General features: G+C 37.9%; 1 long non-coding RNA gene across 1 annotated transcript; it reads left to right on the top strand.

Annotated features, from left to right (window-relative positions):
* Window positions 1-4,285: 4,285 nt before the first annotated feature.
* On the top strand, window positions 4,286-8,164 carry LOC134477997 (uncharacterized). Its single transcript, XR_010050335.1, has 3 exons — window positions 4,286-4,343; window positions 6,442-6,490; window positions 7,991-8,164. It is a non-coding gene; the product is annotated as an uncharacterized LOC134477997 (long non-coding RNA).
* Window positions 8,165-60,948: the final 52,784 nt, after the last annotated feature.

Raw genomic sequence — 60,948 nt, 5'->3', positions numbered from 1 at the left:
ATTACCTAGTAGTAGTAGCCACTCAGGAAATATTATATGTGTTGAGCAAATGAATTTCAAGATTTTGTGCCAAGTGCTATGGTAAAGGCATATACAGGGATATGAGTATATGGTGACTTTCCAAGAAGAAGTCTTAAAAGCTGAATCTGGCAAGTTGAACAGAATCCCAGGAAGACGAAGCCTTCCTATTAAAAGATGTTGTACCATCAAAGACAAAAGGATAAAAATAAGCCAGAGAAAAGCATTTCCAAAGCTAAAAAGAGAAGTAACTGCCACCACAAAGGCTGCTGGCAACCAGGAGAGAGGCTTGGAAAACAACAGAGACAATATCACAAGGGACTGGACACTGTACTGGAGAGATTAGATGTTTACACTAAGGTTTTGGAGTCCTTTGTTTTGTGCAGGAGAGACACATGATAGGATTTATATTTTAGAAAGAGCCTTCTTATGATCCTCTGGACAAAAAATGAGATTTTAGGAAAATACTATTACAGTAATTAATTATAAAACCATTTGCTTGATATCTGCTGCACCCTTTGGACTCTAGTTTTCATGAGAAATTGAATGAGAGAATGAATAAATGAACATATAGAGGTGGAGCAATTTGGACAAGAGGAAGATATAGAATTCCAAGAATATTATTTAAATGTGAACATAGGACAGAGAAAAAACTTGATGATAATACCTAGTTTCTAATGTGAGTATCTGAATGAATGCTTGTGGCATTCCCTGAGCCAAAAAATCTTGTTAGAGAAATAGGTTAGGTGTTAAAATGGAAATGTCACTTTGAGACATATAGTGAGTATGAATCTCAGCCCACAAACTCAATTAGGGAAGAAATTAAATTCAACTATGTCTACAGTAAGCCATATATACCTGTGTAAACCTCAGCTAATTTAGATGTATTTCCCTCTATTAATTTAAGGTTATGTTTCATTCAGAGAGTAGCTAAGGTAGTGCTTTGGATTCAGTAAAGGACAGGTTTCCAAATCAACAGTTTTGAAAGCTGAAAGATCTTTATCTTGGCCTGATACCAATCACTAGCTCGAAAACAGTACACTGTTGAGTCATCCCTTACTAATGTCTCAAGAAACCAAGATTCCAAAGATACATTGGAAAGATTTCAAAGAGGGTTCAGCATGAGAGGTTAGTGAGGCAAGAAGGAAGAAAGCACAGAAGAGAAATGCAATCACTAACAAGTGTTCAAATTGGACAGTGATTAAAAAGAGAAACAATGGATGAGATCCTGATCTGTTTTTATTGCCCCCCACCCCTGCTATATCAGTGGACACTTAAATTGTCATTAATTTTTACTATTAAAATTAATAATATGATGAACATTCTTATATATAAATTTTGTGCAGAACATTACTATCTAATTATATATCAACCTATAGATCATTGAATCTTCACTACATTGTAAGATTTTTCATAGTCATCTCATCCTCCTGAAAATACTTTATTAATTTTTTCAGTAATGAACCATCTGTTGAACAACAAAAATTATTACCTTTTTTGTCTCATGTTACTATTCTTTCAGATATTTCACTTTTATTTGTACTTCTATTTTCGAAATTGATGGGCAAAAGAATAGGAATTGAAACTGAAAATAGTTTTTTTAGCACTTATCAACATTGCTGATTAAAGGTTTGTGAAAGGACCTAGACGCATGATGAAAATGAAATGCTTATACTAACTGTGGATTTCCAATACCTGGTTTCTTGTTCCAGCAAATAATTAAGTATTCTTCATTTACTCATCAATATTACTTGGTATCACTGCGGAAGTCTTTGTTCCACATTGCCAGTGTTCAGCTGGGACTAAGACTCCTGACTGATTGTCTCAGTCAGAACCACATTTCTTTACCATAACTGATTCAATTACACCTGGACCACCTGGACAACTCTCTTTGAAAGAAGAGCAATTACCTCCATTTTGGCTAAACCTGGCCCATTGATATGTACAGAGCTGGCTAGGATTTTTCCTTATGACTTCAATTGTCTTTAAGCAATGCAAATTGGTCTAGCCAAGGTGCTGATGGGTGGTCTTCAAAGCAAGGTGAAAGGTCAGTGTTACCCTGCCCCACAGCCTAAAAAACAGGTGAGCCAGGCAGGAAGGGGAGCCACACTCCATACTGTTGTCTGGAATGAACCTTGAGGTAAGAGGCTGTGACTTCCCAGGGCATAAAAGATTAGGCATCAGAGCGGAAGCACTGACCCCAAAACATTAGATACTGGAACCTGGAACTGTGTTATGCAAATTTTTCTTTCTGCATATCCTCTCTGCTATTGCAGGAGTGATTTCAGGCCACCTACCTAGGCCAATTCACTGCACTCAGGTACTTCCCATCACTCACTGTCACTCATTCCCTAGCCACACACATCCCTTGTTGAAAATTAATAATAAAACCTGGGTTTCACCTTACCTCAAGGTCTTGGTTCCTGTTAGCCATCACCCTAGCTGGACTAAGGACCCCCTTGACTCCTCACAACTATAAATACACCTTTGTGTGTTCTTCTCACCATGAATTTAACTGGAAGTGATAGATTGGAATTCACTCACTAGAATTCCAGTATCTTTTCTTTGGAATTACAGATACAAAACTTCCCAGAAGATCATGATGGACACGAAAATTGTGTTCAGCCTTTTGCTGTAATAGTGCTTGCAGTGAAAGGCTTTATATACTCATTGCTCTGCACATATGCAATCAACACTTAGACATGGAACCCTAGGTGTGTTTGTGTGTGTGGCTTTATAAGCTAGGGTCTTAATATATAGCCCAGCCTGGCTTTGAACTTAAGATCTTTCTATTTTAACTTCCCTAGAGATGAAATTATAGGTATGAACTACCATACCTGGTTTACTTCATTTTTACAATTGCTTTTCATCTGATTCACTTGCATCTTTCATTTTTGGTTTCATTTTCTTTTTCTTTGTAGTCTCTCTCTGTCTCTCTCTCTCTGTCTCTGTCTTTGTCTCTGTCTTGCTCTCCTTCTTCCTCTTCCTCTCTCTTTTTGAGATAGGAGATTGCTGTGTACTTCAGGCTGACCTTGAACCGACTATGTAGCTGGCCTTCTACTTGCAGCAATTATCCTGCCTCAGTCTCCCGAGCGCTGAGATCACAGGTGTGTGCCGCCACACTTGGTTTAGTTTTCTCTCTTTGTAAAACATAAAGTTATTAAGCAACGTTTGGCATCTCTATCACAAGATACAAAGATTCTTATCTCTGTAACGGTTTGAGATCTATATCAAGATTCCAGCAAAAGGAAATATTCTTGTAAGTCAGAAAATTAGAAGGTTGTTTTTGTTTGTTTATTTGCCTTTTTGAGGGGGGCCACCAGGGATTGAACTCCCCGATTTATGCCACTAAGCTAAACCCCTAGCCCCTGTTTGTTTGTTTTTAAGACAGGGTTTCCCTATGCAGTCCAGGCTGACCTGGCCCCAAATTCACAATCTTATTGCCTCAGCCTCCCAAATGCTGGGATTACAGGCTCAAACCATGTCCAGTTATAACAACAGTAATTTTGATTAGAAATAAAGATATGATTTTTTGATTTTTTTTCTTTTTTTTTTTTTCAGTGCTGGGAAGACCAAACCCATGACCTTGGGCATCGAAGTATGCTACAATTGAGTTAAACACCCAGCTCCTAGAGTTGTTTTCTGATGGAAAGGTATTTACAACTATGGGAATAGATAACAGAATACTGTGAGGACTCTTCCATATCCTCAAAAATGGAAAGAATTTAAAGTAGAGATTTATTTTTTTAACTTTTGAAATCTGACCAGTATTTATTCACATCTTTTAATAACACTGATTCTTGAGGAAACCCATTTTGTATAGTACAAGCGAGGTGAGCCCTCTTGACTGTTTTCCCTCATGCCCAGTACAGTTACATGTTGAGACCCGCCTAAGAGAGACATATGACTGAAACCAGTCTAATCGGAATTTTGTCACAAAGCTTATCAGGAAGTCATTTTATTTCTGCTGGGGGTTTTAAATGGAGAGGATGCAAATCTGGAATTTCCAGTGGAAAAATCCCTGAATTTCTATCCTGTGTATCACCTGGCTCTTAGACACAATATAATCATGGCCCAGCCTTTTACTCCTTGGATCTAGTCCTTCCTGGAGCAGTGACTATCACTGGACTTTATAGTGATGCAAGCAAGTCAGTCCCTTTTATTGCTGTATTGTCTGTACTGGGTTTCTGTCACCTTCATTCTAACAGGGCCTTTAACCTGTAAGGCGACTCTGCAATGTTTCTTTCACCCATTACCTTATATCCACAGTGAACTGAGGAAGACCTTCTGCTTGTGGTGTAGAAACTGTCCATGCGAAACCATTTGTAAGTATAAGAGTTCTGATGTTTTTGTGTGTCAACAGCATGTCCAGTTGAAAGAAGAACCAAATTCACTTATTTTATCTATAAATAAGTTTCCATTTAAAGCAGGATCCCTTTTGTGGAAAGTAAATTGAAAAGGAAACAATTTACCCTAACCAATTTTCCTCTGTCATCTAGAGCAGAGGCTCTTTTTCACTTTAGCAGAAGGAAAAGGAGTTTGAGAAAGACTCTCGAAGTCTCCTTGTAGTTTTCATGCATTTCTATTGCGAAGGATGAACCCTGCCAAAATTCTGGAATTATACAATGAATCAGTGAAAGAAATCAATGGCTTGGGAGAAAAAAAAGTTGGTGAGTGAAGCATTTATACAAAAGCAGATGTGGATTTAATAAAATACAACTAGGGGACTAGGGAAAAAAAAAACTAAAACCATAAAATAACCTGATTTAGGATTTGTGATCTTTGCTTTTACTTACATGCAGAAAACTTACTTACCAGTGACATAGTCACTCATCCAGTAGCCTTGGAGTTAGGTAAATACTAAGAATTGCAACAGGGAAAAAGACTCCTATGACTCATCAATATTTACAAAACTCAAAATTTGATTGTAGGAAGGAAAGAGAAGTAAATTTCAAACATCCACTGTTCACACATCCTCAACAATAGGCAAGAAATGGAAGATGTGTAGTCCCCTTCTCAAACTGGTTCTTAGTTCCCTCCTTAAATCAATAAAGAGAAGGCTGGGGATTTAGCTCCGAAGTACAAGAGCCTGCCTTGCAAGCACACAGTTGTGAGTTTGATACCTGATACTGATTGAAAAAAAAAAAAAAAAAACAGTGAGAAGAAAATCAATAAAGAGGGTTAAAAAATAAAACCTCAAACCAGCTGTAGCATCACAGTCCTAAAATTCCAGCTACTTGGGAAGCTGAGGCAGGTAGATCACAACTTTCAGGCCACTTAGCAACTTAGCAAGACTTTGTCTCAAAATAAAATTGGTCTGGAGGACATAGCTTTCTGACAGATTACCCCAGGTTCAATCTCCCATAGGGATGTGTGTGTTTTGGGGGAGACACAACAACTCAACATAGCTTCACATTTTCCCTTGGAACTTGGAGAACACAAGGCAGCTAACTGTTTTTGACAGATTACCCCAGGTTCAATCTCCCATAGGGATGTGTGTCTTTTGGGGGAGACACAACAACTCAACATAGCTTCACATTTTCCCTTGGAAATTGGAGAACACAAGGCAGCTAACTGTTTTTGACAGATTACCCCAGGTTCAATCTCCCATAGGGATGTGTGTGTCTTTTGGGGGAGATACAGCAACTCAACATAGCTTCACATTTTCCCTTAGAACTTGGAGAACACAAGGCAGCTGTTTTAGATCTGAAATTCTCAAAGCTGTGTGACCTGCTTTTCTGCCAACAAAGCAAGCAGTACTATTTTGAGAACTGCCTGCACCTACAGGTGGAAGATACCTGAACCACGTACGTGAAAGGGTTTTGGCCCAAACAGGACTCTGTAGCCAGGAAAGCCTCAACCAGAAGCAGGAAGCCCCTATCTCCCCTGTCCCTAGGAATTTACCTGTGAGGCCATCTTCCCGCCCCTGGAAATTTACCTATGGTGCCAAATCTAGAACCAATGGGCTACCTGTGCATCCCTAATGCCCTCCTTAGGTTTCACCCCAAACAGAGGCTATTTACATACCCCACGCCATGTGTCCACTGGAGAGATCGCCGGACGCCAGTGGTGGGGGGTGCTGGTCATCTCTCTCTGTGTTCTCAGAATAAAGGCTGCTTTTTGTTTTATACTTCTCATCTTTTTTTTTTTTTTTGTCTTTTTCATTTTTATTGGTACCAGGGATCGAACTCATGACTGCCTGCTTGCAAGGCAGGCGCTTATGCTGCTGAGCTAAATCCCCAGCCCCCTATACTTCTCATCTTTTGGAAATATTTTTCATCTTTTGGAAATAATCCTATCATTTGGTGCCGTGACTCAATTGGTGGGCGATTGACTCCTGGGACACACACAGTTGAGTCCCCAGCCAATTCACAAACCAGATAACATCCTGGATTAATTCTGTACTTTTTCTTCTCTTGCGAGGTCCTTGTCACCAGCTGCCTGCACTCACCATTGGCCAGATTGATTTCAGGTGAGCACTCTCCGGGGAACGCTTGGCACTGGGCCGCCCCAGTCGACTGTTCCCCCTGTTCGAGTGGGCCTGTGCATTTTCATGTCCTTAGGACACCCCAGGGCAGGATTCTTTCTGGGCAAACCTGTGTCCTCACTTTAAAATCTCTCACGTTCTTTGGGTTTGGATAGCCCAAAGCAGAGATTTTTGGACTGCCCACACTGAAAGGCCCTCACTTCCCTTAAAGCCTTGTGCTTTCACAGGCAAAACTGTTACTGACCCCACGTGAACTCCACTCGTAAAATTCTCAGTGATGACTGGAATATACAAGTTTTTGGAACCTTAGCCGCTGTGTGGTGCCACAAATGAGTGACGGCTTGTTCTGGACCATGGCTTATTTCTTGCCTGAATCAGTCATGGGAAATGTATTTGCTAACTCCCAAAAGACGCCTTTACAATGCCTAATTTCCAATTTACATACTCTAAAAATTAAAAGTACCATAAAAAACTAACAATTAACTTTTTACTGCCAGGAGGTCTGGCCAACCTACCCGCTTATCGGCAAGCATTGATCCAAGGAAGGAACATTTGATCCCTGCATTCTCAGAAACTTGTATGATTTCTGTCAGGCCGGCAACAAGTTATTAGAACTCCCTTATATTCAGGCCTTTCTTATTCTGAGAACACGCCCATCTCTCATTAAGTCTTGTGCTCCCGCTGAGATACTTTTAGCTAACTCTACTGTGCCACAAACTTTTCCATCCTGCCCTCCGGGGTTTTCCCAGCTGCCGCATTCCTACCCCCAAAGTGGTCCCTCACCATTATCTCCCGCTGTGGGATCGTCTTCCCCTCTGTCTCCCAGGACCCATAACTCTCTCAGTGGCTCTAATCCCTCTGTTACGCTTCCTTGAAGTCTTCAACTTCTTATTCTGAGAATTCTCTATCCCCTACAGCATTCTCACCACCCACCCACCATACTAGGTCTCCATTGCTATGTCCTTCCAGCAGGCCATGTGATTGTTCCAGCTTGTGCCGGGAATGGTCGCCATGTTACAGCCCTCTGCCAGGCGCCACCATGTTGGCAGGGGGTCTCACTGTCAACAGGTGCCCCCTTGTGGCTCCTCTTGTGAACTGCAACAGCCGCCCTGTTGCGGTGCACATGATGCTTCATTATGCTGCCAACAGCAATCCTCTCACTGCAAGGCACACAATGAGAGGCCATCTGCCTGTGTTTCCCAAGGTGACTGGCAGCAGCTCTGTAGCCACTCTACAGATGATTGCTCACACACGTCTACTGGATGGATGGCTGCCCAATGGCCTTCTGCTCCAGAATCTTCTCCTCAGGTTCTGCTACCACTTCGGGAGCAAGCTGGCTCCGAGGGACTTGTTAACATCCAATTACCTTTTTCCCTTTCTGATCTATCTCAGATTACCCATAAATTAGGTAGCTTCTCTGTTGACCCACAGAATTATATCAGGCAATTTGAATTTATTACTAATTGTTATGATTTACATTTTAAGGATGTTTATGTGATTCTAAATACCACTCTCAGCTCACAAGAATGGAATCAGCTGTGGCAAGCAGCTTGAGAAGAAGCTGATCACAGACATAAGGTAAACACCACTGATAATGACCCTGGGCCTATAGCTGTGCCAGAGCAGGACAAGCATACTAAGTATATCAAACTTTTAAAACAGGTCCAGGAGGCTAATAAAAACCCAGCTGTGTTCCTAAATTGGCTTTCTAATCCTTGTGCTGCGTGAGCAGTTTCAGCTTCATGTGCTGCGTCGGACACTTTTGACACTTGGAGTTCTGAGGCAGGTAAACCTACGCAAGGTGGAGCTGCCTGCCCCCCCCCCCATGGACCATGCTCAAATGCAGCAGAAGACATTGGGCAACAAAATGCCCCATCCTGGCGTTCTTTGAGACCTTACTCCAGGGCTGTTGGACTGTCCTAGCCACCAGAGAGTGGGTAAGCCATCCTAACTTCTAGCCCTCACAGAAAATGTCGACAGTGCCAGATTCATCACTGAAAAAATTGCTGCCAAAGACTGAGGGGGTTCAGGGCAACAACAGCCACCTTTAAGGTGTCCGTCTCAGAGTCCAAGTTGACTAAAGTCTCAGGTAAGACAATTCTCTATATTTGTGGACATAGAGGCCATATATACAGAGGTCTTCCTGAGTTTTCAGGCTGCTATATTAAGTCCTCAATCTCTATGATAGGGTATTGATGGTCAACCTATGCTATTTATAAATACGGCCTATTTCATGCAGGTCCAAGTCCTAAATCTTAAAATGCTTTCACTCCCTTGTGTTTATGCAGGCTCACTTAGACACACTGAGGCCTCGGCAGCTTCCACCTGTTGTCACTGGTGGACCTCTCCTCAGTGATATAAGACCACCCCCTTCCTTTCTTATTCACCAATTTGTCAGACAACCCTGGTCAGGACTGACAGATACATTTTGTCTTCTCACTTTGTTTATACTTTTTCAGGATACATAAAAGCCTTTCCCACAACCAGGTAAACTGCTGATACAACCAGGTTACAGCGACCCATGTCTAAATCAAAGTTGCTAGACTGCCATCCTGGTTTCACATCACTCAAGCTAAGAGGTGCCCTCCCAGCCCTAAATCTGATCATTCTGAGTGGTCATTTCATCTTCTGTTGCCCATCTGTCTCCGTCTCACAAAGGCCTCGCAGCCACAGTTAACAGGCTGTCATGTTTTGTTATCCACTTGGTTCCTAATTTCTTATGTTCTATTAATGATCATTTTTACAGCAGGACTCTTGACAGTCTTTCCTATAGACTCCCACATCATGTGTAAGATAATCTTCATAATGTTCTATATGATAACAGTCACAGTTCTTTCTACCCTCAGCTGTGTGGTTAAACGTGACATCCCTGAAAGTCTAAGACCTTACCTTCCCTATACTGGGACAGCCACCGCCTTCTCTGCTCCCCCTATTTTTTCCAGTTCAACTCTTGGACCAGAGACAAGTATTATACACCTACCCTCTTAATTTTTATGCTTTCAGATGGGGGAGTAATCACCTCTCATAACATCATTTCTCCTAACCTCACACTTAATTTTCAGAATTCTGCCTTACCATGGAACATGTCTAAATCAAAGGCACCTTTCCCTCTACCTCACCTGGGTCCTTAAATATGACAATGCCATGTCTCCTCATAACATCTTTTTTTTTTTTTTTAATTTTTTTGTCTTTTTCCTTTTTTTATCGGTACCGGGGATCGAACTCACGACTGCCTGCTTGCAAGGCAGGCGCTTATGCCGCTGAGCTAAACCTCCAGCCCCTCCTCATAACATCTTGTCTCTTTGTTTTTCCAGTCTAACATACCTGCATTCACCAGTAAAGTTGTCCTGGCTAAAACACCCGGCACCAGCGTCTACCTGGGCATCAACCTTCATCCCGTTGACTCCCCAAGGCTCCAGTACAGTGCCTTTTGCCAGCAGGAAGTAGTTAAAGAGAGAAATCTTCGCCCCTTTTCATAATAATAATCATAAAACGGGATATGAAAGGGTTTTGGCCCAGGCAGGACACTGTAGCCAGGAAAGCCTCAGCCGGAAGCAGGAAGCCCCTATCTCCCCCATCTCTAGGAATTTACCTGTGACGCCATCTTCCCGCCCCTGGAAATTTACCTATAGTGCCAAACCTAGAACCAATGGGCTACCTATGCATCCCTAATGCCCTCCTTAGGTTCCACCCCAAACTGAGGCTACTTACATACCCCATGCCACGTGTCTGCTGGAGAGATCACCGGACGCCAGCGGTGGGAGGTGCCGGTCATCTCTCTGTGTTCTCAGAATAAAGGCCACTTTTTGTTTTATACTTCTCATCTTTTGGAAATATTTTTCATTTTTTGGAAATAATCCTATCAGTATGCACTCTGAAGGGAGTTGGACTTGACCCAGAAGGCCCCTTGGAATACTTTGGTGTAGTGGAGGAATACCAGAAACCCATGAAAACTAGGGATTAAGGGAAAAACTTAGATGGCCGGCTACAGGAGCTGTGCCCAGCAAAACATGGTTTATAAGAAATTCTTTAAGTGGGAGAATACCTAGAAAAACACTGCGTGGGAGAGAAGCAGCATGTGGAATCTGCCCCATCTGGAGGGCACCAATATCAAATGACAATGATCCAGCTTTCCTGTCCCTTAGCTCTGCTTCCTCCTTCACTTCCCCTCTAGCTCCCAATAAAACACGAGGAGCCATTGCACCTTGAAATTGGGAGGGAATTGGAGTAGAAAATAGGAAAAAACTGATTGTACCTTTCCCCCTATTAAGGCTTTATAAACTGAAACAGATCTTAACTGGAAGGAGGAAAGAATTTAAATTGGTGAGAGCTTGGAACAGAAATTATCTGACTCAACTGGCCTTATTCTCTGTAATGGCAATAGAAATAGTAGGAAATATTCCCAAGATTTTGTCCTGGAATAGGCAAGAACCATTTTATTGATTGATTGTTTTTTGGTTTTGGTTTGTTTGTTTTTTTGAGACAGGTCTTGCTGACCTTGAACTCACCACGCACAGACATGTCTCAAACTCACATCGATTCTCTTACCTCAGGCTCCAGCGTGATGGGATTACAGGCGTGTGCTCCCAGCAACAAAAACTACTTTAAAGTGACAGTCTAAATATACAGTACTGGGAAGGAATAGAATTGTCTTCTGTGTACACCCTACCCAGTCTAGTTTATTGAGCTACTCCCATGCTGTTCAGTGTGACCTCATTTTCTAAATATTCCGCTTAAGAGAAAGCCTATTTTCAGGTACTAACCTACAGGCTGCTTATGTAAGTGTTTATACTTCTATGTATATAGATGTTTTCATGATCTTTATCCTGTCCTGAAATGGTTCTGTTGATCCAAAAGTGAAAACATCTTGCTCTGGGCCTTTTGGTCTCAGCTCTACAGATCTAAAGCTGCCCCTCACTTTATATAATATTTTGTGTCTCCTTAAGTAAACTGCACAGACGACAGTAACTCACAGTTCAGTGTGTAAATGCTTAATTGTAGTCTCCCTAGAATGCATAATGACATAATGATACATCTACACCTATACTGGGAATCATTTCTGAAAAGCTTACAAATGCAGAAAAACAAGTATAGTATATTTTCATAAATAGCATTAGCTGGCAGATTATCAGAGGTATTTGCTGAAGTTCTGAATGTTTCTTAGTAAAGTTTCTCCTGAAACGAATTACAGTTCTCCTTTACTGTACTCTTAGTTACAGTCTTGAAAAATTCAGTGTACACTGAAGCCATGCAAGAAATACTTATGTTAAATTTAGGTTCACTAGATGATATCTTGGTTAGAGTCAAAAACATACTCACAAACTCCCAGATCACTCTCAGGAGAAAGTGCTACCAGTATGCTTTGGGTGAGACTGAGGAGATCAGGGATGCCCACTTTCCCCTCAGGCCACCTTGATCCTGCCTATTCCTCCTTCTTGCCTTTCTTCACCTGGGGAATTCCTAGGTTGAAGAACACTCTACATTTTTTATTAGCAATTTTAATGAATTGAGGATGTCACTGGACCTCATTATCTCATAAAACCAAACCTTTGCTGAATTTCTAATGTTCTAAAGTTCTATAGTTGTTCACATATATACTTAGTGTAAATGACTATTCTCAACCATTCTTTTATGATGATTTTGCTTTTGGGGAACTCTCTCTCTACATTTGGACATTTTTCTGTAGAAAAATCCCCAAACCATGCTAACTGTACCTGTTACAATTTTTTTTTTTTTAAATCGGTACCAGGGATCTAACTCACAACCGCCTGCTTGCAAAGCAGGTGCTTATGCCACTGAGCTAAATCCCCAGCCCCCCATTACAAATTTACAGTCTCTGATTTTGGTTCTTGAGGATTTATGCACTTTTTTTTGAGTCAGTTTCTCCTATTTCCCTCAATTATACTCTGCTCAAAGAAGAGAAATAACAGCATGACACATTGCTAAGAAGGCCTGAAGGCAAGTGAATTGTGAGTGAATACTTTATAAAAGGAATGGTTCTGTTGATTAGAACAGCACACTTTTAAAACATATGGAATTAAAAGTGTGGCATATATTATTACCATTGTGTTGTAATATTCTCATTGTCTTCGAATCTTACCTGTGTGCCAAGTATTCCTTTATGGCACCTGGCTTAATTTGAAAGACTCAGTAGCACTTTTTTTTCACATTGAATGTAAATGAAATAAGGAAGTTTTTGATTTGCACTGAGCTCTTGCACTAGGTCTAGATCAAATTAAAATGAAGTCATTCGTGCTAAAGTTTCATGCCACCAAACCAAAGCTAAGATGTTTATCTGATCTTCCAAGAAATCAAAGGTGAGAAAGCCTGAACAGCCACATCCTCTAATAAGGCCAGTTTTAGTGAGATAGAAGTCCCCTCTCCTTTCAGCTATACAAGGAAAGTAACTTTCAAATGACCAATCAGCTTTTTATTCTCTATTTTTACCTTCTTCAGCAATTTTCTACATATAAAGCCAACCTCCTCTGCTCAACTGATTGGAACACTCAGTCTCTTATAGAATGAGATAGTGCCTGATACTACAAGTCCAAATAAAACTACTGTGGTTTTCTCTGTTGACAAATGCTTTTTTTTTTTTACTTTTTCTTTAAAGTACTATAAATTGAAATCAGAGTTTTGGCTTCTAGTTCTGCCACTGAGCTATTTCCCTAGTACCTTTTAAGCTCACAAATATATAAAAGGTAAAATAGTTTAAATCCCCAGTGTCTTAAAAAAAAGAAAGAAAGAAAAGAAAAGAAAGAAAAAAAGAAAAAAAAAGGTAAAATAGCATTTTTCTCAAGTCCAGCTGCTCCAGAGAGTAAATCACAGATAAGTGATAATTTTAGAAGATGATAAAGATATCTTTGCTCTAAAAATGATGATATGGAACTTATATATCAAATACTGCTGAAAGTGCTTTATATATGTTGACATTTAATCTTAACCATTGTGAAAAAGATATCATCATTTTCCAATGTCATAGATAAAGAAACTCAGATATAGAGAATATTAATGACTTGCCAATAGTCATACAACAGTTTTGGTTAATAAGATTAACCAAATCAGCCCAACACTGGGCTCTAAGTGTTTTTGTTTTGTTTTATTGGTACTGAGAATTGAACTCAGGACCTCATACTTGCCAGGCAGTCGCAACAACACTGAGCTACATCCCAAGCCCCGGGGTCTATGTTTTTAACTACTATACTGTACTGAGTTCCCTGGGTAGAAATTCTAGAACCTCAGCAGACCTGGGACTGCTTTCTCATGAATAGAATTCAAGGAATATACTAGTTATCTATTTCATCACAAAAACCAGACCAAACTCAGTGGTTTTAAGCAACACTACATGAGTCTGAGTTTGCTTTATGTGTTCTTCAGAGCCATAAAAGCTCCTTTTATGAAAGAATTATAAGAAGCTTATTTTTAGTCTTTTTCCTGGTAGAAGCTGCTACCTTGAAGAAACTGATGGCAGTCTGTCCTAATTTTTCAGAAGTTTCTGTCTTTAGGTAAGTTTAAGGCAAGGTCCAAGAAGGCTTTTTGTGCATCTGCTGAGTCTCAAGTATCTTTAGTTTAAAATAATTTTTATACTACCCATGAAGTTCTGGATTCCCATCCATATTACAGAATATTTCTGGGCTGGGGATTTAGCTCAATAGCATAAGTGCCTTCTTAGCAAATGCAAGGTCATGAGTTCGATCCCTGGCAACAACAACAACAAATTTACGGAATATTTCCAATCCCTCCAAAAATTCTCTTGTGCCCTTTCCTATCAGTAACCACCAAATCCTTATGAGAAGTGTCACCATCTGACTTCCATAACCTTAGAAAATTTTTCCTTTTCTGGAATTTTATATTAGCTATACAATTTGTATTTTTCTGTGTCTCCTCTGTGTAACATTTTTGAGATTCACTCATGTTTTAGACATTCTTTTTAATGGTTGCTTGAAGTATATGCAAATTTATTTATCCATTCAATTGTTAATGAACAGTTGAGTTGTTTTTAGTTTGGGGTTATTATAAATCAAGGTTCTATAAACATTCTTTTAAAAATATTTCTTTGCAAATACATACTTTCATTTCTCTTGAGTAAATATTTAGGAGTGGGAATGTTGGGTCCTATAGTACCGTATCTGTTACTGTATAGAAATTGCCAAGATTATTTGAGAACAAGACACGTCTAACCAAAAAAAAAAAAAAAAAAAGAAAGAAATTGCCACAGAGCTTTGTAATTTTATACTTCTACCACCAACATATAAGAATTCTTGTTCATTCCCCCTTTTTTTCTTTTTGTTTTGATCCTTGGAAGCAGTTTCATAATAGCATCTATATGACTGAGAAGAAAGCACTTAATTTAAGGGAAAAACTATGTTCTTAGCTTAAGACTAGAAGGGACTGAAAATCTCAAATTAATCTTAATTTAATTCTCAGTTACATCTCAAAGAAGAGGTGTGCCTCTGTGTGTGTGTGTGTGCAAGTGTTTTTAAGTTACTTAGATGATTAGGGGGTTCAACTTAGAAACTGAGTACTTTAAGAGGTATATTTATTTACTGTCTCAATATAATCATTAAAAAGTGGTCATTCCAGGGAAATGTGAGGTTATTTTAAAAAATCTTTGGAATAATTGTTAGTGGCTATGGTATACAACATACACGTGACATTTTTAGATAAAATAATTTAGCGCATGGTATCAGATAGTGCTGTTTTTATTCAATCCAGTAAATGTTTTATTAACTGAGAGAAATAGGCATTTATTTCCCTCTTTTCTTCTCACAAATTATCCCTGTTTTGGTAAAATAGCTGTACTGAAGAGATGAAAAATAGGGATATGTAGGTAAAATAGTATTGTCCCTGTTCTATGGTAGTAGAAGAAAGTCAAGTTGTACAACTGTGACTATCCCACCTGTCCCATGTCACAGGGGACCTGGAAGTAAAGGGTGCTAGTCAGTCAGAATGGGGTGGCTTGGGAACTTGAACCCAGAAGAGGGCAGCCAAGAGCTGCCTTAACTATTGAGGAAAAACTCAGATGAGCCCTTCAAGAATGATTCTAAAAGGGTTTCTTATCCACTTTGGAACGTCCTAGAAAGATGCAAGACCAGATTGGGGCATGATAAATTCAAATTTTCTATATTTAGTTTGCTATATTTTAGGAATAAAATTTAGTAGAGGGCACTAGGTAACAGCCCAGATACCCCAGTGGGGGTTAAGGAAACAAGAATGTTGTTGGCAAGTGTCTAAGTTAGGAACAAGAGAGAGATAAGATTAAGGGGCACAAATGGAAAAAAATTAACTAACTGATTTTTTCTATTTTAAAAAATTTATTATTTCGTAAAATATTCATGATAATTATGAGTGAAATTTTTTGTTGTTTTTTGGTTTTCTATTTTTTGTTTTTGGTACTGGGGACTGAACTCATAACCTTGCACTTGCCAGGCAGGTGCTTGTACCAGTAAACTAGATCCTGGCCCATATGAGTGGAATTTATACATGAAATTTACAACAAAGGTAAATTTCATAGTGAGTTTGGGGGCATGTTCAGGGGTAGAACCTAGAAAAAAGTTATTCATATATTTGTTTATTTCTTGAGAGAGTCTTGCTATATAATTCAAGCTGCCCTTGAATACACTGTAGAGCCCAAGCTGGCCTCAAACATGTGGTGGTCACTCTCAAATGCTGGGATTACAGGCATATGCCACCACAGTCAGCAATTAGAAAGAAGTTAATATACTATTGGACCATGACTTACAACTCCCTGTAGTATGTTTAGAAGTTAGGACTAATGATTAAAAGCTATCCAGATGCTAGCAGTTATGAGATGTAGAAAGGATTGAGTTGAATGCTCATTACTTATTGTGTGAAATCCAAAGTCCTCTCTAAGATTTCTTGAGTCTCTAAGGGAAGAAGCAAGGTGTAGGAATGGCCATGATCATGTTAATACTGTAAAACAAAGCTTTTAAAGCAAATCTTGGCATGCCATGTGCTATTTCAGCAATGAGAGAAAAGTAACTAAGATATTAGGCATTTCTTTTTGTTCTTACTTTTTTGAGCTACAGTGGATTGAATCCAGGGCTTCATGTGTATTACTCAAATGCTCCAGCACTGAGTTATATAGCATGCTTTTTTACTTTGAGACAGGCTTTCAATAAGTTGCTCAGTCTCAGGCTGGCCTTGAACTTGCAGTTCTTCTGATGTGGCCTCCAGAGTTGATGGGATTACAGGTGTGTGCCATCATGCCCAGAACTAGGCACTTCTTAAAAGTTGTTTTTTTTTTTTTTTTTTTTTTTTTTTTCTCTTCAGGAATTGTAGTGTTGGCTTCCCAACTTTCTTGTTTCTCTTCCTTTCTCCTGGATTCCATTTTATCTTCTTTCTGTATTATCAGTCCCAAAATGCAAATTCTTATTCATTGTTTGGGCACATTGGTTCCCACTGTTCTAACCTTGGAAGTCTGTTTCAAGATAAGGGCAGACCCATATTTTCATATTCAAACTTATCCAAATGTTTAACAAGATAAAAAGGCTTTTACTTACCAGGCTACATATGCCTTTGAAAAACATTGTGATCAAAAATTATTTTTACCTTTTCTTTGTACAAGGCAGGTAGAGCAATGGGAATTTAACAAGAAATTGCCAGGGAGAAATCAAGCTAGGAGATAAGAAGAATGTCCTTGGGAAGTGATTAACGTCTGGAAACAAAATGTCTATAATAATATGCCACTTTCAGGCAGGAGACCAAAAATTTAGACAAATCCATTTTGTAAGGATAGAGACTGCTACAAGTTCATTTATTTATTTATTTATTTTGGGTCTTTTTAGTTTTTAAAATTTTATTTATTTATTTATTTATTTATCGGTACCAGGTATTGAACTCACGACTACCTGCTTGCAAGGCAGGCGCTTATGCCGCTGAGATAAATCCCCAGCCCCTACGGTTCATTTAAACAAAAAAATTAAGGGAAAGGAAAAATATATTAGCCTTCCATCATTGTTTCAAAATACTTGAGACAAATAATTTTTTTTTTATCAGTACCAAGGATCAAACTGACAACCGCCTGCTTGCAAGGCAGATGCTTATGCCGCTGAGCTAAATCCCCAGCCCCGGTTACTTTTCTCTTGTTGCTGGGAAAAAATACCTGACACCTAAACTTAAGGAAGGAAAAGTTTATTTAGCTTACACTTTGTAGAGGTTTCAGTCCATAATCAGCTGGCTCCAAGGCAGCGGGGCACAGCACAGGGGCAACAGTTCAAGGCGGCAGAAGACAGCAAAAGCAGCAAGGATGAAAGGGTCACAGAAAGCAAGCCCCTTTTTCTCCCTTATATTGTAGGCAGGCTATCCACCCCTCAGGGTGGGGGTAGCACTGACATCATCTCCCTGCCCTCCTCTTTCACAGGCTCAGGATGTTTACTAAGTGAGGGCCCTGGCACCCTGCTGAATGACTTAGTTAAACTTTTAAACTTCTCGTGTTGGCACAGTGAATAAAATATTAGAAAGGAAAGGGTTTGTTCTGTATACCCCTGGACAAGCTTTTAGGCTTCTCAAGTTGATACAGTGTGTCAACCATAACAGTAGGGAAGTATCTTTCAGCATCAGGAGGAAAATTTAAGCAAGATCAGATGATACACATATGGGTTGAAAAATGATGAGTGTGACTGCATAAACTTAGGAGGTAGAGCACTGCCTTGGAGAAGATGTTAACAACGACTAAAACCTAGAAGACATTAGAGTTAGAATATATGAAAATCTGTACTTCAATAGAAATAAAATTGGGAACAGTAGAAAATCAGGCAGTAAACTGAAAGTTTGGAGCACGACAGTTCCAAAGTACTAATAAACAATGAAGATATACTCAGTGTCACTAGTAAGCAGATAAAGATTAGAGCAAAATGTTATATTATTTGACACTTATTAGCTTAGAAAAACTTTAGAAAGGTTTGACAAAGTTATGGGGAAACAGTGTAACTGGTACAGGTGTTCTAGAAAATATTCTAGTAGAATTTAATGAAAATAAGTTACTGTATACTTCTGATTCAATTACTTTTGGGTAGATATATGTCAGAGAAATTCTTTCATAGGTTTAGAGGAAAGTTATAGAAGGACTTTTATTGTAATGTTCATGGTAGTGGTGAGCTGAAGCATAATAGATGCTCATTATTGGAGAAATGGGTATATAAGAGGTGGTACAGATCTACTGTGGAGCGCTGGGCAGGCAGAAGGAACAAACTATACACATACGCACAGCCATATGGGTACTCATAAAAATGATGCTGAGAAGGAAAGAAGGAATAGAATACATTCAGTCTATCAATATGTTACTTAAAACACACATACAGTGTAAAATTGTATATTCCAATAGTATTTATGGACATTTTACAGCCTATATTAAAGACATTAAAGTGAAGAGAAAAAAAGGGCTAAAGGTGGGGATATTCTTTATGCAGAACACAGCAATTCTCACTTGTATTTGTTTTCTATTTCTTTTTTTTTCCCCTGAGACAGGGTCTCACTATAATTCAGGCTGGCCTCGGATTCACAGCAATTCTCCCACCTCAGCCTCTTGAGTATCAGGATCATAGGTATGTACACCACACCTAGCTGGTATTTACTTTTAAAGAAATTAAAATAAAATTTTAAAAAATAAGCCAATAATAGGTATGAAGCAATGAACCCAATATTAAGCAATAAATTGAGATACATGATTAAGTTTTGTACAACTAAGGTCTAGGATGAAAGGAGAAAAGACTAGAAATAAAAAAACAGATGTTTCTCCAACAGCATTAATCACCTTACAAAGATGATTAAATAATGCATAATTGTATTGAAAGTGATAAAAAACAACAAACAAAACAACCTTTAAAATGTACTTAAAGTTTGTATTACTAGAAATAGAAAGAGGATATGAGCTAAAGGGTTCTAGAAGAGGAAAAAAAAAATAAACATTCCCAAATTAATTTCTAACATTCTAATCAAAATATCAGTAAGACATTCCTTAATCCAGAGTTCACTAAACTGGTTAAGGTATAAAAAAGTTTTAAAAAGTAGAGTAAAGAGGAGAGCAGTTTTCAAGAGAATAAAACATTATTACACAGCAGTAATTCAAATAACAGAATTGAATAGAAATATCAGATATAGAACCTTATTACATTTGATACATAAGTTAAAAAATAATACTAAATCAAGGCAAAAGAAAGGGTGAGTATGAATGCTAAGACAATTAGGTCACCATCTGGAGGGAGTTAATTTAAAACCAGAGATTAAATATACATATCAAAATAGTGAAGAATAGTTTCCTCCCCCCCCCCCTGTACCGGGGGTCGAACTCAGGACCTCATGCTTGCCAGGATAGTTTCCTTTTTAAATGAAATCTTCTAAGATGTTTACAATTGTTATTTAATATTTTGTTTTGTTTTGTTTGGTACCAAGGATTGAACTCATGACCCTGTGCTTGCTAAGCAGGTGCTTATGGCACTGAGCTAAATCCCTGGCCTTATTATTTAATCTTCACAACAACTCTGTGAGGGAGATATAGTTACCACTACTATTTTATGAATTAAAATATTAAGACAAAGAAAAAATTTAAAACTTGCCTGCAGTTGAACATTTGTATGTTACAAAATCAAAGTTTGAATCCTAGGAGTGTAGTACGAGAAATGTGCTTTTATCCAATGCATTATGAAAATCTTCTTTGCCAGGCATGGTGGCACACGCCTGTAATTTCAGCACTCAGGTAGCTGAGGCAGGAGGATCACCATGAGTTTGAGGTCAGCTTACATAGTGAGTTCAAGGCCACCCTGAACTGCACAGTGAAACCTTGTCTCAGAAAAAAAAAAAAAAAAAAAAAAAAAATTAAAAGAAAAGCTTACTACCCAACAGGCACTTGTACATAACACTGTGTATGATTACCTCGTGTGTTCCTTGTGGTGGATTATCTACAAAAAGAGTAAGCATCCAGAGCTTCTCCTCTCCTCCTATGCATACAGCATTCCTCCCATCAATACGTGGAATCAATTTCTCTTCTTGCTTGGGCTGGCTTTATAACTTGCCTTTAAAAAGTTGTATAAAGAAAATAGGTTTATTTAGTTCACAGTTTTGGAAGCTGAAAGTCCAAACATATGGCTCAGGCTTAGGCAAAGATCTCCACACTCCCTGACTTTAGCCGTGTCACTTCATGACAGATTGAAGTGCTGGACTGTAGTGGCTGTTGCAATAGTGGGATCAAGAAGTCACTTCCTTAAACAGGAAGTCAGAGAGCTCTATGATCCCTTTTGACCAACAGACTACATAGCAAAAGTATTTCTCAGAATCAAAAGGCTCAGCAGTTTCTGCTTTCTTTCATTTGGAAGCCTTAGCTACCCTGGAAGCAATCTAGTTACCCTACTGGAAAAACCGGTTGAAAGAGAGGCTCAGCTAGCCCTTGGGTGTTCTATCACAGACGTCCCAATTATGATTACCCAGCCCCAGCTGAGTCTGCACATGACTACAAGATGAAAAAACTGCCCAGCTGAGACCAGCCCAGGATGCAAAGTTGTGAATAAATAAATTGTTGTTTTGAGTCACTAGATTTTGGGGGTAATTTGTTACATAGCCATAGCTAATTAAAATTCTACTCATGATTCTATGGGGTAGGGGTCACTTTTGTTTCAAGTTTGTAAAGAACTAAGTTTCACGCTGGTTAGCCAACATGTTCTAAGGCTAGATTAGCTGTCAGTAACTGAACTGGGGTTTGAAACCAGGTATGTCTGACACTATCCTTCAACCTCATTCCATTTGTCTCTGAAAAGAAAGCTTCTGTTTTGAGTTATCCTACTTTCCATTCAGAACTTAGCACCAGTCACCTTACGTTCACCCTGCATGGTGACCGGTGCTATACTTTTAGGAGATTCAAGCCTCCAAGTAAAGCCTCAGAAACATATAGAAACCTGTGGATTCCACAATGGTTAACAGAATCTGAAAGAAGAGGTTTGCTTTCAGAATCTAAAAGACAAGGTATTCTGTGATTTCCACAGGATAGATAACACAGAAATCTTCTTCTTTTTTTCAAGAGAAATGATATCAAAAGTACCTCACAGCTCTGTTAGCTCCTGGCTTTTGTTTTCACAAGGACAATCTCCAATATAAATTATTTTAGTTCTGCTTTTTAATAATAAACAGTTCTTGTCCCACAGAGGAAAGCTTCCATACCTCCAGCATAGAAATATGTCCCCCTGTAGAATGCTACATAAGGTACTGTCTTTTGTTTTGCTTGCTTTTCTTTCTTTGTCTTTTTCCTTCTCTCTTTTTTTTATTATTTTGTTTTAAAAACTTATTAAATAAAAATAATGAAAATCCTATGTATTCAAGGTATACAACATGATGTTTTGAGATACATACATGTTGGTAAATAAGCACTACAATCAAGTTGACATATATTTCATTTAACATATTTAATAACTCAATTTCCTCCACTTAGAAATATTTTATAATAGCACATGCTAAAATATTTTCAAACAGAAAGAAAAAAATGTTAGTATCTCACTCTCCAAAAACAGATTAAAACAGTTAAGTGAACACACTCTCTATTTCCACTTGAGAGGTTTCTTGGTATCTCTGTATATAAATGTATTTTTTAAATAAAATTTAGGCAATGTCATATATATTGTTTTTATAGCTTGCTGCTTCACTTAATGGAGTATAATGGACATCTTTTCACCTCACCAAGTTCAGGTCAACATCATGATCTTTTAAAGATGTTTTGCTTTGGATCAAAAATGTTCCCCCTATTCTCATGTAGGGAGAATGGAAGATTATTGGTACTATCACGTAGGTGGGCCACTGGTGGAATGAACTGGAAGACCATATTCCCACCCCCCGGCTACTCCCCTCTCCTGCTTCCTTGCTGCCCATGGCATCAGCAGTCGTCCTCTGCCAGACACCACCACCAGCTGTTTCTGCCTTGGAGCCAGCAGAAGAGGGACTGTATTCTGAGCTACAATAAATGTTCCCTCCATTGAATTGTGAATGTCAAGTGTTTTTGTCTCAGTTAAGAGAAAGTGACTAAAACAATCACAGAATTAATAGCTCCTTTTTGTCATCCTCCATTACTTTTCATTACATGCTCCTCCTCCCTCCTGTGATTTCTTTTCCTCTTACAAGAGTCTACCTTCTTTTTTAGGTTCTACAAGTTAGAGAAAACATGTGACATGTATCTCTCTCAGTCTGGCTTGTTTCACTCAAAGTTATGATTTCCAGTTCTATACATTTTCCTGCAAATAATTTTGATATATATATATAATGTTGACATATAGACATAGATATAGATATAGATATAGATATAGATATAGATATAGATATAGATATAGATATAGATATAGATATATCTTTGGCCATTCAGCCACATATGAGCACCTAAGCTGGGTTCATATCTTGGCTATTGAGAATTGTTCTACAATATACAGGGTGTCCAGGTATCCCTATTGTAGGCTAACTTTAATTTCTTCAGATATATACCAGAGTGTGGTATAGCTGGGTAGTTGAGTAGTTGTGCTTTCAGGTTTTTTGCGTTTTTTTTTTTTTTTTTGAGGACTTTATTTACTAATTTCCTTAGTGACTTTCCTAACTTAGGTTCTCACTGGCAGGGTAGAATTATTACTTTTCCCCTGCATCTTCACCATCCTTTATTGTTGGATTTTGCTTCTGGCTTTTTTTGTTGTTTTTTTTTTTTTGTCTTTTCCCTTTTTATCAGTACAGGAGATCGAACTCATGACTGCTGCTTGCAAGGCAGGCGCTTATGCTGCTGAGCTAAATCCCCAGCCCCTTGTTTGGTTTTTGTATATGTTTGCTTTTGTATTTCTTTTGTTTTTGAGACAGGATCTCACTACATAATTCGTGCTGACCTTGAGCTAACTATGTGGCCTAGGCTGGCTTCAAAATCACATTCACCCACTTTTTTCAGCCTCCCAAGTACTGGAATTACAGATGTGTGCCACTATGCCAAGCTGGCTTTTGTATTCTTGATGACTGCCTGCCACTCTAACTGGGGTGAGATGGAAGCTCAATGCAGTTTTGATTTGTATTTCCCTAATGGCTACCGATGTTATTAAACATTTGTTTTTTCTCTATACTTAATGGCTCCTCATTGTTCTTTTGAGAAGTCTCTGTTCAATTCATTTGCCCATTTACTGATTGGTCAGTTGAATTTTTGGTGTTAATTTTTTTGAGTTCTTTATATATTCTAGATACTAAACCTCTGTCAAAAGAATAGCTAGCAAAGATCTTCTCTGATTCTGTAGGCTATTTCCCTCACTCTCATAGGTTTTTTCCTCTTGATATACAGAAATCTTTTACATTGATTTAGTCTCTTTTGTTGATTTTTTGTGCTTATTTCTGTGGTATTTAAGTTTTATTCAGAGGTCTTTGACTTTATCTGTGGTTTTAAATGTTTCTCCTGTGTTTTGTTTTTACAGTTTCAAAGTTTCAGGTCCTATATCTAGCCCTTTGATGGATTTTTGAATTGATTTTTGTATAGCATGGAAGGACAGGATCTTGTCTCAATCTCCTGTATATGGCTACTGAGTGTTCTTAGAGCCACTAGTTAAACAGGCTGATTTTGGTTCTTTTATCGATATTCAGATGGCTGTTTTTCTATGAGTTTGTTTTGTCTTTTATTCCATTAATCTATGTGTCTATTTTTGTGCCAATACAATGCTCTTTTTGCTATTAAACTGTGTTATAAAATTAGAAAGTAGATACTGTGATACTCCAGCATTGTACTTTTTACTTTAGATTGTCTGGTTATATTGGGTCTTTTGTGTTTCCATATAATATTATAATTGTTTTTTCTAGGACTTTGAAGAATATTATTGGACTTTGAATGGAGATTGCATGGAATCCATACATTGCATTTGGTAATATGGCCATTTTAACAATGTTTTGTTACTCATGAACATGGGAGATCTTTTCATTTTCTAATGTTTTCTCAACTTTTTTCTTTGGTGTTTTGAAATTTTTATTTAGAGGATTTTTACCTCCTGGTTAGTTGACTCCTAGAAATCTCATTTGAATTAACTATTATGAATGGAATTATTTTCCTGTTTTCTTCTCAGCTAGTGGTTTTCTAACATTGATTTTGATCCTGGCATGAACATACTTTTTCAAGATATGGAATACTTTAGACAATATTAGTGACTCCTCCATTAGGTAATTATGTTATAAATGTATACTTTGGGACCTGTGGTCTGTTGTTCTTTGAAGTCTGCATTGAAGATCTTGCAGGCTGTTTCACCTTAGTGGATTAGCACATAGTGATTGTGGAAAGATGGAATGTTATAAGTTTGAGAGTCAAAATTATCTTGGACTATCTCTGGCCTTTTAAGAGTCACTTACCTTAACTTTTCTATCTAACCTAATAATCTGATGACTATTAGGTAAACTTCTTGGAACACATCGCTAAGCTTCACTGGTCTCCAGACTCCACTAAATTAAACCTAACAAGGTTGAAAAGTAACATCTGAAACTTAGAAGAAAGATTTCCTCACTTTGCTATAGCCCATCTGATACCCCCAACAAAGTACGTATTTAGTAAATGTACTGACTTCTGACTTTCTTTTCTTTTGTAGTGCTGAGATCAAAAACTAGGGCTTTATGTATGATAGGCAAGTATTATGCCATTGAGGTACACCCTTAGCCCCTATTTACTTTCATTTGCTCTATGACAATAAAACCTGGTATAATCTCTTCCACAGTAGAACATGTTACTCAGGGTAACTAGTGACAAATATGGTCATTCATATTTGGCTCAGAATAAACTAACTTCTTATTTCCTTATAGCAGAGTTATTATTTACATTGATACTACTCCCACTCTTTTGCATATTTCATGAACAATGAGAAACTGTGTATACCAACAAAAGGTGGAAGTTTTGGACCTGAAGATTCAACTCTAGATTGTAGACAGTCTGGCAAAGTTCTGTTCTTCTGGGTGTCCTCACCTGTATATCACTCTGTTTACTGTGCATTTCTCACAAACATAGCAGGGATTTTTCACTCATCATAAACACAAGTTCAGCTGAGTTGTGACTTTTATACAAAGATAACATTGAAAGTGAAGAAGAAGATATCTTTCCATCATAATGTCAAAGTGCAAAGACTCTACAGACTAGTTTAAAATTTGACAGACTCACCACCCAGTCCCATGTCCTGAGTGTGACATGACCAGATGGAGTCACTGAATTTGAAGGATTCATATGAATAGGGACAACGGCTGACTCCACTGTAGCTTGTGTGTACCAACGAGGGGCCAATGACAAGAAAACCCCACCAGACATTATATGCAATAATCCTAAGGATGTTGGGTCAGCTACTGAGGTTGAAAGTAGATGGCTGTTAAAGGGCCTAAGATAGCCCAAGACAATTTCAGTTCTTGACTTACAACATTCTGTCTCTCCATACTCACAATATTCTAGTCAGCTGAGGTCAAGCAGTCTGTTGGATGTTAATGCAGATGTGGCTGCTTGAGAATTTTCATCATTATTTCGAGGATTTTCATTGTTCTGGCAGCCCAAGTAGGCTAATGGAGCCTCTCTCCAATTCTCACCAGACCTACTTCTTTTTTTTATGATTCAAGTGTGCTCTGCCTCCATGCCTGTGCCTCTTCAAGCAGCAACTCTTCCCCATACTTAGCTTTTAACATGTTTTTTTCGACTTCAGAGATGAGCCACATCTCATAACCTTTGTTTCTGCTATGGCCACAGAATTACTGCACAGGGGCTAGAAAGATGACTTCTGACTCAACTTGAATCACAAAAAGTACTGTGACTTGAAAGATGCTGTGTAATGGCTTTTTTTTTTTTTTTTTTTGGAGTTTGGAAATTAAACAAGTCGCACTGAAGTAGTTTCTGTGATGGACACTGTCACACCTGCTATGTGTCCCCTTCAGGAAAGGTTTTATCACCTCAGCTGCTGGGTGTGCTGTGTCAGCCATCACTAGTGATGGTCTGGGGTTATAGAAAACTGCCTTTCCTGAGATGACTTGACCTTCAGGGACAGCCTGCAGCCAGCGACAGCCAACAGTCATGCTGGCATAAAGGCCCAGCTCTAGCCTCACTACGACAATGCTGAAGGGCCACACCCAAAAGGCAACCTTACTGGGCTGGCTGAGGACTCTGCAGAGCTCTGTCACAGTGAGGCTGGTCCTTCCTCTTCCTGCTTTCTGCCCCTCTCTTCTGTAGCTGTTAATCCCGAGAGCACTCCCTGGTAAAGATCTTCCCTGCTAGCTTCTATCAGTCTGTTTCTAAGAGACAACCTAGAAATTATCAATTAATGACTATTTTGTTGTAAATTTGTGACATCATACAGACCATGGAAGAAATGTTTGTTTAATTTATTTATTTATTTTGGTACTGGGAATTGAACTCAGGACCTTGTGCGTGCCAGGTCAGCACTGTGCTGCTGCACTATATTCTCAGGGAGATGTTTATTTTGAAATATAAATTCAGTGAAAAATTTAAAAAAGGTAATGACTACATATAGTAAGAGAATACATAATTTCTGAATTGTAAAAGAACAGAAATTAGTGTCATGAATATAAAATTGAGTTTATTACTGTTTTGGTGACATTAAACATCTTGATGTGCTAGCATTTCAATAAATTAACATTGTGCCTAAAAAAGATTTGCAGACTGATCTAGCTTTTGTGCCTTTTGCTTTACATCTCTCATTTCAATGTTGCGTGTGGTGTGTTTGCTAAAGATTGAATCCATCGTTACCCATATGTTAAGCACAAATTGTCCACTGAGTTACACACCAGTTGAGTTTCACCTGTTTTCTTCAAAAGCTCTTTGCTATGATGGTTCAGGGTTTGGTTTGTTACCAAAAATAGCCAGGTCAAACATCTGCCCAGATGGGAAAAAAACACTTCAGTGAACTTTTCTTCAGAAACTTCATTTCTTAAGAGAGATAAAGAAATGAAACTCATCTGTATCCAAAAAATGGACAATCCATATACTGGCAGGATATTTTCATTTCGTTTTGCTTTTACCTGTGAACAGTAAGTAATATCAGCGATATGAATGTGTCCCCTAGCAGGGAAGTACGGTAGGTCAGGAGGGAAGGCTGCAGAGTTCCAAGCAAAAAAATGGCAAAACCTAAGGGCGGTTAACTGGAAAACTGTAAGCTTTTTCTTATCAGCATTCAAGAGTACATGTTGGGTTGAGACTGGATTTAAAATACTAGTCTTTTTTTCTAGCTGTGTGACCTTGACCAAGTTCACTGAACTGTCCTAAATTTGTTTCCTTAGGCACTGGAGCGTTCATTTCCCAATAAATGACTATCTTTTGGACATGAAGGTGATTCAGAGGCCTTATTCTCCAATAGCTTATTATTATGTAAGGAATGTGTGATCATCTGGCCCCTGGTGAATGAAGATGTATCTTCAGGGATTCTTGGTGAAGTGAGTGTCAGAGTGATACTCCACTGGCTGGTGGCCACTTAATGCAGAGATCCTTCACTGAACTATAGGAAGCCTCTAATACAAGGAAAAGGGCACAGTTTTAGGATGAGACAGATCTGACTTTGAGTCCTGGTCTGCTTTGGGTAGCTTCTCAAGTCATGCAAATCTTAATTTAAACTTATTTCTAAAACTGCGGTTGTCTTTGTCTGTTTCCTCACTGAGACACAATACGTGACATTCACAACGTAAAGGAGGAAAGCTTTATTTTGGTTCACAGTTTGTAGATGTTTTAGGTCAAAGTCAGCTGACTCCAAAACAGGACAGCATGGCACAGAATTCTGGCAGAGGAGAAGCAAAGCAAGTCAAAGGAGGAGTTGGGGAGGCAGACTAAACCCTTCTAGGTCACACCCTCAAGTACCCATCTCTGTACTAGATGCTACTTCCTAACAGCAACTCAGCCATAGCCCCCATAATCTATTCATTTTCCAAAAGCCCCACTCTTTGATGCATAAAGTTCTTGGGGGAACATCTAGATATAAACTACAATTGGGATGATACCTTATACTGTTGCTATAATAACTGAAGTGAGACATATTAAAACATTTAATGCAGATATGCAGTGTTTCCTTCCTCCTTTTCTCTCTCTTCTCCTTTTTTCCTTCTCCTCCCTCTCTTTTTTGAGATAAGACTGTTCTCAAATTCTTAGGCTCAAATGATCCTCTCACTTCACTCTTCTGAGTGGCTGAGAAAAGAATTTGGCTCATTCACTGTTAATTTACTGAAAAAATATTACTTGCTACATTTTAGATACTGTGCTGGTATCAATAAGACAAAACAGAAAAAAGTTGAAGTTTCTGGTGTACCTGAAATAAAAATAAAAGGTTCATAAACAGAGAACTGTGCCCACAAAGAATTGATGATGATAAATACATTATTTTGATTTTTATTTATTTGTTATGGTGCTGAGGACCAAACCTAGGCCCTTGTGCTTGCTAGGCAAGTGCTCCACTGACCTACACCTTCAGCCAATAATAATATTTTTGAATGCTTACTGTGCCAAGTACTATGTCAATAATATGCGATTTAGATACTAGTATCCTCTCATCCTTGTTTAGAAAGGAAGTGTCTAGAGAAGACAGACAGGAGAGATGGTGTTCAAATCACAGTTAACCTCTTATTATAAGTCAAGAAAAAGTTTGAAATCTATGCGGATTTGAAACCTATGCTGGATGACTTGTTTGCCCCTCCCAATTCTCTTTCCATCTTGCCCTGTCCTGCTCAAAACACCAAGAGGCAGGTGGAGAAGAACTCTCTCAAATGCTGCTAACTTTTGTCTTGCACTGATTATCTCTGCAGGAATCAGTGGGAAGAGTAGGAGGAAGATTCTCCTCGCTGCCTCCCTGTTGGCTGCCTGAGCCTGCAGTGTCCCTCAACTAAAATTCACTTCTCTGAAGAAGGCCAACACTCTCTTTTTCTGTTCCAGTTCTCTGTTTTCTCTCTTCAAATGCCCGCACTTGAGGATGCTGCATCTAAGCTGCCACCAGGCATGTATTACTGCACTATCACCCGTGGGCTGAATACGACTTGAGGAATAATAACTTTTAAACAAATTAATGTATCTTAATCCACCTCCACTGCCATTTCCCCAGTCCAAGCTGTCCCTGGACTAGATGACTGAACAGCATCAATTCTTTTGGGGGAAGAAAGGGTGAAGGGTAGGACATAAAAATGAAACGTTTCTGCTCTTCTCTAATGACTATTTTGTTGGTGTTGCTGGTGGTGTTAAATCTTGCTTTTCTGTTCTCAGTGATATCTTGGTTAGATTACAGAACTTTATGGTTACTTTTACTGGTTACAGTTCAATCTGAATTAAGCCTTAATTTCATTTACCTAATTTTTTTCTTTTAAGAATTTGTCTTTAGAGGCTGGGGCTTTGTTAGCTCAGTGGTAGGAGGCTTACCCAGCAATCACGGCCCTGGGTCCTACCCCAAAAACCCCTACCCCACAGGACTTTACCCTTAAAAACTCTACGCTGCTCGGACCCTGTTATAGTCCTGCCCATCAATCCTAAACAGTTGGAGAGCTTCAGAGGGCCACATGGGGTGTGCTGAAGTCTACCCAGCATACTTCCCCAATTTGAGGTGCCTTTGAGTACCACTAGGCACCTGATAATGCCTGCCTAACAAACCCCACTCAACTGGGGAAACTCCCTGCAGTACAGACAGACATCCTCAACCCAGGAAGCAACTGAGACTTTGCATACAGTTTCCTCAGCAGAATACAAGAAAATGACAAAATGAAAGCACAAAATGCAGCCTCGAACTTCTTCCCCATCCCAAACAAGCCTAGGAGACATGGACATAGAAGAAAATGTAAGCCACACGCCTGAAACTTCTGAAATGATAGCAACTGAAAAAAGAAAGGACCCCATGAAGCTGTAAAGGAACACGGATCAGAAATAATCTCCCAGGTAAACCAGGAAATGATGGATGTAATAAAAGAAATGCTGAACACATCTAAAGAAGACATAGTTAAAAAACTGAGGAGCACTGCAAAAAGATGGAAACCTTGAATGAACAATATAAGGAAGAAACAAAATGCATGAAACAGATTCACAGAGATATCCAGGAAATCAAAAATTCCATCAAAAGCTGGCAAAACCGTCTCAGTGAAAATGAAGATAGGCTTTCAGACCTCGAAGACAAGACTTCAGCCAGTGAACAAGAAAGGACAGGTGTTTTAAAAATAACAAGGAATCAGGAAATAACAATTCAACAGTTGCAAGATAATGCAAAGAAAAACAACATAAGATTGATAGGTATAAATGAAAAAGGTGACATCACAAATGATATAAAATGATATTTACAGAAGTATTAACTGAAAATTTCTCAAATATGGGAAAGGAAACTGACATACAGATAAATGAAGCATATAGAACTCCGTTAGCCATAACCAAAATAAATCTACACGCAGATATACAATAGTTAACATTCCAGAAATTCAACATAAGAACAGAATATTAAAGCTGTTAGAGAAAAGACACAGACTACCTATAAAGCAAAGCTCATCAGAATTGGCAGATTTCTCAGCACAAACAATCAAGTCAAGAAGAAGATGGAATGAAGTGTTTTAAATCCTAAACGAAAACAACTTTCAACCCAAATTGATTCACCTTGCAAAACTGTCCTTCAAAATTGATGGAGAAAAAAGACCCACAACAATGAACAGTTAAAGAACTTCATAACTAACTTCTTACACTGCAAAGAATATTGAAAGGTAGTCTAGATAGACATAAAAATAACAATGATTCTAAGAACACCAACAGAAAAAAAACACTAAGCAAGGCAAACAAGCAGAGGGAAAAGAGAGCAGCAGCAAAAGGACAACATGACACAAAGAAGTCAATATGTGTCAGTTACAACCTTTAATGTAAATGGCCTCAATTGACCAATTGAAAGAAACAGATTGGAAGAATGGATCAAGAAATAACATCTGACTATTTGCTATATACAAGAAACCATCTAACCCAAAAGGGAAGTCATAGACGGAAACTCAAAGGATGGAAAGCAATACTTCATGCAACAGGAACCCCCCCACCAAAAGCAGGGGTAGCTATTCTGTTTGCAGACAATGTGAACTTCAAACCAAGAATGATAATATGAAATAAATAAGTTCACTGCATATTGGTTAGGGGAAAACTTCAAGAGGAAGGGATAACAACCTTAAATATATACGCACCAAATTTGGGAAATATTAATAGAAATGGAAAATCACATAAGCAATAACGCAATTATAACAGGAGACCTTAACATTCTATTGACACAAAGAGACAAATCAACTACATAGAAAATCAGCAAAGTAACAGAATTGAATCAAGCTTGTGACCAAATGGACTTAGTAGACCTCTACAGAGTGTTTCACCCAACAACATCAGAACATATATTCTTCTCAGCTGCACATGGGACAATCTCTAAAATAGACCATATACTAGCCCACACAATATGCTTAAGTAAGTGCAAAAGAATTTAAATTATCCTATATGTGTTATCTGATCATAATGCCATGAAATTAGAAATTAATGACAAAAGAAACCGCAAAAATTTTATAAACACATGGAAATTAAATAATACATTCCTGAACAATCAATGGATCACAGAAGAAATTAAAGAAGAAATTGTCTTTAGAGGGAAATTTATTGTAGTGAGTTCCCACATCAGGAAAACAGAAAAAACACAAATAAACAACCTGATGCTATACCTCAAAAATCTAGAAAAAGGAAAGCAAGTCAAGCCCAAGGCCAAAAGAAGGGAGGAAATTATAAAGATCAGGGCAAAAATTAACACAATAGAGACTAAGAAAACAATACAAAGAATTAACAAATCAAAGAGTTGGTACTTTGAAAGAATAAAGAAAATTGATAAGCCCCAGCCAACTTTATTTAAAAAAAGGAAAGAAACAATCCAAATTCACGCAATAAGGAATGAAAACAGTGAGATCACTACAGGCCCTGTTGAAATACAGAAGATCATCAATACCTACTTTGAAAACCTTTACTCTCATATGTATGATAACACAGAAGAAATGGATAGATTTCTAGAAACATGTGAATCACCACAGCTGAATTAAGATGTAAAACTGCTGAATAACCCAATTTCAGTTAATGAAATTGAAAATGCAATTAGAACCTTAGCGACAGAGAAAAAAGCAAAGGCCCTGATGGAATTTTACAAGAAATTCAAGGAAGACTTAATTCCAACACACTTCAATGAAATTGAAAGGGAAGCAACTTTCCCTAACTCATTCCTGGAAGCAAATATTACACTAATACCAAAGCCAGAGAAATACCCAACCAAAAAAAAAGAACTACAAGCCACTCTCTCTAATGAATATAGATGCAAAAATCCTCAATAAAATACTGGCAAACAAAATGCTGCAAGTCATCAAGCAGACCAAGTGGGTTTTATCCCAGGAAAGCAGGGATGGTTCAACAAAATGCAAATCAATAAATGTAATACGCTATGTCAATAGAGCCAAAAACAAGAATCACATGATCATGTCAATATATGCAGAAAAAGCTGTTGATAAAGTTCAACACTCATTCATGATAAGAACTCTGTAGAAAATCAGAATAGATGGTCTTTACTTCAATCTGACAAAAGCCATCTATGATAACCAATAGCCAGCATCATATTAAATGGTCAAAAACTGAAAGCTTTTACTCTAAAATCAGAAACAAGACAAAGATGTCCATTATCACCACTCCTATCCAATGTAGTGCTAGAAACATTAGCCAGAGCAATTAGATAAGAGAGAGAAATAAAAGGAATTAGGAAAGGAAGAAGTTAAACAATCATTATTTGCAGATGACACGATCTATATATAAAAGACCTCCAAAACTCCAATAAATGACTTCTAGATGTAATAACCAAATACAGTAATGTAGCTGGATACAAAGTCAACACTCAAAAATCAATAGCATTCCTGTACACAAACAATAAACTCACTGAGAAATAAGAGAAACCACACCCTTCACAATGGCATTCCAAAAATTGGAATACTTAGGAATCAACCTAACAAAGAAAGTAAAAGATCTACTCAGTGAAAATTATAACACTCTGAAAAAAGAAATCAAAGAGAATCACAGAAAATGAAAAGACATTGCTGTTCATGGATAGGAAGAACAAACATTGTGAAAATGGTCATTCTCCCAAAATTGTTATGCAGATTTAATGCAATTCCAACCAAAATTCCAATAACATACTTCTTCATAGGTCTAGAGAAATCATTCCTAAAATTCATCTGGAACCAGAAGAGACCTAGAACAGCAAAGGCAATTCTGGGCAACACAGGCAAGGCAGGAGGCATCAAAATCCCTAACTTGAAGTTATGCTACAAAGCTACTGTAATAAAATCAGCATGATTCTAGAAAAAAAGAGACCTGAAGATCAATGGAATAGATTAGAAGATACAGCCACAACTACAAACCCACTCAGCTACCTTATCTTTGACAAAGAGGCCAAACATGTTCACTGAAAGAAAGATAGCCTCTTTAATAAGTGGTACTGGAAAAATTGGCTCTCCATACGCCAAAAATTAAAACTAGACCCATATCTATCACCGTGCACTAAACTAAAGTAAAAATGGATCAAAAATCTAAATGTTGGGGGCTAGGGATTTAGCTCAGCGGCATAAGCGCCTGCCTTGCAAGCAATCGTGAGTTCGATTAAAAGGAAAAAGACAAAAAAAAAAAAATCTAAATGTTAAAACAGAAACACTAAATCTACTGGAAGACAAAGTAGGTAGAAGACATAGGGGTAGGCAAAGAATTCATGAACAAAAGTCAAACTGCACAGGAAATACTTTCCAGGATCAACAACTGGGATCTCATCTTATTAAAAAATTTTGCACGTCAAAGGAAATCTCCAACAGAGTCAAAAGAAAACTCATGAATTGGAAAAAAAAATCTTAGTCAACTGCCCCTCAAAGGAATTCTATGTAGAACATATAAAGAATTTTAAAAAGTCAGACCCCTGAAATTCAATGACCCAATCCAAAAATGGGCATTAGAGTTGAACACAGAGTTCTCAGCTGAAGAATTACAAATGGCAAATAAATACATTGAAAAATGTTCAGCATACGTTAGTCATTAGAGAAATGCAAATTAAAGCCACACTGAGATTTCATCTCACTTCAAAAAGAATGGTCAGGATCAATAAGAAATGCGAGAGAGGCTGTGGGGAGAAAAGAAACTTCTACACCATTAGTGGGAGTGTAGACTGGTGCAATCCCTGTGGAAATCAGTCTGAAGGTTTCTTAAAAAAACCTTGGATTGGAAGTCCCATTTGACCAATATGCCAATATGCCACTTCAGGGCATATTCCCAGAAGAATTGAAAACATCATAGCACAGAGACATATGTGCACCCATGTTTATAGCAGCATAATTTGTAATAGTCAAATCTTGGAAATAACCTAATGCCCATAAACTGAAGAACGGATAAAGAAGATGTGATGTTTTTATACAATAGAGTACTACTCAGCTATAAAGATGGATCACATTGAGACTTTTATAGGTAAATGGATGTGACTTGAGACCATACTCATAAGAGAAATAAATCAAAATCACATATGTAAATAGTGTATTGTCTCTCTAGTGTAAAAAGCTGAAAAAGTAAATAAGATACAAGATCTTTAATTAATATTGCAAAAGGGTAAGAAACTGCTCAAAGGAGAAAAAATAACTCAGGGAAAAGGAGGAAAGAAAGAAGAAAAAAGAAAAAAAGATATAAATTTGTATATATATACTTAAGATAGCTAAAATGATTGTACTACTAATTCTATTATTTATTAGAATAAAATTAACAGGATTGGATTAATTTTGCATGTTTATATCTGGTAATCTGAGTAACTCTTTTGAAGATAATTATGCAAAATAAATAACCTTAGTTATGTTCCTACCACCTGATTGTGAAAGCCAATACTGTTAATGTTTTGGACTCTTTGTTATTGTTATTTATTTGTCTCTTTTTGTTTTTATTTTTCTTGTCTTTTGTTTTGTTTTGTTTTTCCCTCTAGTACAGAAGGGATAACAGAAGGCATAGATATACATGTATAGGCTTATACAGGCCCAGAAAAAGATCAAGAAAAAAAAAAGTTAAAAAAATAATTTACAAGAATTGATATTATTACATGTAATGGTATGAACAGCTACTTTTAAGAAAATGAGACATTGTGGTAGCCATTGCTGATTTTCTGTTGTCTAGTTTTTGTTGTTGTTGTTGTTGTTTTCTTGTTTTGAAGTCCTGTGTTACTTCCACTGTTTTGTTCTGATTTACTTTGTTCTGTTTTGTTTTATTCTCTTTAAAACACAAAAAGACAAAAAACCTATAAAATCATTATTACACCTAAGAAAACAATTATTTCTTTTTTTAAATTTTATTTTGAAAGTGGTAAAATACAACAGAAGAAGACAGAATAAAGCCAACTAAGATTGTACAGTGAAATTGGCACAGAACTTCACAGCAGGTTACCAGGATAACAGTAATAGATATCACAGTATATTTCGTTATCTTTATAACAGTTGTTCTTTCAATCACGTATATCAAAATGAGATGAAATATAGAACATTATAGAACTTATCAAAGCAGAATATTGAATAGAGCAGTACCATTAATCAGAGTAGAGGAAAACAGTAATAAAAATATTTGCCTTCAAAGAGATGGTAGAAGGAAACCCCCCTTATTTGCTATGGTCAACCTCCCAGGAGATGCTCAGATTTCTGGTTCCCATTTGCTAATGGGGGACAGGAGAAGGGGAGTAGGAGAAGTGGGATGTTTGACTCTAGGCCATGCACCAGTAGGTTCACTATTGCTTAGCAGGGAGGCAGGCTGGTTGTTTGGTTTCCCAGTACCCTAAGTTCTAACATGGCGTGGATCTCAGAAGTTGCTGCTGGTTCTCCCCCTGGAAGGGCCGCAGTCTGCCACACTGCCACCGTTTACCAAGGAGGAACAATTATTTCTTAATGTCTAACAACCAACGCAGAATTCATATTTGCCTAATTGCCTCAAGTATCCTGTGCAGTTGAGTTATGATCCAAATATGTCCCTATCTCCTTTTTCTTTTTAATATTATTTTTAAAGAACCAGGTCATTCATACCACATTCTGGACATGTTTACTGTATCCTTTGTGATTTTAGTATGTTCACATATTTCTATATATTGGTTTTTAGGTTTATCAGCTTAATGAAATTTAAGGTACATTTCTTGGCATAGATTAAACTATGTGCTTCCCTTTTTGAATTTACTCTTGGTAAGCATCATTATATTTTCTTCGTGTTTTTCAACATTTTTGGGGAGGTGGTTTTAAGCATAGTTATTTAGTGTGGGCTGGCCTTAACCTCCCTTATGTAGCCCATACTGGCCTTGAATTTAAGATGATCTTTCTGTCTCAGCCTCACAAGCGTTGGGATTACAGGCATGCACCACCATGCCTGTGGTCATCCTTCTATTTTCTATCTAACAACAAACTGATGTTTTTCAGTGCTGAGGATTAAATTTAGGCCTTATGTGTGCTAAGCAAGTACTCTACCACTGAGCTATACTCTCAGCCCAATCGACTGATTCTTAAAAATTCATAAAAGCAATAATATTACAATTTGCTTAAAAATCCTTAGTTATATTTTTGACTCTAAATTCAAAGATTAAAATTCTTATAATTTTGGAAATACTGCTTTTCCATTTTCATCTGGTACTACATTATTGTATTCCACCTACACTGGCCTTTTTTTTTTGTCTTTTCAACCTGACTGGTATATTCTTCCCTTCTCTCTGGTGAATTAATTCTTATTTATGCTTTACATCTCAAATTACATCTCAAATTTTTTCCTCAGGGAAGCCTTTCTTGACCACCCAGATAGTTTGTTCAGTCAGGATTCTTTTTCCTTTCAGTTCTAAGTGACAAAACAAAATAAAATTAACAATAAAGAAACAAAGAAAAACCACAAACACACATAAAAGCCCAAAATATTCATGGGTTACTGATATAAGTCTGAGGCCTTGTTTTAATTAACATTCTCAGAAAGGTCTTTCTTGCAACTGTTCTTTTGAGTTTTATTCTCAAGTGTACCCTTTTTGTGTCAGCAGACACACTAGTATGTTCAATTAGTTTAGCTGTACAATCAAAATGGTTCCAGGAAGTCTCTGTATTTCTTTCATTGATTTGGCTTTAATCACAAGGAACATTCTTCAGTCACTGTGGCTTTGCACTTTCATTAAGGAGGATTAGATCACGTGATCATCAAGACATTAGTGGTGGGCTCAGCCCCACCCGATCTACATTAGAAAATGGAGCAGACCTGGTAGTGTACACTTGGAGTCCCAACACTCAGGAGGCTGAGGTAGAGGACTGTTGAATCTGAGAGATCAGCCTGGGCCACATGGTAAATTCAAATCCAGCCTGAGCTACATAGTGAGACTCTTTCTCAGAGAGAGAGTGAGGGAGAGGGAGAGGGAGAGGGAGAGAGAGAGAGAGAGAGAGAGAGAGAAGAATAGAGGAAGAGGAAGAGAGAGAGAGAGAGAGAAAGAAAGGGAAAGGGAAAGAGAAAGAGAGAGAGAGAAAGAGAAAGAGAAAGAGAAAGAGAAAGAGAAAGAGAAAGAGAAAGAGAAAGAGAAAGAGAAAGAGAAGGAGAAAGAGAAAGAGAAAGAGATTCCCAGGAGAAACAGGAAATGTTGAACAGGTGAAAACAAATGTCTGCGCTATTAGTTGAGATCTGTTTTGCACACTCTTATACCACTGTGTACTTTTCCTATGTGATGAATGATTTGATTGGTGCTTTCTGCTGGGCTGCAAGCTCCATAAAGGCAAACCATATTATTGTTTTACTTATTAATAGATGGCTGCCTCCATTGGGTACAAAATAAATACTTGACTAAATTAATGATCTGTGTTTTGGATATCTTAGAGGTGTCATGATGATTTTGAAATTAGACAAATCTGGATTTCAATATTGACTCAGTATTGACTGTGCCACTAATTTGCTATTGGACTAGTGAAAAAACTGGCCTGAGATTTATTTTTTGAATTCATGAAGCACATAGTTCATTGTACTCGTGAGCATTTGATCAGATAATGAATATAAAGGGGTTGATGTACTTAAGAAATTCACCAAACAACTGAGGGTGTTCTTTTATTGCTAAGGAAACAGGCTATCTCCCCATGGCAGAATAGCTCCATAGTTTACTTCTCCACCCAAATACTCTTTCAACTATAATTATGGCTTATATACATATTTTCCATTCCATGGGGCTCTACCCTTTAACATGGAGAAAACTCTGGGTGCAGAATAAGGCTCATGGACCACGCTGAAAGAGAGAGACAGGGCTAAACCAAAAAGCAACATGCAATAGGTGGGGACCCAGTTGTAGCTTTTATCTCTTGCTAGTCACTTACTACTTCAGACATTCTCAACAATAAAGAGAACACAATGGCTTTTCATCTGTAATATCCTCTTATGTTTGTATCCCTGTCCTTGTTTCTTTGAACCCTCATCCAACAGAGGAGTTCCATCCACATCCAAACTATCCAGTCTGCTATAGTAAGGAGAGAAATGCATACGCATTGTAGGTCAGTGTTGATTTTAACTACCAGAGACACTTGATATAGCAACCAGTGAACTGAAGCAACTATTAGCTGCATGATGCAGAAGGTAAGGGCACCTCTGTGGGTTGGCCAGCATTCTCCCTGGGAGTTGTGAATTTATGCTTTCTCTTCATCAGACTAAGTAACTGGAGTGTCAGTCAGGAACTGGTATAACACAACACCTCAGCAGAAAGACAGCAGTTAGAGTGAAAATGATGAGTGTGGGTGTTGGGAGTCAGCAAGGGTAGATTCTCTGCAGAGCTGGTACTGTATAAGGACAATGCTGTAAGTGTTGATAGTGCTGAGAGGTGAGGAACTGAAATGGTAGATCATTAGAAAGGAAACAATTGATATGAGCCAGTCTTGTCCTTGAGAGTTTACATCTTATCAAGTGAACTGACATGAAAAATAAGCCATAATATAAAGTAAAAAATAAATTATAACAAAAGCCTGTACGAAGTACTATATAAGCGAACAACTTCTGCTTGGAGGAGTTAGAGAAGAGTGGTCAGTAAAAGTGTTAAAGATCAGAAGACATTTGGGATAAGCTTTAAATGAAGCAATGTTTCTTGCATGAGTAAAAGCAGCTCGCAAACAAAGATGGGGGGGCATAAAAGAACAGCATGGGTTAAATGAGGAGCAGGTGCTTTAGATACAGCTGAAAATTAAGTTATACATGGAGGAATAGTAAATATCTTGGTAGAGCAAGGGGCAGTATTACAGGGCCGGCTTGTATAGGAATCTTGATGTGGTCAAGAAATTGGACTTTGAAAAAAACACAGTCCTGGATCTGAAACTAAGATGCTGTGTCAGGACAACAAATCATCATTCCCTCCCTTATCCCCAAATGTAACTACTTGACTTTTAATACCACATTTTAGATATATATGTTTAAACTTTATTTAAATGAAATCATGCATTATATAGTCAACATCTGGTTTCTTTTGTTTATCATTATGTTGGTAAGATTCATCCACATTGTGTCACGTAGCTTTTTCTATTTTAATAGAATTCTACTGTATAAGTACACTACAATTTACATATATATTCCACTAACATTCTGTTATTCCCAGTTTTTGGATATTATTAATACATGCTATGAATATTCTGGTACATGTCTATTTGCTAATTTCCATTATTATATAACTAGGAGTGGAATTGCTGGGTCATGGGATAGGCATGCTTAGATTTAATAAGGAATACAAAATAGTCTCCAAGTTTATAGCAATTTATACTCCCACTAGCATAGCATGAGTTTCCTTCATTCCACCACCTCATTAACACTAAGTATTCTTTTAATTTAAGCTATATTTAAATGTAAGGTTTTAATTTAGATTTCCCTTGTTATTAATAAATTTAAGCAAGATTTTCTTTCTTTTTTTTTTTTTTTTTTTTTTTAGTACTGAGAATCAAACTGACAACCTCATGCTTGCTAGGCAGGCACTTATGCTGCTGAGCTAAATCCCCTGCCCATCTGCCACGTTGTTTATCAAGACACTTTTTTCTTCATACAATTAAGGACTTGCAATATCCAGTTTCATATATAAGGTGTTTAGAAGCTTCCACAAGAAAAAAATAGACTGAAAATCAAGAATTCTTTTGGATCCATAAGAGCGATAAGGACAGCAAATTGTTGACTCAAAGACTGAAGAGATAGGCTAATGAGAGTCATAGTTTACCTAGGAAAAAACTCAGGAGGAGAAATCAATGCCAGGTCTCAGGGCCTGTGTAAGAAAACCCAAACTGAAACTGATATATTGCTATTAGATTGATATAGGTCTAGTACAGAAAAGTTTGAAAGTTTAACATTTTCTCTACTCACACCAACTTCTGTGAATTTTACCTACAGAATCTCAGCCATGTTCTCATGGTAAGTATATTAATCAGCATTTGGGTGTAGGACAAACACTCAACATACACAATTTAAAGAAGGAAAGGTTTATTTTGGTTCAGTTTCAGAAGTTTCAGTCCATTTTTGAGCTAATTGGCTCCAAAAAAGAAAGAGCATAGCACAACAGCATGGTAAAGGAAAGCTGTTCAATTCACATAGCTGGGAAGCAAAGAGGGCTGGAAAGAACCTGAGAGGAAAAGATCAAGGACCAGAAACAGCCTCTAAGGTCACAGTCCCTCAACCCACGTCCTTCATCTAGACCTCACGTCTTCAAAGCCCATTCAGCTACAAATTTGTCAATGGAATAGTCCCTCACAAGCCAGTCTCCTTAGGAATCTCTTAATTCAGTTGACAATGAAGATTAACTAATATATTGGTTACAGTTCTCCAGAGAAACAGTAAAAATATGTATGTAATTACAAGAGGGAATTTAAGTAGGTGAGAGAATCCAAACTGGCTGCCTTCATGCTGAAGAGCTGGAGGATCAGTAGTTGTTCAGCCCAAGAAGCAGGCAGCTGCGGAACAAGAGGGATCCAGGACACAGTTTCTGCATGAGACTGAAGGCCTGTAAACTCCCTGTAAGCATTGGGAAGCTGAATAAACTAGAGTGTGATGTCCAAAGGTGACAGCAACAAAAGATGCCCCTGCTCAAGCAGAGCAGAAGCTTCCAAAAAAGCCCAGCAGACTTCTTTTTTCCCTTTCCAGGCCATGTGGCCCAAGACCATTTGATGGTGCCACCTAAAATCGGGGTAGATTCCCCCAAACCATTTTGCTGGCCGCATATCAATCATCTCTGGAACCATCCATAGACATACCTAGAAGTGTGTCTCACTTATCTGCTAGGCATTTATTAATCCAGTCCAGTTGACATATCACAACCAAAGGTCACAACTAGCACAATAAGCGCCGAAAGCTTGAGAGGAAAACAATCGTTTTGGAACCTGCCAGAGCACTCTGTTCTCGAGGTTTGCCCTTAGGAGAAACTAGTTAATAAAAACCTAACCTGCTGGAGTTTTTTCAAACTCTTTCTGATCAACCTACTCCAGCCTTCTGTGTGAGTGAAGAGAAATACTCATAACTTAAAGGAGGTGAGGTATACTTTAGATTGGAGTTTTAGAAGTTTTAGGTCATGGTTTGCAGAATGAAATGTGGAAATGGAGTGGCAGAAGGACCTGGCACAGAGGAAGGCTGTTCACATCAAAGCAGCTAGAAAGCGGAGAATCGAGGGAGGGAGGAGCCGGGCAGATACACCCAGCAGGTCACAGCCTCAGGGGCCTGCCTCTGCGGACCAGCCCTGCCTCCTAACCGCACATTCCACTGAGGGGAGCGCCCCCATTCGATCACCTTCTAAAAGCCTCACCTTTGCACACGCCAGTATTTTGGGGGCAGTTTTAGATCTAACCAGAACACCTGGTCTTAATGCGGTAAGGAGCTGGCCCCTTACTCTTTGGTCCTCGGTAAATGGGGGGAGAAGGGTGTGGTATGCTAACAATCAAAAGAAACAGGAGAGACTCTATTTGTTTCAGACAAGGAGAATTATTAGGAATGAGGCAGTGCATTTCTTAAGGTTAAAAGGGTCAGTTCTCAAGTTGTCACAGTTCTTTGTACTCTTTCCTTCTCTTTACAGCAATTTTATTGTGCACTTGCATAACAAAGTGGTGTGAAAAAACATGAGGCAAAACCTGGAAGAACTGCAAGGAAAAACAGATGAATCTGTGTTATAGTCAGAGACTTCAATATTTTCCTTTCAGAAATTGATTGTTTCGGCAGGCAAACAGTCAGGGTATGGTTGAACTCAGTCAACTGGACTGAACCTTAGGCACCCCGATGTAGCTGACTTTCTGTAAACTACTCTATCCAACAAAAGTATAATACACATTCTCCTCAGGCTTACATTGAACATTCACCAAGACAGACCACATTCTGGGTCATAAGACACATTTGCCAGCATCTGCTGTCAAATCACAGTGAAATTTAACTAGAAATCAGTAATAGAAAGAAAGTTTGAAGTCTCCTCGTAAACCATTAAAACAGATGGAAGAAACTTAATTGCTTGTTACTAAGTGAAAGAAGCCAGTCTGAAAAAAAACCACATATAGTTTGACTATATAAAATTCAGGAAAGGGAAAAGCAAAGAAGGTGATAAAAAGATCAGTGATTTCCAGAGGTTGGGTGTTGGAGGAGGGACAAATCGGTGGAGCCCAGAGGATTTTTTACGGCAATGAAAATATTCTGTATATTGCTATGGTGATGGATTCACAGTTAGTATATACCTGTTCAGACCCTAAAATGTAAGACACCAAGAGTGAACCTTAATGGAACCTATGGATTCTGGATGATAACAGTGTGTCAGTGTAAGCTTATCAAGTCTAACATATGTATCACTCTGGTGGAAGACACCAATCATGAGGGAAGTCTGCTTGATGGGGTGGAAAATTCTGTGTGTCTTCCTAGCAATTGTTTGTGAACCTCAAATTGTTACATTGTTCTTTTTTTTTTTTTTTTTTCTTGGTACCAGGAATTGAATTTAGGACCTCATGCTTGTCAGGCTGAGATATATCCTCAGTCCCTTAAAATTGTTCTTTAAAGAAATCTTTAAACATTTTGGAGTTTTTTTTTTTTTAAACATATCCCAGATATAATCCCTTTCACCATGGCAAATATAACAATAGCTTCTCACATCTACTAGCCATATTTTCTTCATTTAATGTTACCTTTTGATAAAAGTTTACTCCAATATATCAAACTTTTCCTTAATGACGAGTATTGTTTGTTTGTTTTAGCAACTTTTTTTTTTCTTAACTTTTGAGACAGGGTCTTACTATGGCAGTTCAGGCTGGTCTTGAACTCACACTGTAGCCCAGGCTGGCTTCAAACTTGAAGTGATCATCCTGCATCAATGTTTTTTTGTTTTGTTTTGTTTTTGAGACAGGTCTTGGTACTTAAGAATGGCCTGAGGTCACTATGCAGACCAGATGGGCCTCTAATTCATGGGGATTCTCCTGCCTCAGCTTCCTGAGAACTAGGATTACAGGCATGTACCACCATTCCTGGATGTGCAGTACTTCTGAATGGTTTGTTTAAGGAATTTACCCTTATCCCCAGTTAGAAATATAATCTACTACGATTTATTGTTTTGTCTTTTATACCTAGAATTAAAATCTACCTAGAATTAAATTTCATGTATTATATGCAGTAGGTGTCAAATTTTACTTTTCTTCTGTAAAGATATTCAACATTAAAAAGACCCTTTTCTTCGTGTCTCCCTCACCCCCCCCCCCCACCATTACTGGGGATTGAATCCAGGGCTTTCATGCTGAACCACATACCCAGCCCTTTTAAATTTTTTAATTTTAAGACAGGGTCTTAAATTCCTTAAAGTCACTAATTCCCTGCCCTGGCTTCTAATTTTAATTTTTCCTCTCTCAGCCCCCTAGAGTGCTAGAATTACAGGTGTATGCCACTACATGCAGTTCACTACTGTCTATTGTTTTGTTTTTGGTGCTGGGAGTTGAACTTAGGACCTTTTGTAAGCATGGCAAAAGCTCTACCAGGGACCACATCCCCAGGCCCATATTGTCTATTTTTGTAGTGTTATTATCTTGTTTTAATTGCCATAATAAATCTTGATATCAGAACCAAGCCTCTCACTTATTTTTCATTTGTTGAATATTCTTGCATTTTGGTGTACATTTAAGTATTACCTTCTCAAGTCGCAAAATTCCTTTTGAAACTTTGATTGAGATTGTATTGAGTTTATAAATCATTTGGGGAAGAATTCACATCCTTTTAACACTGAATCTTCCAATCAAAGAACCTGTTACAGCCCTTCATGTAGAGTTTCTTTAACTCTGTTACAAGTTTGATTTTGTCTATAAATCATCACAGTTGGACACATAGATCATTAGACACATAATAGGAAGTGACAATGAGTTCTGATTATGATCTAAAACTTTTTCTACATGATAGCACGTTTCTTTTGAAAATATATTAATGGAGATGAATATTTTAATTATTTAGATATCATCTCAAATGTAATACTTGCCAAAAACATAAAATTTTATTATCTCAAATCATATCATGCTCTATGCACCTAACACAGGAAGATGTTCATCACCATTCCAAGCCTCCTGCTTCTGTTTCAGTCTTTTATGTTAAATGTGCATTGTTTTGGGTGAGTTATTTATTATGCTAAAATAGCTGGGGACTGAAAAACTAATTTATTTTATCTTTTTTTATAAAGTAAAACAGCTTAACTTTAAAATTAAAAATAAGTGCTTGAAACTCTGAAACACATGTTACATAGTAATATATCAAATAATTAAAAAATCATGTTGGATAAAACAATCAATGATTCCATTATTGTAAACAAAGTAATGTTTAAATATACAGAAGTAAAAATGTTTTAAAAACTCCAAATTGCAACATAAATGGGTAAGAATGACTACCTAAAAGAGGAGGAATGATGTATGTTATTAGACTTTTAAAAACTGATCTAAGGCTGGGGATTTAGCTCAGTGGCATAAGCGCCTGCCTTGCAAGCAGGCAATCATGAGTTTGATCCCTGGTACTGATAAAAAATAAAAAAAATTTTTAAAAACTGATCTAACACATTTGTAAAGTATATGTACAGCTAGAATATTTTTAAAAAGAAAATACAATCAGGCATACTGGTAAGCTACAATAGTAAGCCAGGACTTGAAAACAGGGGTTGAGATTATAAGATTTACATTTGATAGTATATAGGGAAAAATAAAATGAAATATCCTATTTTATTATATATTATATAGCATAGTACTATACATTATGGTATTAAATAACTTACTATAGATTAGATTAAAACACCAAAGCAGGGAAAGAAAAATAGTCCACAGGCAAACTTAGAAATGGCAAATGTTAAAAGAAATGTAGCAATGTGAATTCATGATATTCTGTCATCCTGATCTGTCTGCAGAAAAACTACGAAAACAAAATGAATTCAGGTAAAACAGTATTTTCTCCTAATAGGAAATGTTATCACAGTGAATGAAAAATAATGACTGTGAACTGATGTGGTTCAATTCTAAAAGATAACATATAAAATTAATATTATATTATTTTACATTAATTGCAATTAATACAATATTTTATATTAATTATAAATAATATAATTAATTCTATTCATTGTAATTAATATCAAATTATTTTATCTTTTAATATGTTGTAGAATAGCTGACTTTGAACCTGGTCTTTCATTAATTTTTTTTTCTGGCAAAATTTCTAAAGGATTACTTGTCTTTCTCATATCAATTATTATACTTCCTTCTCAGATATTTATTCACTTGTTTATATAGAATTTGGAGCTATACAACTAGTTGCCAAAAGTTAATGGCATTTTTTCTATTTATTTATGTTTATGATCAAAATGACTCACAAGATAAAGCAGGCAGTTCTTCCCGAGGTGTGAGTGCACAGTGATACAGTACCTCAGTTGTCAAATGCAGTTCATTCCAAATTAGTGTTCAAACTAACTAAGAGTAGAACAGTATTTTTCCCATAAGAATAATGGAAAATTAAATAATTGGTTCTGAGGCCCAAAAATTCACTATGAATTCATTTTTTAGGACTTTAACACATTTCTCAATGATTTCTTTTTGGGGCAGGGGATATAGCTCAGCAGCACCGTGTTTACCTGACAGGTGCAAGGTCCCAAATTTGATTCCCAGTACCAGAAAAAAAAAGATTTCTTTTTTTTAAACATTTTTAAAAATGTAATTTCATATTATTCTCTTAGTTACATTTTCTGATTGCTGAGAAAAAATATTCGACACTCACAAGTTAAGGAGTAAAGGTTTATTTGACTCACACATTGTAGTGGTTTCAGTTCATAGTTAACTGGATGCAAGGCAGGGTGGCCTTGCCGAAGGGTCTCGCACAGGAAAAACGGTTCATGGCAGACAGCAGGCAGCCCTGTTTCTATTCTATCCAGGCTATATGCCGTCAGGACAGGCAGCACTGATACAGCATAGGCCCTCCCATTATCCAACCCCAGAACTATGCCAAACCAGTCAGTAATTAGTAATCACACACCCTTGACCCCAGCATCACACATTCTAGATTCAGCCACCTCTGAAAATCCCCAACTGTGACAGCTTGGGGATTTCTCGGTGGTTTTGTTCTTTACCTCTATCATGGTTTTCAGTTTTCCTCTTAGCTTTACTGCTAGAATCACTAACTTTTTTTAGAGTCATTGTTATGATATTTTACATAAGTGCAGAAAAGGAAAATAAAGTGCAAAAAAACCCCACTCAGTGACGAATGTTTTAATGCACTACCACAAGCACCTTACGTCATCTAGGCGAGATAAGTGTAGCTCAGACTGAGCTTCACCCTTGTGCCTGCGGCAGACGCGGCAGGAGACTCATCTGCCTGTACGGAGTTTTTCAAGCGGGATTTTCAGTTCAACTGTTGAGCAAAGTTATGAAATCAAGCAGATTTTTTTTTTTTTTTTCCCAAACTGTGCTTTTTGAGTAATGGAAAGTTTGAGCTTGGGGTCGTTTGACAATCAAGGTATCACTGTAGGACTGAAGGAAGCCTCTCAGGGCTCCACCCAGGGAGTCAGCTTAACTCTGCTGTCCTCTGGCTTTGTTCCCTCTGCTCCTGGCATTAGACCTAGGCATTCCAGGCCCAACTGATCCTTTTTTTCCTGTGCTGCTTTCCCTTTACTCTGACAAAGATCCTTTTAGTTTCTTCCGCTCTTTTTTTTTTTTTTTTTTTTTTTTGGTCTTTTTTTTCGTTTTTATCGGTACCGGGGATCGAACTCACGACTGCCTGCTTGCAAGGTTATGCGGCTGAGCTAAATCCTCAGCCCCCTTTCTTCCGCTCTTTCCATCCCCGTATGGGGAAACCTTATTGCACCAGGTAGTCTGGAAGCTATCAGTAAATTCTGTGGTGGCTGCCAAGTCCACATGTGCCATCTCCCACTCAGAGGGGGAAATAAACAGCTTTATACTGCTCTTTTCTTTCCTTTTCCTTTCTTTCTCCCCTCCCTTCCCCGTCCTCTTTCTCTTCCCCGCCCCCTTTTCCTCCTCCTCCTCCTTTTGAACCCAGGGCCTTCATGCTGGGCTACATTTCCTGCCCTTTTCACTTTTGAGCCAAGGTCTCGCTAGATGGCTCAGGCTGGGTTAGAACTTTCTATCCTCAGTCACCCAGAGTTCTGGGATTCCAGGTGTGTACCCCGACTCTGCTCCTAAGTTGAAAATATGTCTTTACGCAGCCCTTGTTTCCTTAGCTTGCTAGGTTCCTGTTCAGTTTTAAGGAAAGGACCGGATAGGTAATGGCAGCATGAGGAGACACCCAGAGACGGAGGCTGTGGGAAAGATCAGATCGGATTCCACCTACATACAGGCAGGCTGACATCAGAGTGGTATCCTGGAAGTATATACATGGTTTAAGGCTGGGGGTCACAGTTTCAAAGGGTCTTGCTGAAGTGTTTGAATTTGCAGGTGTGTAGATAGGGCTGGCGCCAGGAAAACTTGAGGTCTGGTCCTAAATTTCTTTATGGTCCTCACTTCTTGTTTGCGGAGGGCAGACTGTTGTCAGTACTGGGGAATCTGTTTGCAGGGCACAGCCTAGGTCTCTCTCAGGTCACTCCTGGGTCAGGCCTGACAGACCAAATTTCTATTGTTTTCTTTTTAGGAACTCCCGAATTCTGATTCTTCATTGATGTTTCCCAGCAGACAACACCACACTGTCAGCCTGTGTGTCCTGTGCCAGGCCTTCTTTGCCAGTTTCATCCTCACCTTATCTAATTTTTCTGTTTGATCACATCTTCAGTTAGTGGACTGGAAGCATTACATCTGCATGATACTCTCCCCAGTGGTTTAATACTTCAAATTCCACAAAATTATTTCCACGGCACTATGGCTTGGATTTGGTTTGTCCTTCAAAGTTTTATGTGCAGGAAGTTTGGTCCCCGTGTGGCAAAACTGACAAGAAGTCAAACCTTTAAGAGGTAGGAGCCTAGTGTAAGGTAATAGGTCAAGGAGCCCACCCTGAAGGGAATCAAGACTGTACTCATGGGATGAGTTAGTTCTCTGAGAATGGACTACTATAAAAGAGGAAGCCCGGCTCTTGAGTTCCTACGGCCTCCTATCTCACCCTCTCTCATCTGCTCCTACCAAGATGCCATCTGCCATGTTATGGACCAAGGGTTTCTCACTAACAGCTAAACAGATGGGACCACTCAACCTCAGACTTTCAGGCTGTAAACTTCTCTCTCTCTTGCCCTGTTTCACTCTCTAGCTCTGTCTCCCTTCCTTCCTTCTGTGCTTGCTTTCTTCTTTTCTTTCTTGCACATCTGTCATCAAATCCAGGGCCTCGTATATGTCACACTCCTAGCGTTAAACCTCTTCCTTTACACTAACCTGGGATATTTTGTTATTGTGACAGGAAATGGACTAAGACATATGAATTGTTCCTTAGTACTCTCAGCTAGCCTGTCAAGATCTTCTTTGTTTGTTTCACATCTTCCTTTACTAGTATGTATTGGTTATATATATGAACGGGTTTCATTTTGGCAGATCCATACATGCACATAAATACTTCAATCATTTACACTCTCCATCATGCCTCATGTTCTTCTTTCCCCTAGCTTCACATTTGAGGGAGTTTCCATTGAATCAGATATATTTTGATCATATCCTTCTTTCCAATACCCACTCTTGTACTTCTCTTCCCCCTTAGTCTTGTCTAATAGTCTTTCTTCTAGTTTCATGCCAATTTTTCTAGATTCCACATATTAGGAAAAATATGCAGAGTTTGTATGTCCGGGTCTGGCTTATTTTGTTCAACATGATGATGATTTCCAGATGCATCCATTTTCCTGCAAAAGACAAAATTTCACTGTTCTTCAAGAATGTATTACTCGATTGTGTATATATGGCACATGTTCTTTATCCATGCATGTTATTGGGCACCTATGCTGGTTACATATCTTGCTTGTTGTGAAGTGTGCCACAATAAATATGAGTGTGCAGGTATTCCTTTATTATGCTGATTTTAGATCCTTGGGGCATATGCCAAAGAGCGGTATATCTGGATCAAGCACTAGCTCTGTTTTTAGCTTTTGGAGGAACTTCGGTGTTGATTTCCATAGTGGTTGTACTAATTACATTCCCACTAGCAGTACAGAAGGGCTCCTTTTGCCCTGCACCCTTTTCAGCATTGTTTTCTGTAGTCTATGCAAGCCATTCTGACTAGGGTGAGATGGAATCTTAATGCAGTTTTGATTGTCATTTTCTCCTATCACATTTTTCACGGTTCATTTTATTCAGGAACAAAATACTGAGAGAAACAAAGAGTCTAGGCTATGCTTACACATCTGAAAACAAAAGTGATAGCCAGCAATATTTACAGGTAGTAATCAAGTATCTTCCATAACTTTAAATCTCATTTATATTTAATATATTTATAGAAGATGCAAGGATAAGTTATGAGAATGTACTATCACTTCTAGCATTCACATGAGATAAACATGAGCACTTAACTCATTTTAGTTTGTGTTTGATATATTTTATTTCATATATTTTTCTTATAGGTGAAAGCTCATAAAAAATTTATACATTGGAATAAAGGCATGCATATAGTTTCAGATCATTTGAATTGAATAGGGAAACTAAAAATAGGAAACATTTTTCTTTCTAGTTATAGAAAAGCAAAAGGTCTACAATAGACTATAAAAGCTATTATGCATACGATAAATGAATAAAATCAAGCTGCTAAACTTTTAACGTACATGAACTGATTCTTTTCAATTAATTCCATGTTTTAAAGGACTGAAAATAGTATAATGTATGAGTATGTTTGTAATTACCTCTGACTCTTATTTTCAAGGAATTGATTCTTATCATAGTTAGGATTAAAGCAGGTAAAGAATCGGATTGGTCATTGATAAATGACCAACAGAAAGATATAGTTATCTAAAGTGAATAATGAGATGTTGCAATTAGTAATATCTCACAAGTGTAGCAAATTCTCAATTCTCATATAACTAGTCTCTTTTGGTATATCTCTTTAAAAAAGAAAGAGGAAAATTTATTAACACGGCTATGCTATGTGTTTGTATTATCAAACTATCAGCATGTGTTTGTGCTAGAGATTCAGGTCCATTACTTTCTCTACATAAACAAAACTTTTCTGGAGGATTGAAATTAAAAGTTGATATGGAATCTATAAAACTTTGAAAGAAAACATAATGGGAAACTTCACTGACATTGACTTTGACAATTTTTTTTCAGTAAGAATTGTTTGTTTTGGTTTGTTTGTTTGGTACCAGAGATTGAACTCACAACTTCGTGATTATCAAGCAAGTGCTTGAGCCAATGAGCTAAATTCCCAGCCCAATTTTTTATATATATAACACTGAAAACAAAAAGCAGAAATAGAAACTGGGACTCTATTCCTCTTTGGGATATATACTCAAAGGAAACAAAATTCATTATCTCACAGAGACGCCTGTGGCTACACATTATTGACAACAGCCAAGATGCAGAAAAAAATCTAAGTATATTTTGAGGCATGAGTGAGAAAATAAATTGTGAAAAAAATATGCATACATACATATCAGCCTTAAAGGAGATCTTGCCATTTTTGCAACATGGATGAAGAGGAAAGATATTATACTAAATGAAATAAACTAAACACAAAAAAAATACTGCATGATCTCACTTATGTGTAAAATATAAAAATTGAAAACAGAAACAGTGTAGACCAGTGATTACCAAGGGAAGGGAGGCCAACAAAGTGGGAAGACATTGGTTAAAGGGGACAGAGTTACAATTATGAATGAGGATGAATCCTGAGATCTGATGCACAGCATGATGAGCATACTAGTTAGTAATACTGTAGTTAATAATGCAATGTGGGAAATTTGCTAAACAAGTAGATTTCAAATGCTCTTACCACATATCTGTGTGTCTGTGCACACACACACACACACACACACAAAGGTAATTGTAAAGAGATGAATATGCAAATTTGCTTGATTATAGTAATCATTCACTATGTATACATATCAAAATACTATGTTGTTCAGTTTAAATGTATATAATTTTTTGCCAGGCACAAGAATGTGTGCCTGTAGGCCCAGTAGCCAAGAGGCTGAAATGGAAGAACTGCTTGAAACTAGGAATCCAAAGCCAGCCTGGAAAACAAGAATCCACACCAAGAAAAAAAAGGTTTTTTTCTTTTCTTTTTTTTTTTTGAAGGTAGTAAAATGCAAAAGAGCAAGACAGACCAAAGCCAATCGAGACAATACAATGAAATTGGTACAGAACTTTAGAGCAAGTTACCAGGATAACAGTAATGGGTACCATAGTATATCTCATTATCTTCATAATAGTTGTCCATTCAATCAGGCATAGCAAAATCAAGCCAAAAAAGAAACATTATAAAACCTATCAAAACAGAATATTGAACAGAGCAAAGCAATTAATTAGAACAAAGCAAAACAGTGAAAACAATATTTGCCTTCAAAGAGAAGATAGAAGGAAATCCCCCATATTTTCTATATTGCATACAGTCATCCTTCTAAGAATGCTCAGACCTCTGGCTCCCAGTTGCTAATGTGGCGGGGAGAGCCCCGGTAAGCTCACGGGAGATGCTAACTGGTTCTCTTCCTGGCTCGCCCTGCGCTCACTCGCACCATAGCTGCTTACCAGGAAGGTGGGCAGGTTGCTTTCTTGCTCAGCACCCTAAATTCCAACATGGCCAGATCTCTGGAGATGCTGACTGGTTCAAGAAAAAAAATTTTAAGTATATATGTATAGATACAATATTTATGAAAATTAAAAATAAATGAAATATTAACACTGAGCTAAACAAACAAAAATCAATTGAAACACCCAATGGAAATAATAATAATTTCCCCCCTATAAATTAATGAGATGCATAGTATGATTACCTGAATTACAAAACCCCAACACTATCCTGTCTTGACACAAAGTGAAGTTAAGAATTTTAGATGGAGCTTGTGGGTTTTATTTGACTTTGTTCCCTCATGTTGCCTTGCCTGGAGCAGTTTACTCAGCCAGCATTTCTAGAACCCTTATCTGGGCTGAGATATTGTACCAGGAGCTGAAGACTCCAAGATTGTCAAGACTGGCCTTGTCCTGTCTTGCCACCACACCCTCACATAGATCAATTGTATTTTGTTTTACTATTTAAATAACTCTGAGATTGTACAAAAAGAATCTACAAAGCAAATGTATGTTTATAATTATAAAAGCGAATGAAGGTATGATCACCTCATCGGAAAAGAAAGACTATAAATAATAGTGCAATGATCCTTTAAAGCAAGGAACAATAGTAATACCCCCCAAACGCCCACCCCCTCACATTATTTGTGCATGACATTCCTTTCTTTTCATGTCCTCTAAAGGCAGCTTCTCCTTTGATTAAAGAGTAAGCATGTCTCTGTTTTTCTCTCTAGTGTAATCTTCTATGTAGGTTTCTACTAGATGATATAGTTTAATTTTGTTTCCTTTTGAATCTTAATGCTCATGTTCTTTTTTTTTTTTGTACCACAGATCAAACTCATGATCTTGCACTTATTGTGCACATCTGAATCCCCAGCCCCATAGACAGCTATTCCAAAGATAGCAGGATGTACTATGGTAACCATTTTTAATCTGAAACCTTGTATTGCTTTCTCTGCCTTGTTTTGAATGATTTTATTTGAATCTGTCTTGTTTGATCGCCATCTTGTCTTGACTGATTTTATTCAAATCTGTTATGTTTGATAGTATCAAGTCTGAGAGTATAGGCAATTACTCTGAAGACAATAAGAATCACTATGATGCCCATTCTGGTTTGACTATTACCCTCTTTTGAAGTCCTATCATGTCTCCAATGTTTTGTTTTTACTGATTTTGTTCTATATTGTTATGTTCAATTTTATTGTACCTGATGATATGGACAATTCTATTGAGGATAACAGACATCATGGTAACCACTGTAGATCACCTTGTATTGTGGTTTTAAATTATGTGCTATGCCCATCCTTTTGTTTAGAATGCCCATTTTGTTTGTTTTTTATTTTTTTTTTCTCACTTGGTTTTATTCTTTTCAACAAAAAAAATTCCCAGCCCCTATGCCCATGTTCTTTTGTGTCATGTTTATATCATTCATTATTCTTCGGGGTTTTTTTGGTCATTTGATTAGTTGGCAGCACTGGGTATTTGTGCTGAGTTACATTTCCACTCCCTTTTTAGCTTTTTATTTTGAGACAGGGTCTTCCTGAATCACTAAATTGTTCAGATTGGACTTGAACTCTTGCTCCTCCTGTCTCAACTTCCCAGAGTTCTGGGATTATAGATGTTCTGCACCATGCCCAGAGCAATATGCTCAGGTACAGTCACATTGCTGTACATGAAGGCTATCCATTTTGATTGCTGTATACCACAGTTTATCCTTTCTGCTGTCTGCTCCTCAAAGTGCCTTCAGAGCCAAAACCCTCCAAGAAATCTTCATTGTTGATGTCCTGTTTGTTGGTGTCCTTCAACCACAATTAGCTCACAGGTTCTTTTCTCCCAGTCCACCCAACCACCCTGCAATGTGCTGTGATTATCCTTGATATTATAGCAACTAAAGAGGAATTCAGGAATTCTGGACTTCTTTTATTCAAAAAACAAGGAAGGAAAACAACTGTGATCATTCTAGTAACATTTTCCAGTCCTCATTTTCTTCAAGGTTTCTGGATACTTTAAATTCTATTGATCATATATGTGTCATAAGTTACCTGAGGATAATCAGTCCTATCTATTTTAACTTTTTCCTTTAAGGTCTTATTTCTGATTTTACTTGTTGGGTATACACATTTTCTTATTTCAGTAGAGGCTTTTCTGTCTCTAGAAAAAGATCTATATCATTTTCTTTAAAGTTAATACGAAATTCAAGCCCATTCATATGGTAATTTTATCATTCAAAGTTACAGCTGTAATTGAGAAACTTACAATATCTGATCTAAGGATAATTAAAATGAATAGATTATGGTCAGATCAAAGGGGGTTTTTAACACATGCAGCACCAAAACTAAATGGAATAATTTAATACTGTTAATGCAATATTCAATATTCAAGGAGTACTTCCCCCAATTTCTTCAGACACAGTTATTCTCTATAAAGGACAAACCTGAATAAGGATGCCACCACAGATGCTACTGCAAATCAACTTTAATAATTGGCGATTGTTAATGACATGAGAATTTTCAAGGACATTTATTCTTTTGCTTATTCTATAATCTATTGTAAAGTGCCTAGTAAGCACCATGTTAGACACTAAAATGCAAAAGCAAATAAAAAGACAACAAAAATGGGTGGCCAAGAGTTAGGGAAAGAGACCTACAGAAATAATGGGAAATCAATGAAAGTTACTAAACAGTGGGATACAGACAGTGATGAAAGTAAAGTCAGAGCAGTGGAGAAATGGAGAGAGGGGAGCGCAGAGCAGTAAGTGAGATCTGGGATAACTTCATACAGTAGCTGGATCAGAAAATAGGAGAGAGTCAGGCAAAAGGAGCCATCATAGTTGAGAAAGGTGGTGCAGGAGGCCCTGGGTTTGATCTCCAGCACTGCAAAAATAATTTGAAAAAATACGTTTTTAAAAAAGAAGAAAATGAAAAGACTCAGAGGGACACATAGGCCAGTGACGACCGAGGCAGGGATTGGAGAGATACAGCTAGAAGGTAAAAAAACAAATATTTCCAGGAACCACAAAAACTTAGAAAGAGATAAAGGAGAAAATATGGCTCTGTCAGTACCTTTACTCTGGCCTCAAAACTATGAAAGAATTAACTTCTCTTGTTTTGAGCTGCTAAATTTGTGTAATTTGTTACAATAGTCCTGGGAAATGAATACAGTCATATTAAGTTTGAAGAGATGGTAAAAGAGAAGAAAGAGCCATAAAAAGAATTAAACTGTCTTGTGTACAGGTACTGACTCCCCATGGTCAATGTAAACATTATGCACCGCAAACAGATACCAATAAAAATAAAAATTAACAAAACAAATTTGAACTAGCGTACGGATATGTACTTCCCATGACATATTCCGTAAGAAGTGTTCAGACAAAGAAGTGACAGTATCAGTTGGTACATTAAAATGGTTGCACTGTTGAGGACCCATGTGAAGAAAGAAAGACTCACCATCCTAGAGACATGGTGGCAGGGCCTGGAGAGGGCAGCCTTACCTAGGAAAAAGGGAAAGAGTAGAAGTGGACTTGAGATGGTAGGTAGGCACAACAAGAAATTCCTTCACTATTTTTAGATGTGCTGGTTTGTAAAGAGCAACAGGTCAAGGACTGGCATTGACACGCAGGCTGGCTTGCTCACAGGCCTTCCAAAGAGAATCTGTTCCATCCAGGCACCCAGCAAACACCGAGGCATTGCACAGGCATCCTTTACCAGGCAAGCCAGCTAAGCTGGAAAGTCTGATTCTCTCTTTGTAAAAACATTACATTTATTTTAACTGATAACTTAAAACTTAAAAATTATGTATAAGATCATGTGATGTTTTAATACATGTACAATTTGTGTAGTGCTTAAACCAGGTTACAAATGTTTATCTCTTCAAACATGCATTGTTTTTTTATGGTGAAAATATTCAGAAATCTTTCTTCTGGTTTTTTCAAATATACAGTACATAACTGATATCTAGAGTCACTTTATAATGTGATATGATGGCTGATTTTCTCCTAATGTAAACTAAGATATTCCAAAACTTCAAAGAATGCAGTAATTGACCTGAACGTTCACACAGGGTCAGTTATAGTAGTTTTATTGAGCCACAAACAAGCAGAAGAATCTAGATGAAAGTGGAAAGAAATAAAATCAAGATAAAATAATTCAGCTGAACATGGGAGAGTTTGAGGAGAGAGAATTTTTTGAGGCTCAGTAATACTCATAATGGCCTTTGATGAGATCATCCTTAAACATATAATAAATCTTGAATATTGAGTGGCGTTTTTGCTTTGTAATTACACTAATTTACGTTGTTACATCAGCCCTTCAGCTTGGATAACTGGATAGATAGCAGTGCTGTTCAAAGAGGAAATGTAGAAGGAAAAAATTTGAGTTCAGATGAGGACACTTTGTCTTTATGATGTGTATGAAGCTATCTAAGCAAGGCACTTTGGATAGAGAGGGCCCAGTGAAAATGTTTTGATTAGGAGTTCAGCTCTGGAAACCAACATCATGCAACGATTAATTGGTGCCAACCTCGGTAGGTAGAAAAAAGGGCAAAGGATGGTGGGAAAACTGATGTTTGAAGCTCGTAATTATTACAGAAAAGGATGAGAAAAAATACATAGAGAATATAAGAAAATTCTGCAGGTAGAGGGGTTCAGAAAAGTCTAAAAACAGAAGCATTTCAGGGAGGTCGATAGCATTCAGTGCTAGGGAGAGTTCATTGGTTTTTAGCAAATTTAGATCTGGAGTAGCAATGGAAATGGAGGAAAAATCACAGGTGGAGACCATGCATTTTCAGTAAACTGGCTGAGGAATGGAGGTAGCTAAATGAGAACACAGGATTAAGGAAGATGTTTGTTTAAGACAGGAGACTGAGGGCCAGAGATTTAGCTCAGTGGCGTAAGCGCCTGCCTGGCAAGTGTGAGATCATAAGTTCATTCCCAATTTAAAAAAAAAAAAAGATAAGAGACTAAAGCCCACATACAGATTGAGAGAAGAAAAACAGTTGAGAGGATTTAAAGATGCTATAGAAACAATAACTGATGGAAGAAGGTCTTTAGGGATGTGGGAGAGATAGAAACAGTACCTAATTGAATGATTACCCTTGTTCAAGATGATGAGAGGAAGCCAAATTTAAAAAAAAAAAAAAACTAAAGGAGGATTACAAATCAATTGATATGTTGACAAGATGAGTAAAAGCTACAAGTGCTTTTCCTGGTGACTTCTAATTGTCCCTGCATAGTAAAATGAGGTACCAGAGATTAATTTGTGTTAATTGGAAAAATGTACAAAAGGGCAACTTGGAATTATAAATTACTTAAATGATTCCCCATTCATTCTCCAGACCATCTGCAAATTTGCAACAGGCAAGAGTACTTGGGAAAATCATCACTGAGGTTACCACAGGACATGTCAAATGGATTCTTTGAAAAGGTAAGCAAATAGGAACATTTTAGGTCACACGCACACACTCACGCACTCCATTGTAGATTTGAGAAAGAAGATGTGAAAGAGATTAAAAGAATTTTATAAAGAAAGTGTGTGTGTTGCAAGAAAATATCCTGGGACTGTAGAGAATAGATTTATCTTGCAAAGCATAATGACTACAATTAAAACAATACCAGTGTCATATAAAACGTTGAAGAGGTTAAATCTGCTATTTCTAAGGAAGTGCCATGGCCCGTATTGTAGAAAGCTGAAGCAGAGGATCCCAAATTTGAGGCTAGTGTGGGAAATTTAGTGAGGCTGTGTCTCAAAATAAATAAGTAGGGTAAATTTAAAAATAAAAATAAGAGATATCAGCCTACATTTTTAGTACAAATTATATTCCAGGAAAACTAAAGAATTGATAAGAAAAAATGTTTCTTTCCTGAAGAATTTCAGTTACCAGAAAGCTGAGAGAACGGCAGAACACAGTTAATAAAAGCTGAAGGAATGGTGGAATAAGAATATTACCATAAGCGCCTGCCTCGCAAGCAGGCAGTCGTGAGTTCGATCCCTGGTACTGATAAAAAGGAAAAAAACCAAAAAAACAAAACAAAAAAAAAACCAAAAAAGAATATTACCATGCTGCAAACTGTACTAAGACGCTGGCTCTAAGGGATGATAATCAGTGGCTGCTCAAACCACTAACTAAAGATCAGAGGGAGACTATAGTGAATGGATTGAGTTCAACAAAACTTTAATCAATCTCAATACCTTTCTAAGTGGGACAAATGGACATTTAGATCTACATGATGTCATGCAGTATGAACTGAGTACATCATATCACAGCTCCTATAAAGCATGTTTCACCAAATACAATTCAACTTGGGTATAATTAGGGCTTTGTCTAACACAGCCTACAAAGCATAAGAGAAACAAGTTAAACAACACTATGAGAAAATAATCACCAAATTCAGAATCTGAAATATTAGGTAGAACAAATAACTTGACATTTAAATAAGGAAAAGGCATGGGGACATTTGAAAAAAAAACAGAAGGGAACTGTTATAAGTGAAGATGGATTGAAGAAGTATAACAACCAAAATATTCAAATAAGAAGGGCAACAAGAAAGGGAGGAAGGAAAACAAAAGAGGAATAAGAAAAAAGAGAATAAAAGGAAAAAACGGGAACAAAGCTTTTGCAAATAAGCAAGGAAAGAGGGATTAAAGAGAGGGCAGGGGAATGGGAAAAAGAGAAGAATCAAGTTATATCATGCACAGGTATGTATTCCCGATGATGAGTGTGATCATTATGTATATCTAAAATGTACCAACATGATAAAAATTTTAAAAAAGAAAGCAAAAGACCAACAACCAAAATAATGTGATATGGACCTTTTTAAGATTCTAATTCAAACCAACCAACTATGGAAGCATTTTTCTAAACAATTGGAAAATTTTACATTAGGTAAATTTGAAAGAATAGTCTGGCGAAGTGTAGTAGTGCATGCCTGTAATTTCAAGTTCTCAGGAGGCGGAGGGAGGAAGATGGCAAGATCCAGGCCAGTCAGGGAAAGAAGTGGTACCCTGTCTCTTTAAAAAATTGGAGCAAAAAAAAATTTAAAAACTCCAGGGAAGGGGCTGGGGATTTAGCTCAGTGGCATAAGCGCCTGTCTTGCAAGCAGATAGTCGTGAGTTCGATCCCTGGTACCGATAAAAACGAAAAAGACCAAAAAATAAAAAAATAAAAATAAAAAGCTCCAGGGAGTCAAGGGAGGGGGCAATGTAGCCCAGTGACTAAGCATTTTCTTAGTATGTGTGAAGCGCTGGGTTCAGTTCCCTGTACCCCCCCCCCCACACACACACACCACAGAAAGATGAAAAGAACTACTTTGTTAGAAACAGACAGCAGGGGGGAAGGGCAAGATGGCAGATAGATAACAACTGGCTACAGAGGCTCTCTGAGATAGTCAACTTAGAATTCAACATAATACAGGGTGGGGAGCCCCAAACAGAGGGAGATGAATTCTCTCGTCCCAACAAAAAATTAAGGCAACTTGCCGACCATCCGAGGTCCCAACGCAGTCCTTCAGCTGCTTGCCGAGGTCCCATCACAACTTGCTGAGCTATCCGAGGTCCTGCTGCTTTGACATTAAATTCAGGGGCCAGCGAGCCAAAGGGAGAGCTGAGTTGGCAGGGTGCCTACATCGACCTGTGGTGAGTGATGGGAGTGGAGCCATTCCATAAATAAGGGGGCTCTGGCAGATGACATTCTGGGACCAGGCAAGACTGGCAAGTACAAGGGGCAGCAGCCACTTCAGTCAATTGCTCCCTTCCTGAACAGGATTGGTGGAGTGAGCTAGGCCTGGGTCATGTGACCTGGCTGAGACCCAATAGGTTATCCAAAATCAAGTCCCTACAGTGGTGGTGCACACTAACCACACTAACCCAGTGAAATCTCAGAAGTTTGACTGACAGTGCATGTCACAGCAACTTGACTGATCCCTATGCCGCTGCACTCCAGCCACCACCTGCAGTATTCTTTGGGCTACCGGCAAGACCTGTCACCACTGGCCCGGGAGTGACGGGGGTGCCCACTGGCTGTTCCAGCCCCTGACCTCGCTGCGGCCACTGACCCAGAGGGGAGGTGGCACAAAGTTAGCTGCCACTGCTGCCACCGTCGCCACTGTGCTCCAGCCACCACCATCCAGAGGGGAGGTGACGCAGAGTAATACAGTGCAGGCCACAGCGCTTGACTGATCTGGAGGGGGGGCCAGCATACACTGTCACTGTCTGCAACTCACTAGCACACTGCAATGGGAAGGATCATCTAGCCAGAGTGCCTCAGAAGAATTG

Source organism: Cavia porcellus, unplaced genomic scaffold, assembly GCF_034190915.1.
Source record: "Cavia porcellus strain 051 isolate PalLab524CR breed Dunkin Hartley unplaced genomic scaffold, mCavPor4.1 scaffold_11, whole genome shotgun sequence".
Classification (NCBI taxonomy): domain Eukaryota; kingdom Metazoa; phylum Chordata; class Mammalia; order Rodentia; family Caviidae; genus Cavia; species Cavia porcellus.
The sequence above is the reverse complement of the archived record's forward strand: the minus strand, read 5'-3'. Positions and strand labels throughout refer to the sequence as shown.